This window comes from Misgurnus anguillicaudatus, chromosome 23, assembly GCF_027580225.2.
Source record: "Misgurnus anguillicaudatus chromosome 23, ASM2758022v2, whole genome shotgun sequence".
Taxonomy (NCBI): Eukaryota; Metazoa; Chordata; class Actinopteri; order Cypriniformes; family Cobitidae; genus Misgurnus; species Misgurnus anguillicaudatus.
Window position 1 is genome coordinate 18,617,983 of NC_073359.2, and position 63,717 is coordinate 18,681,699.

General features: G+C 39.1%; 1 protein-coding gene across 3 annotated transcripts; it reads right to left on the reverse strand.

The window, feature by feature from the left end:
• Window positions 1–28,153: 28,153 nt before the first annotated feature.
• fgf22 (fibroblast growth factor 22) lies at window positions 28,154–59,100 on the reverse strand. 3 transcript variants are annotated; one of them, XM_055218480.2, is made up of 4 exons: window positions 58,023–59,100; window positions 57,528–57,930; window positions 32,662–32,765; window positions 28,154–29,327 (listed from the first exon to the last, which is right to left on the reverse strand). In XM_055218480.2, the coding sequence occupies exons 2-4, from the start codon at window positions 57,844–57,846 to the stop codon at window positions 29,133–29,135; spliced, it is 618 nt and encodes a 205-aa protein (XP_055074455.2). In that variant the 5' UTR covers window positions 57,847–57,930; window positions 58,023–59,100; the 3' UTR covers window positions 28,154–29,132. The 3 variants fall into 3 exon arrangements, with proteins under 3 accessions (XP_055074455.2, XP_055074451.2, XP_073717940.1); XM_055218476.2 differs by having other exon boundaries at window positions 57,528–58,289; window positions 58,416–59,099; XM_073861839.1 differs by having other exon boundaries at window positions 57,528–59,099.
• Between the last annotated feature and the right edge of the window lie 4,617 nt (window positions 59,101–63,717).

Genomic DNA, 63,717 nt, shown 5'->3' on the forward strand with positions numbered 1-63,717 from the left:
GCAGTAAGACACATTGACTTATTGATGCTTGATGCTCAATGCTTTATTTAAAATCAGTTTGTGAGAAAATCAGAAATTCAAACATTAAACACACACACGACCACAAAAACATAATGCATAGAGCATAGTTTGTAATGAGTACAGTGCAGTTGTAAATTATTGTTTAATGAGTTGTTAAAAGAAGACAGTTTGGAAAGATAAAAGAAATAAAAGCAAGCATTTCAATCCTTTATTATGGAGAATTCATTTAGGTCTTAATATGCTTTCGATCCATGGAAGAAATTCAGAAATTTTCGTATAAACCTCATTCAGATAAAAATGATTGCAGGTCTTGTTGTGTCCGAAGGATGTAACACCCACTGCAATGTTGTTACAAACCAAAGGACCTCCTGAATCCCCCTGTTAAGAATGTAAGCACACATAATTTCCATTTAGCACGATTTCTGAAAACCGCAATCAGCAATAAGGTGCGTGTAACTGATATTATTGGCTGGGTTGCGTATGTGTGGGGCGGGTCTATTAAAAGAAGGTCCAGACTCTATTGGGGTAGGGGTGTGTTTGTTTAGGTGATTTCAAATGTCAACATTGGCTTTCAGAGATCATGGACCCTGCCTTTAACCTAATCTGTAAATCAGATGTAATTCTTTTACCTTACAGGATCCTCCGTGGCCATACACACACATCATCTGTGAAGCTTTATAGTACCGCTGCCATCGAGCAGCACAGACTGTGTTATTCATAATCTTCACGTTTGCCTCTCTGAGGGTTGGACTTTTAAGACCATTTGTCATTCTTCCCCAGCCTGCAACACTGCAAGCAGTGCCCACTCTGATCTCCACAGGTGTCGTTGGTATGGGAATCGTCTTGATCTTCTTGTTTAGTTTGACTTTTTTATTCAACTGTAATCCAACACATTCATCATTAGTAGACAGAAGTTAGATGAGATAGAACTACACGTGATTATATTGTAATTATGTATTGTGGTGCTTGGATAGCAATATTGAGTGTTGTCTTTTACCTTCAGAATCATCAGGTCGGCTATTATTGTTTTTTTATGATTGGGGTTGTATTCTGGATGTCTGTTATAGTTTCTCACACTAATGCGGACATGGTTTTCACATCGGCTTCTTAAATCATGTACACCTGCCACAACTGTCAGACTCTCAGTGCTGTTGAAAGAAATAAGAAAAAATATATTCAACCTTTATTAGTTTTATTTAGAAAGGTCCTTATAAAGAGTGTTTAGGGAGCGCGTTTATTTGGTAAAAAAGTAATGGTGAACTTTATTGATGTCGTTTTTCAGCCATTTATTTTTAACCCAATCCAGGCTAAAGTCTCAAAATCTAATCATGAGATTTGAAGCATCAAAGTTTGATTTCAATCTTTGACATGATCTTACTCAGTCAATATTAAAGATATCAATGTTCTTTACATTATTTTATACAGTAGAAAAAAGTAAATCACAAAAAATAACTTTGGTTTCATTTTTATTTTTGTGAGGATTTGTAAAAGAATGAACCCAGATGCTGACGGCAGATAAATGATAGATGGTTTATTAAGACAAACAAGAAAACAAAAACCCACGAGGGGGCAAAACAGAACGAGATGAACACAACAACACTGACACTAAACTAGACACGATACTCATACACTTAACTGCACAGGAAGCAAGACCAGAGGTGTACAGTACTTGAGTAATCTTACTTGATTACTGTACTTAAGTATTATTTTTGGGTATTTTTACTTGAGAACAATTTAAAAATCAGTACTTTTACTTTTACTTAATTACATTTTTTTTAAAAGAAAAAGTACTTTTTACTCCTTACAATTTCATTTACAGTCAAACAGTACTTCTATTTTAGAGATCTATTTTCGCTTGCTCTGTCAAACCAATTGAATTGCGCTGTTGGCCAGTTTAATTTAAATGTTATTTATTCTGGAGCCTTTGGACCACACTGAGGAATTGGCCAACAATTCATCAAATGAAGAAGATTTTTTCGCTTCTTTGAAACTGACAACACATGAAGTGTGACACGTTTCCTGCTGTTAGCAGCCTCTCTATCAAGACTAATACCTTATTCACACTGTCAGTCAAAATTTTGGTGCATATCTAATTTGACAGACTCACTGTCCACATTGTGTATCACAACTGTTCAGATCCGATCTGTGCGTCTTGTAGCTGTTTTCCGGATTATCTGCACTGTTTCTATGGCAATAACGTCGCACTGGCATGACAATCTGCCTCGACGTCTGACGTGTTTTATGTGACGTGACAGCATGACGTAACCGAAAAGCTACACAAATGCAATCAGGACGGTAAGACTGAAATGGATTTCAAACCACCTGTGGATGTAGCCTGAAACGGATTAGAAAAACAGATTTCATGTGGTTTTTAGCAGTTCACCGTTTTAAATGTGATTGGATTCCTATCGGATATGCACCAAAATCGGATTTGGACTTACAGTGTGAACAAGGTCTAATACACTTCTTCCTGCATCGGGTGCCTGTGAGAGGCTTGATAGAGCTTGAAATTTAAGTTAAGTTCGAGGTTTTACAATTTTGAGTAGCATGTTGCATACTAAAATTCATTGTCATTGTCACGGATCTCCGCATTTTTCTGTGTCTGTGCCACGGACTTTCTTTTCCGTGTCAGTTTCGCGTGTTGGTTGCTCAATCGGTTTTCCTATTTTCTTACCATTTTCGTGTGGGTTTGGGGTTAGAATGACTTTCTGTAACATAAAATGACATCCAAACCCAACTCCTAACCCTAATGTCAGGCGACAATTGTTTAAAAGTCTGGAAAAACATCCTAACCCAAAGCCCAAATCTAATCCCAAACCCACGCGAAAATTCTTTAAAAATAGGAAAAAGAATTGAGCAATCAATACGTAAAACTGACACGGAAAAGTCCATGGTACAGACACAGAAAATGCGGAGATCCGTGACAATGACACGGATAAATGAGCAAAAAATTATGTGACTATACCACGGAACATTTTGAGATCATGTTGGAAATTAGGTAGTAGTCTTATAGTTTGATAATGAAATACAATTACATACAAACAGTTGTAAAGGATAAAACCTTGTATGTGGTTCATTCACTTCATGTTTTTAGAGAAAGCTTAAACATGAATCTCTTGTTTTCCTTCTTCCGGTTACTTTTACTTTTTTAATACTCGAGTACAATTTTAATGTGGTACTTTTTTACTTTTACTCAAGTATAATTCTGGCCAGATACTTTTACTTCTAAATTTACACTCAGTACTTGTACTTTCACTTCAGTAAAATATTTGAGTACTTTTTACACCTCTGAGCAAGACAAGGTTAAAGGGGGGGGGTTCAATGGTATTTCAAGCATTCTGACTTATTAACACGGTTATAGAGTTGTTTCCTCATGCTAAACGTAGGCAAAGTGTCAAAAAAGCATTTGGGCGTGTTACAGAGTATTTCTTTGCCGAATGCACTTCGCCAGGGTTCGTACAGGTTTCTGAAAGTTTTTTTTCGATTACAGGTCCAACTGACGTGTCAGGGGTTTTCTATACGTAGCACTTCTCTATATAGGCACTTTCCCCGGAAAACCCCACCCACCCGTCAATCAGCAGGAGACACTAGAACTTGCAAACATCTTATCACGCGACAGCTTTGTTTAATTTCAAAAGTCAACAATGGCATGAAAGAAGAAGTGTGCTTTTGGATGTAAGGAGAAGAAAGCCAGCCTTATGAAAACGATGGATATAGTTTATTATCCGGGGTAGCAGGTGAGTTTTGCGTGTGTGTTTGATGCACTGGATTTTCCCAACCGGGTCATGAGTTGCACGCGGTAAATAAGTTCTGTCTTATGTTGGAAATAGGCGCGTGCATATTATATAAATGACACAAACATGTAGTGAATCATAAGTTATAAGTGTTTTAGAGTGTTGCATGACTCGTACTCGCTCCACCCGCGGTAGTAACTCCTCCTCCTTCATTTTATCGTACGTTATCGGAAAGATTCGGTAAAGCTAATCTTTCTTTTATAAATCTGTCTTTTACTAAAGACACTTTGGAGATATAATGGATGTCATACTACTCTATGGGTACTTCAGATTAATATCAGAAATGTAGAAACATCATGTGTTACGTGAGCTTTAACACTAGCAAAATACCTTTAGATATACACTGACATGAAACAAGACTGGAACCATGAAGAGACAAAACGCACGTGTAAGGAACATCAAACACAAGGACATTAAATAGGGAGAACTAAATGACATACATCTGAAAAGAATCACAAGTAAGCGATCAGGGAAAGACTGACTAACAGACAAGACCCAAGAAAACATTACAAACATCAGTAAAGGCAGACAGGCATGAACAATAAACGGGTTGGGATTAAATAATAAAAATAACAAACCAATGCCAATGAAAAACTTGTGAAATCATGTCATCTGATTTTCACGTACCCGTTTGGTGTCAAAGCTGTCAATCACGCCGCGTATCTTCCGCCTGTGAAGCATCGCGCCGGTCTCGTAAAGTTTCATCGAAGCTCAGCACTGGATATAGCCGAATAAACATGACAATTACTTTCCTTCGAGGTAAACGTTTCCCCCGGACGCCAGACTAACATCTATGAGTTACTTAACGTTAATTACGGTAAGACTGTGCAAACAAAGTATCTGTCTAGCATTGGTGATATTTACGCTGGGGATTTCCCCACCACTTTTTGAAAGCATTTGGTTAAAATGTTCTGAAAAATCAAGCGATGCTTAAGACTGGTTCCCTATCAAAAGCTTTACTCGATGCTGCGCTGCTAAGCGCTATGGGGAAACGTCTTTATCGTTGACCAGCTGAATATAGTGTGCAAACACGTCAATGAAATTGACCCGGAGGTATATAGCCTCGGTTGATGACGACATCACAGCGCACCCCATGCGAGGCTATAAAATAGATGAGCAACAGCTGTGTCATCAGATCTTTTTATTTTCAGACCAACTACTGAATGAGTGTGTGCTACACTGAAATGCAAATCTCTCTCTTACCTTTTGAACTTCACTTGAGATCTTTGTTAGGAGTTAGATTCCAACAAGATAGAGTGCAGACTTTCTCTCTTTCCGATTTTAAAGGAGTTTAAGTTAAAGGAAAATATGAGAAAGAAGAGTCACGAGCAGTCTAAGTCGTGTTTGTTTTCGCTTTATGGCGAAGGACGACACACACACTTAACTGTTTTGTGTGTTTGGGGGAGGAGCATGCGGTCATGGCTTTGTACAGTCTGATGAGTGCGAGCATTGTGAATCATTCACAATATAAATGATTCGTGCTCGCCGTGATTATTTCTGACCGCAACCTTAAATTAAGTTATATTTCTTCGCGTGATTCCGAAGCGCACTCCGGTGTTTCTTCGGGTTATGTGGGGGTAATTATAATAATGACGTTGATGATATCTCTCTCGGTTCTGCGGAGTTTCATAAACCAGCCTCCGAGCGTTTCTCGCGCGATGAAAGTCGGTCGAGGAGCTTCTCGAGGTGGTAACACGCGCCAGGTTGCAAATTGATTGGCCTCGCGAGCCAGAGAACCCCAAACAAAGCAAACTAGCGGATAGGTTTCTATAGTGACAAAGGGAGAGGACGAAACATGAGCCTCTCTCTTTCTTTGAGGATCTCCATGGTGAATTAAATAAATCATGGGAAAGACCATACTCGTTGCGTGCTTCGTGCCCACGGCGTCAATTTACGACTATCGTGGGTACGAAGACGCGCGGATATACCGAAATGCCACAGGTGGAAGAGACGCACGCGAGTTATCTCTCGCCTGGCTCGGTATCCTCATTAAAGAAGCCTCTCGTTTATCAAGCCGCAGGTCAGGCTGGTGCTGCGCTGCATACTATGGCAATATTACAGGCATACCAGACTGATCTGTTAAAGGATTTGAGTGCAGGCGAGACGATAGACAAAGAGACATTTGACGAGTTGCGTATGACTACAGATCTGTCTCTTCGTGTCATTAAATAAACGGCTCGCGCTATCGGCCGTACTATGTCTGCTCTGGTTAACACAGAGAGGCATTTATGGCTAAATCTGTCAGGCATAAATGAGAAGGATAAAACTTTTCTTTTAAATGCCCCTGTTTCCCCATTGGGTTTATTTGGTGACACGGTTGACTCCGTTGTCACGAAATTCACTGAAGTTAAAAGCATGAGGGAATATTCCACTCTTTACAGTAGGGCTCGCCGGGGGGCGGGGCATATCATGTTACATCAGATCGCTCCGTCCCGTTGCCTTTACGAAGCCTCTCCACCTCCGCCGCCTCTGGGCTTGCGGGGGGGGGCGGTTTCCAGCATAATGTTAAAGGCCCTCTGTCTTCAATGTTAAAGGCCCCCCGTGCAGGGTTTTTAGCATTCCCCTAAGAGGAAATAATAAAATTAATACCATTATCAGAGAGTCTGGCAGCGTGGAAACTACTGCCAGCCGTTTCTGCTTGGGTAATAAGCACAGTACACTTAGGATACAGAATCCAGTTTATTCGTCGTCCTCCGCGCTTCAACGGCGTGATATTCACTTCCGTGAGACCGGAGCGAACACAAATACTGTTGCAAGAGATTCAATCTCTGTTGATGAAAGGGGCCATAGAACACGTTCCCCTCCCAGAGAGAGAGTCAGGTTATTACAGCAGATACTTCCTGGTTCCCAAAAAGGATGGGGGGTTGCGTCCAATCTTAGATCTTCGAGCTTTAAACAAAGCAGTGAGAGCTCTCAAGTTCAAGATGCTAACGGTCAAGACGGTTGTGGCACAAATTCAACATTACGATTGGTTTGTCACAATCGATTTAAAGGACGCATATTTTCACATAGAAATATTGCCACAACACAGGAAGTTCCTGAGGTTCGCTTTTGCAGGCGAAGCATACCAGTTTCGAGTTCTTCCATTCGGCCTAGCCTTATCACCCCGCACATACACAAAATGCATGGATGCAGCACTGGCTCCATTGAGACTCCGGGGCATCCGCATTTTAAATTACATGGATGATTGGCTAATACTAGCAAAATCGCGATAGGTGGCGCTCCAACACAAAAACATTGTGTTAGCACATCTACTTTTTCTAGGGTTGAGACTCAACGCCAAGAAAAGCGTTCTTTTTCATGCCCAGAGAATGACTTATTTAGGGATAGTCTGGGATTCGATTACGATGCGGGCACATTTGTCTCCCGCACGAATCGAGGCCATTCAGCATACCCTGAGCAGAGTCAGGCTAGGCCAGGATCTCACTGTGAAATAATATCAGAGGATATTAGGGTTTATGGCATCAGCATCCACGGTGATTCCTTTGGGGCTGTTGCATATGACGCCGTTTCAGAGCCGGAGGGTTTCATCCAAGGGCCAACCCTCAAAGGCTGATTAAAGTGATGCGCCACGGGCTTCATACACTAACTATGTGGATAAGACCCCGGTTTGTTGCCTTGGGTCCCACGCTATGAGCGACTTGTCATCGCAAACCGCTAATGACAGACGCCTCCCTGACGGGCTGGGGTGCGACCTTAGATGGTCGTCCAGCTCAAGGGGAATGGGAGGGTCATCAGCTCGGTTGGCACATCAATTGCCTAGAGCTGACGGCTGTATTTCTGGCCCTGAAATATTTTCTCCGCCAAATGAGAAGCTGTCATGTCCTAGTGCGGATGGACAACACAGCGACAGTCTCATACTTAAGTCACCAGGGAGGTCGGCGCTCGCGCAATCTAAACAAGATAGCGAGGCAGATTTTTCTCTGGGCTCAGGACAAGTTCCTGTCACTCAGAACAGTGTACATTCCAGAAAACCTATATGTAGGAGCAGATTTACTGTCCAGGCAGACATTATCGACTGGGGATTGGAAACCCCACCCAGACATAGTGTCTCAGATATGGACCTGATTTTACAGAGAGAAAGTGGACCTCTTGGCCTCTTTTCAGATAGCGCAATGTCTCCTTTACTTCTCTCTGAGTTCCCCAGCCCCCCTGGGTCTGGACGCAATGGCGCACACATGGCCGGACAAACGCCTTTATGCGTTTCCTCCAGTGGCGCTGCTCCCGCAGGTTCTAGCCAGAGTTCGCCAGCAAGGCTCTTGCCTCTTTCTGATAGCACCGCGTTGGCTGAACAGAGTATGGTTTTTATAGGGATAATATCTCTCCTCAACGGCTCGCCATGGGCAAGTCCGGAGAGGAGGGGCGTTCTGTCTCATGATAATGCATCTCAGGCCCGACCTGTGGAATCTCCATGTTTGGCTCCTAAAGGTACCAACTGAGGGACACAGGTTTGTCGCCTGATGTTACTGACACTATTTTGAGTGCTAGGGCTCCTTCCACTAGAAAGAATTATGCCTTTAAATAGGGTGTCTGTGAAGCATGGTGCATGACACATAATGCAGATCCTGTTAACTGCCAGTTTGCTACAGTTCTGAGTTTTCTGCAGGAAAAGCTGTCAGCAGCTTATGCCCATCCACTCTCAGGTTTTATGTGGCCGCTTTTTCGGCTTGCCACGCTTTGGTGGACGGGGCGCCGCTCGGGAGGCATCCAACGATTGAGGCCTACAGCAAGAACTAAGATTCCTTCGTGGGACCTAGCTATAGTCCTTGAGGGTCTGGTTCAGACCTCCTTTTGAACCTCTAGAGTCAGCGTCTGATAGACTTCTGACACTAAAGATGGTTGTTCTAATGGCGTTAACTTCTTTAAAAAGAATTGGGGATATGCAGGCTCTGGCGATCTCGCCATCCTGTCTAGATTTTGCCCCAGGAATGGTGAAGTTGATTTTACATCCTTATCTTGATTACCTGCGTAAGGTTCCCTTTTCGACTGCACATCCGGTCATTCTTGAGACTTTCTGCCCTCCGCCGTTCACCACGCCGGAGCAGGAGTTATACCACAGATTGTGTCCAGTCCGTGCTCTTCAGACTTATGTCCACCGCACTAGCCAGTGGCGTAAGTCAGAGCAGTTGTTTGTCTGTTTTGGGGGCCGCAACAGAGGTGCTGCAGCCACCAGGCAGTCCATATCACATTGGGTTAGGGATGCCATTGCTCTTGCCTTTGAGGCGCGCTGTCAAGTCTCGCCAGCAGGTCTGAGAGCTCACTCCACCAGGGGAGTAGCCTCTTCTACTGCTTTAGTAAAAGGGGCCTCCTTGCAGAGCGTTTGTGATGCGGCGGCCTGGTCCTCTCCGCATACATTCATAAGATTTTATAGCTTGGATGCTCATGTCACTCCAGGGTCTCATATCCTCGAGTCAACATCTCAAGCTGCTGTCTAAACCATTTTTCCATAAAGGGGTATTCCCCACTGCTATTTATTAGGAAGGGGTGCCTTCTTATAGATGTTTGTGAGGCGGCAGGAGCATCTTTTCCGCACACATCCACTATTTTTAGCTTGGTTGTTTATGTCTGAGATTTCTTTGCGGTCCTTGTGCACACACTTACACATCCGTAAGGGGTCCAGACATCTCCAAGCACGGCAGCGTGGGTATTGTCGTTCCCCATAGCGCTTAGCAGCGCAGCATCGAGTAAAGCTTTTGATAGGGAACGGAGGGGTTACTTGACTGTAACCTTGTTCCCTGAAAAAGCGGAACGAGATGCTGCGCTGTCTTGCCGTACAGTAGATGTCCCAGGACTGGTCTTCAAACAAAAGATCTGATGACACAGCTGTTGTTCATCTATTTTATAGCCTCGCATGGGGTGCGCTGTGATGTCGTCATCAACCGAGGCTATATACCTCCGGGTCAATTTCATTGACGTGTTTGCACACTATATTCAGCTGGTCAACGATAAAGACGTTTCCCCATAGCGCTTAGCAGCGCAGCATCTCGTTCCGCTTTTTCAGGGAACAAGGTTACAGTCAAGTAACCCCTCCGTTTTGTGGTCTAGTGTCACTGTCACATATGTTGTGTTGTATGCTTATGGTGTGTTTTCTTGTACATATGTAATGAAATTCATTGTAATCATTTATTAAACGCGCTGCTGTTTTCTACGGTATGGTGCTTTGGCATTGTTCGGTTGAGCTGGTGTTGCAGGGACTGTTACATGTGTGATGTGTGCAGTCGACATTGTTGAGGGTTTTATGCTGAGTATTTTCTTGTTGTTGACTGGCCTACGCTATGCCCATTTTTGATGCGCCATTATTCAACATTTTTCCCGTCCTGCAGTAATGTTTTTTATAAGATCTCTTGTCCCCACCACTTTTCAACACAAACTGACGCCCCTGTTGTGTACAGTAGCATTACCATGTCAGTGTATTGATTCATTGTCCCTTAATGGTTTGCAAGAGACATTTAATACACTTATAATTAATATTAAATAAAGTAAGCGTATTTAACCAAGACGTAGGCTATTTAATAAACTGAGCGTATTCATCTGTCAATACGAAACGCGACTTGGCCATTCTAATTAATGATCGGAAGAACGCGTATCGATCAAAGTTACTGTAAAATATGCACGCATGTCCATTTAAACTCAATTTTGGTCAAATGTGGATTACATCATGACACTGGCAAGAATATTTCATCAGGCAGCGACGTTATGCTATCGTGTATTTTGTAGTGCTATCTGTCGATTTTCTGTGCTTTTCACTGCCTCTATTAATGTAAAGCTGCTTTGAAACAATTAACTTTTGTGAAAAGCACTATATAAATAAAATTTAATGGAATTGAATTGCAGAAAGGGGCAAAGTCTGACAAGGGTGGGGAGGGAAGGGAGTCCAAAGAGGATAGGGAGGCAGAGGAAGGAAGCCAGGTGGATGGGCATGATGATGCAGGTGAACTGGAGAAAACAACAGACGGGGCAGACGAAACAGGAGACACTTGACTAGATACCTGACTGGAATACACACGACTTGGAAACATGAACAATACAAAATGAACCTGCACAGAACTAGGACAAGATAACATTATATAAGAGAAACAAAACAAGATAACGAGGGGGAACAGGTGATGGGAGAAAACCAATGATTACTAATAAGCAGGAGAACGAGGGGGCAGGGACAAGAGGCGAGACACCGGAGGCACATGACACAATAAACAAAACATAAGCCTCCACATAAAGCCTGGGACTGTCAGAACCCTGCCACCATCACTAAATACAAATACAACACAAGACTCCTAGGTAGGATCCTGACAAATTTTTATAATGTTTCTGAAATAGGTGTTGTAGAGAGTTATCTATGAGAACATTTGAATATATCTGAGATTATGATTGCAGCTCAGACAAAATGAAACCTTACCTTTTTCTGCAGTGTGCAGCAGTCAAGACAAACTGATCAGAAATGAGAAATCCTCCACAAACATGTTTCCTATTCTCCTGAACAGAAACCATGTAAGGTCTGGAGTGAGGTCGTGCTACATTGCCATTCACTATATCCACATTCACACTGGCTGAGAGTGAAATATCAGGGACAACACACTTAGAGCCCAACTTACTAAATGAGGAAAATTAGCGTGTGAGCGCTATTTCAAAAAAGCGCTGATGGGAGTGGTACATTCTAAAAAAATGTAGTGCTAAATAGCACTAAAAGCTCGTAATCATAAGGGAACCATTTTTAGCTATTAGCACAGGGTTACATACTGTAGCACCTCTTGGGTTCTACAGAGCACAATACGATTTTACACAGGCGCTACATATAGGATCTGTATGGGACTTAAAATGGTTCCCTAAGATTGCGAGCCAGTGAACCATGTTTAGTGCTATTTGCACCATTTGTTTTTAGAGTGTAATATCTGCGGGTTATTTACTAAAAAAGCCATAGGACACTGAAAACAACTAGAGGACAAAAAATGAAGGTTTACAAGAAGTTTTTTACACGTGAAACATGAACACATGTTAATGTGATGGAATGACTGTGACGGAATCTTTACAACGCTGTTCATAAAAAAATGATGGAGATTGAAAAAGTCTATTGCAAAGTCTATTGCAACCTATTGCAAATTTATTTCATGCTTTAACAGTTGACTTCAAGAGTAAAATTTTCTGCATTTTGGCTAAGCAGAAATGATATTCATCACCTGATAAATGGCTATTTACAATCCTGCATTACTACAGTAAAAGTTTGATTTTGAGTTTGTTTGCGCGCCCCTTAAATTTTTTAATAATATGTTAAAACCATAACACAAAAAATGTAAAAAATAAACATATCCTTTCTTAGTATGTATTAAAACAAATGTTTGATGAATCTTACCAAAGAAGCTCAGGTTTGGCATCAGAAAGCCCAACAGGAGCACAAAGATGATGTTCATGATAAAGGTGTGAATCAGTGATGTTTTACTGAGGAAACAATGTATTATATACTGTAAGGGAGACTGGACGCAGGTCCAGAAACTGACCTCACAGTATCATGTGTACAGGATATCAATTCCTTTATTTGCATTAACTAATAAACTTATAACACCCTCTTTACAAAATTTCATATAGCTTGCTGTTTGTTACAATTCACACTTTTTACATAAAGAGGGAGCCAAAACCCTCTTAATCTCTAGATTCAATGTAAGTTTAGGCCAAACATTGTTTCTTACTGTACATTTATACTGTAGATATACACATCATGTGTACAAACCTTGAACAGGAAATAAAGGAAATAAACTCCAGAGTAGAGATATTTATAAAGAAAACACATTGAAGTAACAACACCAAATGCATAAAAACTATTTTAACCATGCATCAAGTTTGAATCTGTAACATGACACATAACAAAACATTAAACATCATTAGAATAATCGTTTGCCTTCCTTGAAGTGGAAGATTAAGTCTATTTGACGTGACATGTTAAAGTACACATACATCTGTGTCAAAAGCAGTTGCATAGTAAATTAAAGCACTATTATACAAAGCTATCATTGGAGAAGATGGTCAGTTTTGTTTTATAATAGTGGTCGTGAACGTCCGGTTAGAAATAACTATTGTAATAATTAAGTTGCACCTCTAAGGAGACAAGTAAGTTCAGAGAAGAGTAGGCTAAGCATAGGGCGGCCTTATGAGCATATGGTCCAACCTCTAGCAGCAACCAGGTCTGGTTCGATTGTGATCGTGGGCCCGCATGATTATTAAATATTAATAAACGGCCGGTGCGTGAGTCCAAAGCGACATGTGTAGCCGAACGAACGGATGCAATACCAGGTAGGGCTAAATCAGAATAACCAAACATCCACCCAAATTCTATAATGGTTTAAAGTAATGATCAATCCGATTTGTTTAAATATATATTTTTTTGGAGTCAGATAAAACTACCTAAATTACATAATGACAAAATGTCATCAGTAAGCACCGGAAAATACTGGATGCGCTAGAATCCTTTGCCATGCCGATTGTTCCCTTTCAGTCGGTCACTACAACGTCATGTCATGACCGACGAATTGGGAACCACGGCGACCTATCTACTATCTACTTCGAGAAACTAACAAAACGGCAAGGAACTTGGTATGCAGGTATTTGCATAATGGAGGCGCCGCCTTGCCAGGTGCATATAAGCCGCAGGTGAACAATACCAAATTTTTTAAAGACAGCCACTCACTCGTGTCACGGCCGGGTGCGTCTTTTCAAAGATGTCATTCCGTCCGTGCTCTGTTCCTGGATCCGGTATTTTCATTGAACTGAAAATCATTGGCCATGATCGTTGTCTTTCATGTCTGGGGCTTCAGCACACTGAGGCGGCATTTCATGATAGTGCGTGCCCCATCTGTGAGGACATGACTATGGTGGATCTGTGGAGACGGGTGTTGTTTCTTCGGAAACGGCGCCCTCCTTCCAAGCCAAATGCTGCTAAGGGCGCAGCAATGAAGCTTGGGAAGGCCGATCTCCGTATATAACGGTGCTGAACCGGTCCACTGGTTCATCCAGCGACCCTCAGCGCCCTGGTCCATTGTCAGCGGAGGTTCCGATGAAGACGAGCAGCCCGTGTTCTACGGTGTTCTCGCCTTCTGCCAGGCCTCCACCAGAGACAATGTCTACCGTTACATCGGAGGGGGGGCTGTCAACCTTAGACGTTGATCCGGACCCGCTCCCTCCTTCGGGTATGGTTGTGGAGCCCGTGTTCGACCCTGAGATGGCAGCCATGCTTGCTTGGGCGGCGGTCGGCTTGGAGTGGACTCAACCTCCCTCTTCCGAACCATCCCGCCTCGATGATTGGTACTTCGGGGGTGCTCGGGCTTCTCAGTCCTCACCCCCCGGCCTTCTTCCCCGAGGTGCATGAAGAGCTGACATGGTCGTGTAAAACCCCGTTTTCCACCCGGATCCTGCCATTTCAGCCTTCACCCCTCACCTCTCTTGATGGTGGGGTTGCCAGGGGGTATACTGGTATCCCGTCAGTGGAGAGGCCGGTCGCGATGCAACTGTGTCCGGCCAGTGTCGCTTCCTCCTGGTGGGACTAGCCTACTTTCCCCTCACGGGCTTGTAAGCAGTCTTCCGGTCTTACCGCTACCAACCTGGCTCTTCGAACGACCAAGGTCACCGCACAGGCCGTCGGTATGCTATGTCCACCTAGGTGGTCCAGGAGCATCATCTCTGACTGTGCCTGGTGGACATGAAGGATGCCGATAAAGCCTGGGTCCTGAACGCTCTGGTTTCCTAGGCCACCTGTTCGCGAGATGGTCGAGCAGTTCACCCAGCAGTTCTCCGTGGCCCAAAAGCAGACTGATGCCATCATCCACATCCTGCCGCGTCGGAAGCGCTCCGCTCCTGCCCCATCAACGTCGGCGTCTCAGTCTGCCCCGTTCCTCCACGGAGCTCTTCTAAGAAGCAAGGAACCAGTCGCCAGCAGCCCTCCCAGCACAGAGGAGGCCCGGTGAGGAATCCTTGGTGAACGGCAGGTGGTGAACTTGCAAGCGCTGCCTTTGGAGGAGGCAGACCCAGCCATTGCTTTGTTGTGCCCTGGTCGTGCACTACATGTGTACATAGACAGAGTGCAAAGCTGTAGAACCTCAGACCAGCTCTTTGACTGTTACGGTGGTCAGGAGAAAGGGAAAGCTATCACCAAGCAAAAGATGTCCTGTCGCGGTTACATATTTAACTCTCTTTCCCTGATGGAAGAGAAAGGAGATGTCCCGTCCCGTCGCCAGAGTTTGCTGTTCCATTGCTGTTACCGGCAGGGCACTGGTGCTCGGCTTTCCAAGCAATAATATAGCTAATTTGGTATTGTGCACCTTATATACACACCTGGCGAGGCAGCGCCTGCATTTTGCAAATACCTGAATGCCAAGTTCATTGCCGGTTTCTCGAAGTAGATAGGTCACCGCGGAGCGGTTCTAAATTCGTCGGTCATGGCGTGACGTCTGAGTTCCCTTTCTTCCTGGAACGAGGGTAACATACGTAACCGAGACGATTTCTGCCATTGGGCCAACGGATGGATGGGTATTAATAATTTCCCCCTTACAATTGCATGGACCCTTCAAAACCGTGCACAATGGGAGCAAACATGTACTTTATTCTTCAACTAAAAAACAAATTTTTGGTTTTCAGAGTACGTTGTCTCACAAGTTTAGATCTTGTGATGTGTCATGTTACAGATTCGAACTTGATGCATGTGTTAAAATAGTTTTAATGAATTTGGTGTTGTTACTTCAATGGGCCCTATTTTAACGATCTGAAACGCAAGTGCGAAGCGCAAAGCGCATGTGACTTTGTGGGCGGATCTTGGGCGCAGTTGCTATTTTCCCGGCGGGAGAAATGAGTCTTACGCCAGGCGCATATCAATAAGGGGTTGGTCTGAAGTAGGTTCATTATTCATAGGTGTGGTTTGGGCGTAACGTCAAATAAACCAATCAGAACGCTATCCAACATTCCCTTTAAACGCAAGGGCGCAAGGTCCAATGGCGGGTTGCTATTATCATGACGGATTTACCAGGCGCACGCCAGGAGCGGTTCACAGCTGAAGAGACCCACATTCTTGTAAGAGCAGTCAAAGACAGAGAAGTTATTTTGTATGAGGATTGGAAAAACCCGCCCAAATCAGCGTCGGTTAAACAGGCGTGAGAGGAAATAGCCACAATTGTCACATCAGCTGCGCCAAGCACTACAATGATGTCAGGAGACGGGGGGATCCCAAGCTTGCCAGCATAAATCGGACACGCCGTGTAACGGGAGGTGGATCTGCCTCTACACAGGACCTGACGCCAGCAGAGGACATCGCTGCGTGGACCCCCACCGCTGAAAGGGTTTGGGGGCTTTGAAATCGGAAACGCAAGCAAGGTCCAACCCCAAAGTACACTTACAAATCAAGTTCATATACATTAAGGTTTCTTATGAAAACATTTTAATTATTATTTACATAAAATAAACGTAACACAGCCACACAACAAACTTTAAAAAAATATTTTAAACGTTATTTGCATGATAATTGTTTAACGCTGCCACACAAAATAAATAAAAACTATCACCTCAATGCTCACCACAATGATTTCCCTTATCTCATGTATTAATATTTTTTATCGTAACAATTTATGATTTAATGATTTCCCTTATCTAATATTTTTTATTGTAACAATTTATGATTTGCAAAAATAACTGTTGCATTTGTGTAGATTAGATAAGCAATGTGCGTTGTGCACGCGATACATTATGGTCAAGCATGCGCCCTTAAAATAGCATAATGAACTACGCGCAACGCGCCACTGACTTTAGACTAGTTTTTTTTTGTTAGTAGCGCAATTGTTTTTTGAAACTGCAAAATAGCATAAGAGATGGTTTGCGCCGGAGCACGCCTCCTTTTTTGCGCTGAACCGCCCAGGGGGCGCAGGTTCATTCCCTAGTTTGCCGACGTGCGTCTGTGGAGGGAAAAACCCGCTGTGCGCCGGTGCAAGATATGAAATGATACATGCGTCACTGACAAAGTTAATTGCGCTGAGTGCAAGATAGGGCATGTGTTTAAAGTGTTATGTTTATTAAAGGGATACTTCACCGATTTAGCATTCAGCTTTGTATCTGTAGAAACCCGGCAGTATTACTGAATGACCATGTTTCCCTCCATCATTTCCCCCTGAGAGGAGAGATATCTGCATTTTGGTTCTGCAAAAAAGTCCTCCGACGATGCAAAAATCGTCATATTACATCATCGGAGGACTTTTTTGCAGAACCAAAATGCAGATATCTCTCCTCTCAGGGGGAAATGAGGGAGGGAAACATGGTCATTCAGTAATACTGCCGGGTTTCTACAGATACAAAGCTGAATGCTAAATCGGTGAAGTATCCCTTTAATATCTCTGCTCTGGAGTTTTTAAATAAATGCCAATAATAACCCCAATGGTTTACTATACAAGACTAGCAAACATGCTTGGGACAAAATCATCAGAGTTAAAGAAAAGTCCTCTTCTACATTTTATTATTTCTTTCAATTGCACTGACTAAATATACAATTACATGTAAATACCAAGCTTACCCAATCCAGGCAGTGTAAGTGTGTGCAATGACAGGTGTTTTTTCTTCTCTAAGGCTACGATCTAAAGCACAAACGCTTCCTCCACTTGCCTCTGCTCTTTAAGAAAACTAACCAAGATATGAGGAGAACTACTATTGTGGCTTTCTTAGTCATTTTATAGTCAATACAAGTGTTGCATTTATGCACCCTGCCCTGTCCTGTGTGGTGGTGTTATTTTCATTTGCATTAATGCCATTTCCAGTTTATGTTGCACCACTGCACAGTTAGCAATGCACTTTTTGATATAATGTTTGGTACATTTTATATAATTCAGTTATTATTCTCCTAACTCTTACATTTGAGCTGCTTATTTGTAAATGGCACATTTACTCTAGTGAGAGTCTAAAGCAATACAAGTCTGTTCACGTATAGAGCACAAAATATGCATTTCAACAAAAGCATGATGTGTAATTCGTGTTATCATACAGCATATGTCATCTTATTCATCATTTATCCAGAACTTTCTGTGAAAATATAAACTTGATAACCTGATGATTATTGACCAAGATTATGTCAAAGGTAAAAATCCATAAGTGAAATCAAACTGATTGAATCAAAAAAGTGAAATGATGAAGGTGCGAATCAGTGATGTTTTAAGAAGGTCCAGAAACTTCAAGAAAATCAACAAAATGTTTGCGTTATTTCTCGATCCTGCATAATTTGCTATTTCATCGCAAAATAGTCACAAAAATTAAAAAGGTCTTATCATTTTTTATAAAAATATCTTATATTCTGTTAAGATACAGAGTAGATAACTTGGTGAACATTTTGGCTTTACTTTACTAATGCACATGAACAATCTCTCTATCCAGCACGTTGCACCCCACATTTAACGGTCAATCACAATCTCCTGAACACATATCACTACATCTCTGCTTTAATTCTACAGTTTTTAATTGTAAGCTAATATAATGCATTATTTTCATGAGGAAACCTGTGTGGTGCACTTGTGCTGTCTCACAAAAATGACCAAAACCTGGTGAAGCAATGTCATAATGCATTTGTAGCAATGGTGAAGCAATGCATGTTGTAGTCCCTTGTATTAAGTTGTTGGGAACTTGGGACACAAAAGAAAGGCATCTGTCCACTATCGTCTCATCTCAGCGTTAGCAAACATGCTCTGCAAAAAATTATTTTCAAGAAAAAAATTTCTTAGTATTTTTGTCTTGTTTTCAGTAAAAAATAGCTAAAAATTCTTAAAATAAGATGCTTTTTCTTGATGAGCAAAATGACCCAAGAAAATAAGTCTAGTTTTTAGACCAAAAATATTAAATTTAAGTGATTTTGTGCATAAAACAAGCAAAAATCTGGTAATGGGGTAAGCAAAAAAATCTTGAACATTTTACTTAAACACTAAATTCAAGAAAAATTTGCTTACCCCATTAAATTTTTTTAATGGGGTAAGCATTTTGCCCATCAAGAAAAAAACATTTTAATTTATTTACAGCGTTTCTGGACGTTAGCAGCTTTCCAAGGCAGGAAGGCATGAAGGCATGTCCGAATCCATTGTTAGGCTTATTTCCTGACTCCTGAGATCTTGTGTTGTTTTCAGTAGAAATATCTAAAAATTCTTAAATTAAAAATGCTTTAAAAAAAGTTACAATTTAAGTAAATCTGTGCTTAAAACAAGCAAAAATATCTGCCAATGGAGTGAGAAAAAAAACTAAAAATAAGTTTTCTTTTTTCTTAAACACTTAATTTAAGCAAAATTTTCTCACCCCATTGGCCAATAATTTTGCTTGTTTTAAGCACAAATTCACTTAAATTGTATAGTTTTTGCATAAGAACTAGACTTATTTTCCTAGGTAATTTTGCTCATCAAGAAAATGCATCTTGATTTTAACATTTTTATATATTTGTTCTGAAAACAAGACAAAAAAAAACTAAGTAAGAAAGTAATTTTTTGCAGTGTAAAAATTACAAATGAAGAGTTTCGTTGCAAAACGAGATAACCACCGTTTTTTTAATTGTTCAGAAATCTCGTTTTTTGGTTGTGCATTCCAATTAATTTCAATGCAACTGCAGGTTTGTTTTGATTTAAACCTTCATAACTTAAAAAATACAGCTAAGTAGCACCATAAAACAAAATAATAATATGATAACATAATAATAAACATGTTTTGTCAAAAAATGGATTTATCTCGTTTTGCAACGAAACTCTTCAAATGCAGAGAAATCCCTTCTTTCGACTTAGAAAGGGGACAGTGAAAATGAACGCGAAACAAACTGTTGAACATCATGGGAAAATTTGTTTGAGCTTTTCCTTGAAATTTTTTATTGAATCTGACATGTTGCAGTACATCTGTGAGAAAAGCAGTGTTGGGTTGCAATTTAACCTGTGCTGGGTTGTTTAAAGGCGGAGTCCACGATGTTTGAAAAACGCTTTGGAAAAGGAGACGGGCCGACTACCAAAACACACTTATAGCCAATCAGCAGTAAGGAGCGTGTCTACTAACCCTCATCGTTGCCTGGGTTGCGTATCTGTGGGGCGGGTCTATCAACAGAAGGTCCCGATTCTATTGGGGTAGGGGTGTGTTTGTTTAGGTGATTTCAAATATCAACATTGGCTTTCAAACATCGTGGACTCCGCCTTTAACCCATTGTTTGATCCAAATATAAAAATTTTCTCGGCTGGGTTTGTCCCTTTCTTACCCAAAGCTGAGGTGAAAATGGTCTGGATTTCTGTACTGTATGTGTTATTTTTTATTAGCAATGCACATTCTGACTTGACCAGATTCAATTACTGTTTTATTCATGCACTGTATGTGGCACTCTACATACAAAGCAATATAAGTCAGTTTACCCTGAGCACAAAATATTTGCATGATGTGTTATTACACAGGATATGTCAGCCTACGCCCCATCTACACTACTGACATTTGTGGCCTCCACAGTTTCTTTCATTTTATTTATTCCCTTTCTCACTTTTTCAGATGTTTTCTATCACTTACGTCCCAACACTGGATCAGAAATGATGACAGACTTGGACAGTTGAAGCTGCTACCTGATTGGTTAGTGCAGGGGTTTTCAAACCTGTCCTGGAGGACCACTAGTACTGCACATTTTGCATGTTTTCCTTTTGTGACACACCTCATTCAGTTACCTTACACACCCAGTTCAGGTCTTGTAGTCTCTACTAATGAACTGAAGATTTAAACCAGGTGTGTCTAATGAGGGAGACATGCAAATTGTGCAGTACTAGTGGTCCTCCAGGACAGGTTTGAAAACCACTGGTTTAGTGCACCCTGTGAGTCTGAAACTAACCCAAAAGATGGAGTCCAAAGTAAAAACCCGGTCACAGCTAGACAATGGCACACTTGCATACTCTCTTGAGTAGGTGTCAGGATCCTGTCAGATTGTTCTCTTGTTTAAGTGTCTAGTTTAAATTGACAGGGTTCTGACAGTATCATGTTCTGTGTGGGAACACATGGCCATGGTTTGTTGATATCAGGCCACGAGTTTTCCTTGTCTTGTCTCTTTTACCCCGCTCCCTTGTCATTCTCATTGGTTTGAATGTCTGATCCCTAGCACCTATTCCCCTCTTGATTTACACCCTTACGATATTTAAAGCCCTTGTGTTTCTTGTCCTATGCTCGTTCGTTTTGTGTTTGCTGTTGAAAGTCAAGTGTTCTAGTCTAGTGTCAAGTCTAGTTTTGTTTTAAGTCTGTCCAGTATATCATATCCTGTTTACTGTTGTTTGCCCACTTGTGGGCCTTTGTTTTGTCATTTATTAAAGTCTTTTTGTTCACCCCCGACATCGCTTGTTTTTGGGTTTATCTGTCCCCTGTTCCTGACAGTAGGTACTTATTTAAATTAATAAATTCTTAACATAAGTATGTTTATATGAATGTATGTATATGAAATCACCGGTCACTGTTGTCATTGTCATGTGACCTACCAGCGTGGGTTGCATCGCATCATCTTTGTTTCCAAATCCTATATGGCCTTGTGGGATAGTAAAGTGCACATTGATTCCATTGTCCGAAAGTATGACATCCGGATACTTTTCGCCCAATTTTTACATGCTTCTCTTGTTTCTCGCCTACTAAATAGTAGGAAAGTATGTGGTTTCGGATGCAGGGCTAACCCTAATCTTATTTTACCAAGTGTTTTGGACGGGAGAAAAGAAAATCCAACTTAAAACATTAAGTGGAAAATGCCAAAAAAAAAACTCTTCAGTAACCTGTCAGTGCAAAGTTTCTCCTTAGAAAATACTGCAACACAGATGGTGACAAAAGACAGAATCTGTCTAACCCAACAGAAACCTTTCTCTCCTATATACACACAACAGCTGTACCGCGAGGGCAAGACAGACAGACAGACAGAGGTTTGGCATGCTTGAGAATTTGCGTGAACCCAACCTGTCTCATGCCTTTTCCAGCCCTTCGAAAGCCAAAGACAATCTCGCAATGTCGACTGGGACCGCAGCCAATACGTAACTCGTTCAGCCGCTCGAAACCTGTAACAATGGACAGCAGCCCGGCTCTTCTCCCCCTCCTCGTGGCAGTCTGCTCAACCCACTCGCCAGTATTTGGCCTACCCGCAGGCATTCTGGGAATGCCTAAATGGTGCCTAGGTCTGGGGAGACTTTGTGGTTGCGGCACATACCGCGACAGCACCCCGTCAAGGGTTTACGAGGGCCAGGAGGTGCGCGCACAACACTCCCGGATTCACGTACACCCAGATGCTTCAGAGGACACGCACTAATCCTCAACTTGATGACAATCAACGCCATGATGAATCTCGTCTGCCAAGGTTGACAGAACCGCAAGAGGGAAAGGAACGAGGGGATTATTTTTTCAACCTGAAAGTAATGCAACAACTCATTTTAACTGCCGTGCTAAATTTTCTCAGACAGATTCAATGCTACAATACCGGCCTCATTGACAGATTTCGTGCTATATATATATATGTGTTTAAAAAATATTGGCTTCAAACTAAATGTACTAGGGCCAAAATGAAATGCAAAATTTAAGCCAGAGACGTAAGGGGTAAAGAAATTTTGGCTTACCCTGATCAATTTCAATTTCCTAGCATATTGAGCAGATTCATATTCATTGTCTGTGAATCAGTGAGATCTTTATGAAACTTTGTTTACATTGAAAACAATAAACAGGCTCAATGGTTATTAGTTGCAAATGTTGTTCTTAAAGATATGAATGTTTTAACTCACATTTAAGACATTTATAAATGTAACTGATGCTATGGTGACCATACGTGCCATTCTTTCCAGACGCGTCCTGGCCAGGATTTCGGTGCGTCTTCCGGAATTCGTATTGGTTGACCGCATACGCCATCCAGTTAAAAACATAAGACATACAATCGTAGTTTCATTCTTACCTTAAAACGTAACGGTTGCTTTTCTGTAATAATAATAATAATCCTCCCTGCTAAAAAAAACCCCAATAGACACCATTACAGAAATTCAATTGGTTTTATTGGGAATTTTATTGGTTCTAATGGAATATGACCCAAAACACACTACAGTGTATTGGTCTTTGTTGGTCTCTAATGGTATTATTGGTTTTATTGGTTCTATGTATTAGTTGTAATGGAATATGGCCCAAAACACACTACAGTGTAGTGGTCTTTGTTGGTCTCTAATGGTATTTATTGGTTCTATTGGTTCTATGTATTAGTTCTAATGGAATATGGCCCAAAACACACTACAGTGTATTGGTCTTTGTTGGTCTCTAATGGTATTTATTGGTTCTATGTATTAGTTGTAATGGAATATGGCCCAAAACACACTACAGTGTAGTGGTCTTTGTTGGTCTCTAATGGTATTTATTGGTTCTATTGGTTCTATGTATTAGTTGTAATGGAATATGGCCCAAAACACACTACAGTGTATTGGTCTTTGTTGGTCTCTAATGGTATTTATTGGTTCTATTGGTTCTATGTATTAGTTGTAATGGAATATGGCCCAAAACACACTACAGTGTAGTGGTCTTTGTTGGTCTCTAATGGTATTTATTGGTTCTATTGGTTCTATTTATTAGTTCTAATGGAATATGGCCCAAAACACACTACAGTGTATTGGTCTTTGTTGGTCTCTAATGGTATTTATTGGTTCTATGTATTAGTTGTAATGGAATATGGCCCAAAACACACTACAGTGTAGTGGTCTTTGTTGGTCTCTAATGGTATTTATTGGTTCTATTGGTTCTATGTATTAGTTGTAATGGAATATGGCCCAAAACACACTACAGTGTAGTGGTCTTTGTTGGTCTCTAATGGTATTTATTGGTTCTATTGGTTCTATGTATTAGTTCTAATGGAATATGGCCCAAAACACACTACAGTGTATTGGTCTTTGTTGGTCTCTAATGGTATTTATTGGTTCTATGTATTAGTTGTAATGGAATATGGCCCAAAACACACTACAGTGTAGTGGTCTTTGTTGGTCTCTAATGGTATTTATTGGTTCTATGTATTAGTTCTAATGGAATATGGCCCAAAACACACTACAGTGTAGTGGTTTTAATGGTAAAAGCTAATGGTTCTTATTAGTATTTTAATGGAATCCATTCAAATTTTCTAAAATGGTTTTATTGTTTTTTCAGCAGGGCTGTAGGACGTATGCGGTCGACAAATACGACTTCCGGAAGACGAACCCGAAATCCTGGCCAGGACGCGTCCGGGAAGAATGGCACGTATGGTCACCCTAAAAAAATGCTATAAAGATGAATGTCTGAGTAGAAAATAATAACTGCAAAATAATACTTTGATTATGCTGTATCTGAATTATAGTTGAATTGTATAAATTAGATAATATTTCACATTAAGTGTATCTTTCAGACTTTATTGAACGTAATTGACCACCACAGTTGAATGGTTTTAAAATTTTACATACACACGACAATTAAAAGATCTGCGTTTACAACTAAAAATGCTGTATTATGCGTGCCAGGCCAGTAGATGTCGATGTTACCTACACTACACACACGTGCATGTATGCTTTCTTCCTTAGAGCGATAAAGACAAATAATCAAGACGGCATGAAAGCACAGAGCAGTTTTGTTCAGACAAAGAGGTAGGTAGCAAAATTTTGTAAACTTTTTTTGGAGAGGCGCTAGGCCGTCATTGCTGTTGTGGACTGAATTAACACGTGCACGTGATTTCACTGTTATCACAGATTGGCATTGTCATAGTTTACACAGGGACGACAAGACGACATTCTCAAAAACATGCACTTTGAATCCTGTCTTAGCAAGTTAGCATTTTTGGGAACCTAAAATTGTGGAGTCAAAATTTCCCAGTGACAGGTAAAGGCCCAGAGACTTCTATCATTTCATCTATTGTATCAAGACGTTTATCCATCACTGTTTAACAATCAAAGACCCAAAACCTGAACAATCAAACTGTCCAGATCCAGAGAAAGACAGAAGATGTCCTCGCCAAGCTTTCCAGTGTCCCGTCCTCTTTTTTTCTCAGGCATTCCATCCTGATTTTCCAAAGGAACGTTTTCGGGCTGTTTTACTATAGATCAAAGGTCCAAAGCTTTGATCTTTCGTCCCAGTGCTGCCAAAAGATCACTCCGGTCTCGCTGGCGAACGAACTGACAGGACAGTAGACCAGCAATGATAATTACAGACGCTTCATTTATGTGTCTTTCTGTGTCTTTCAAGCGAAAAACTGGCATAAACACACACTGAACTACAGACTGAATTCCTGCGCTGAAGTGCAGGGAAAGACAGAAAAGTAAAGAGCTTTTACTTGTAAATGTTGAAGAGAATTGAACGCTGGATTAAAGTAGGATATAAAGCATCTGCGTGAAAGAATCAAAAGGATTTTTTTTATTGGTCAGATGCCTTTGAAAGCCCAAATTTTAAAGCTTTTAAAAGCTTATAGAACGTCGTTGTCATTGTCAATGAAATGTATCTTGTAAAATTCAAAGCTTTATAAAAACTTAATTTATGAAGTTTGGATGTTTCAGTATATTCTTTGTCTCATAAACCGCCAAAATGACACAAACTGTTGACATGCATAAAAAAATATTGGGCTATAACATTTGAAAGACAGCTCATATAATTTGGGCCTGAAGAAATTTGACAGGAAATGGACTTTTGTTAGATTGAGAAATAGTATGTTATTACAAACTGATAAGTATGCGTGCTGTTTTTTTTTCAACACTACTCATGGCAATTCATAGTTTATTTTACGAGGTGGCTAATTCATATTAGACATTGGGGTGGGCTGGGGTTTCATTATTGTATTTTTTATCACTATCATAAATTTTTGTAAAATTCATTTCATGCGAATTAATACAAATTAGCCAACTTGTAAAATATGTACAAATTCTCATGAAATCAGGCATAGTCATGTAACTTTTTTATTCTTTTTTCGTGATATTTTCACGAATTTCCACGTTTTTTTCGTGATCGTATCACGAATTTCTGTTTACGTGTAAATGTCACGTATTGGTTACTCAACTGCTTTTTCCTATTTTCAAACAATTGTCGCTTCAGTTTAGGGTTAGATTTGGTGTTTGCGATAGGACGTCACTTTAAAGGAACAGTATGTAAGAAATTTATATCAATTAATCATAAAATGGCCCTGATATGTTACTAGACATTAAGAAATAATTTTCATTTCAAATACTTATACCACTGACAACAGTGGTCTGGCCAGGATATTGTCATTTAAAAAGTGGAGTTGCAGCCCTCAACTGATGTTTATGTTGTCATTTTGTGTATTGGCCACCAGTTGTGTGATTGCAATACCAGTTTTAGCCACAAGTTTTGTGATTGCAATACCAGTTTTGGCCACAATCCTAGATACTGTTCCTTTAAGTATTGGTTTATAAAAAAAATCTGGATTTTTTTATATTGTATGATTTTTTAACCATTGTCTCCTGGAGTTAGAGGGGGGTTTGGGTAAGGATGTAATTTTATGTAAATCTAACCCTAAACCGAAGCGACAATGGTAAGAAAATAGGACAAAACAGTTGAGTAACCAATAGGTGACAAATATATGTAAACAGAAATTCATGATACGATCATGAAAAAACATTGAAATTTGTGACAATGACATGAAAAAATAATCAAAAAGTTACGTGAATATATTACAAAATTTCGTAGAGAAATATCTGAGAAGCAGTCTTCTCCATTTGATCTCCATTGCAGACGCTTTTCTTTCTTATAGAACATAGAAAGGTCTGTATAAACCACCCTGATCTCATAGAATTCATACATACTGTATTTTACAAGTTGGCTAATTTGTGTGAATTCAAACGAAGTAAATCGTGCAAAAACGTACGATTATCATAAAACAGTCACAGGGGTGACAAAAATGTACGAATGTGGTCGTATGAATTAATACGAATTAGCCACCTTGTAAAATACGTGGGAATTGCCATGAGCGTTGATATAAACCTTAACATTGTCATATACACTCCCCTAAAGGATTATTAGGAACATCTGTTCAATTTCTCATTAATGCAATTATCTAATCAACCAATCACATGGCAGTCGCTTAAATGCATTTAGGGGTGTGGACCTGGTCAAGACAATCTCCTGACCTCCAAACTGAATGTCAGAATGGGAAAGCAATTTTGAGCGTGGCATGGGATTACTGGGAATTTCACACACAACCATTTCTAGGGTTTACAAAGAATGGTGTGAAAAGGGAAAAACATCCAGTATGTGGCAGTCCTGTGGGCGAAAATGCCTTGTAGATGCTAGAGGTCAGAGGAGAATGGACAGACTGATTCAAGCTGATAGAAGAGCAACTTTGACTGAAATAACCACTTGTTACAACCGAGGTATGCAGCAAAGCATTTGTGAAGCCACAACACGCACAACCTTGAGGTGTATGTTCTACAACAGCAGAAGACTCCACCGGGTACCACTCATCTCCACTACAAATAGGAAAAAGATGCTACGATTTGCATGAGCTCACCAAAATTGTAGAGTTGAAGACTGGAAAAATGTTGCCTGGTCTGATGAGTCTCGATTTCTGTTGAGACATTCAGATGGTAGGGCCAGAATTTGCTGTGAACAAAATGAGAACATGGATCCATCATGCCTTGTTACAACTGTGCAGGCTGGTGGTGGTGTAATGATGTGGGGATGTTTTCTTGGCACACTTTAGGCCCCTTAGTGCCAATTGGGCATTGTTTAAATGCCACGGCCTACCCGAGCATTGTTTCTGACCATGTCCATCCCTTTATGACCATCATGTACCCATCCTTTGATGGCCACTTCCAGCAGGATAATGCACCATGTCACAAAGCTCGAATCATTTCAAATTGGTTTCATTAACATGAGAATGAGTTCACTGTACTAAAATGGCCCCCACAGTCACCAGACCTCAACTCAATAGAGCATCTTTGGGATGTAGTTCATGCCCTGGATGTGCATCCCACAAATCTTCATCAACTGCAAGATGCTATCCTATCAATATAGACCAACATTTCTAAAGAATGCTTTCAGCACCTTGTTGAATCAATGCCATGTAGAATCAAGGCAGTTCTGAAGGCGAAATGGGGTAAAGCACAGTATTAATATGGTGTTCCTAATAATCCTTTAGGTGAGTGTATAATAGTATAATTTCTTTATAGATTTCAAATAGTTTGAACACTTACAAATGATCTACAAAATTTCTTGTCTTTATATCTAAAAGTAGATGCATCCTGAAATAACTTCAACCCAAATCAAAATCAATGTTTATTGAAACAAACACAAACTGCAAATACCCAAAAACCTTTTTATTTATACACCTGAAGCAGTCTTTTATTTTGCTGTTCATTCAGTTTTTTTCCTTCTGAATTGGGCTTTTCAACTGAAACATCATGAAGATTGAATTATGTCAGGAACAGTGGCATTTGGGATTTTCGTGGTTGTTCAACGCACACATGAGCTGAAAATCAATGAGGCTTACAAATCCACCGCAGGACTCATGTAATATATGCGCACATACCTTCACATACCCCATTAGTTTCAACACCTCTCTCAAACGCGTGTAGCTTTACGAAATATGTGAATCGGCATTTCACACAGTGAATAAAATCCTATGTTCCTTTAACTTTTCGACTAACAGGTGAGATGGCCGTAAAGCATATACAGACTGCCAGGAAAGTAGCACAGGTCCTGTTTTAAGCGAGGCTTCCATTAGTGCGGATACAATTCTGCCTTTTTGGACGGCGCTTTTGGACTTTCCGCCACGGCTAACCGCTCAGCAGGTGATGCTCATCATTAGTAAGCAGAACATGCAGTTGTGGTCGGTGGCACGTGGATGAAGCCAGATTCTCACAGGTGTGTGGACCAGACTGCGGTTTCGAGGATACAGACAAAAACATTGCGTCCAAGCAGAGGTTGAAATATATGAAATGTTCTATTGCGCGACAGGCTGAGAAAAATAATGTTAATGTGACAAGATATGTGGGTATAAAAACACCTTTGACATGACCTTACTCAGTCCATATTAAAGATATCAAGGTTATATTTTCAATGAACGTTCTTTACATTACATAAGATGATTTTATGCAGTAAAATGTAAGTCTTTAGCTGGGTTTTAACAGACTGGTTCACATGTCATTTAGTGATCTGTACACCATAATGGATGCTTAACAATAACATTAATACATAACCTGTATATACAGAACTTGCATTAAACTGTACTGGGATTTAAGCTGAGTAATAAGTTAATGTACTGTGGGAAAAAACAGCTTAATAGCATTCAAATGGGGTGGAGGATTTCAACTGACGATGTCCGAGCATTGCTCATGGATGAGAGTCCAGCTACGTGGGGAGCATAGGGAGGAAGTGGGTGGACGGATGTCTTCGTCGAGCTTTGTGTCCTCTCCGCGGTTTCCCTCTGCCGTTGAGAGACACGAACATCTGCCTTCCCTTGTGTTTCCAGCGCAGGGAGGCGTACGTGTTGTAGCCGTTCTCCTCGATGCGCTCCTTAAACTTGCAGCTTGGGTTGTATCTGACCTGCAGCGAGAGTGATATCAACGTCATTTATCAAAATGTCTTCTTTTATGTTCAACAGAATGAAGAAACACACTGTAAAAAATAAAGATTTGTTGGTTCAACTTAAAAAAAAGTAAGTTACCTGATTGCCTTAAAATTTTGAGTTAATTCAACTTTAAAATATTAGTTAAATCTAAATATGCTAATATTTAAAAAAAAATTAAAGGGGACATTTCACAAGACTTTTTTAAGATGTCAAATAAATCTTTGGTGTCTCCAGAGTACATATGTGAAGTTCCAGCCTAAAATACCATATAGATAATTTATGTTAAAATTGCCGCTTTGTAGATGTAAGCAAAAATGTGCTATTTTTGGGTGTGTCCTTTTAAATGCAAATGAGCTGATTCCTGCACTAAATGACAGTGCCGTGGTTGGATAGTGCAGGTTAAGGGGCGGTATTATTCCCTTCTGACATTACAAGGGATCGTAATTTCGATTTAGCTATTTTTCGCATGCTTGCAAATGGTTTACCAAAACTGAGTTACTCGGTTGATCTTGTTTACATTTTCTAGGTTGATAGAAGCACTGGGGTCCCAATCATAGCACTTAAATATGGAAAAAGTCCGATTTTTATGTTATGTCCCCTTTAAGGCAACCAGCTAAAGTACTTTATTAAGTTGAAACAACTTTTTACTTTTTACAGTGTAATGTTGTTATTAGCTGGGTTATGTGATAGCCAATAACAACAAAAAGTAAATATTTAAAGGGCCATTCACATTATAACGATAACTGTAACGTTAACTATAACGATAACTATATTAGCATCCACATTCAATTAAATTTTATTTATATAGCGCTTTTCACATTGTTTCATTGTGTTTCAAAGCAACTTTACATTAATAAAAGCAGAAGAACACAGAAAAATCGGTGGAAAACATAAGTAGCAGAGTACAGCGGCTAAGATTAAACCGTACTAGCAAGCGTAGTAATAATGTAACGTATAGAAAAGAGTTCTAAGTTAAACCAATGTCAGCTGACTCCCTAGGGGTTGAAAAAAACTCCTAGAAGAAGATCCCGACTGACTTTTTAGTCAGGAGGAAAAAGTCATAGAAGAAAATGGATGATACCACCGGATGAGAAATCACTTGCCTTTAATGGCATTAATTAATATTGCATATTTCTTATAAAAGAATAATATATTTTTTTTAAAGTTCTGCATACCTGAGGTAATTTTGCGTTGTATGGTTTATTGTTCATCAGGTGGGAAAAGTAAATCCCACATCGTTCATTGTATCTTTATCGTTATGGTTGTGATGTGAACTCCGCTATTCTCTTTATTATAAAGTAGACAGTTTCATCAGATTCACGGACGTTGTCGCGGTTACACGTCTGGTCGGAACTTCACTTCCGGTCTCTGTTAAATGGTCTTACTAGTGTCTAAACTGAACTCTGGAACAAATACCTCATCGAAAATAACAACTGTTTTGGTTTCCTTCAGACAAGGGGAGACGGAGATTACGGAGGAAGTTACGTTTGTTCCACGAAAGCCGTTTGTTTATATTGGTACTGTTAAAACCGTCTATGAAACAATTTTTAAGTTATCTTTTATAGTTATATTTATCATTATAATGTTAACGGCCCTTTACCCTTTCTGTTTGAAGTTACCAGTACACTAAAAGATTTGTTGGTTCAACTTAAAAATATGGCTAATATTGGCTAAATCTCATAGGCCTATGCTATAGTCAACTAATATTTTTTAAGTGGATTTAACTCAAAATTTTAAAGGTGCAGTGTGTAGATTTTAGCGGCATCTAGTGGTGAGGTTGCGAGTTGCACCCCTCCCTTTCGAAGCACAAAGAGAAGCTATGATAGCCATCACAGGACAGACATGTCATCATCTGAGACAACGTAGTGACAAACGCGCTCTGTAGAGCAATTTGTCCTTTTAGGGCTACTGTAGAATCATGGCGGTGCAAAATGGCAGCTTACATGTAGGGGGACCCCCATTGCATGTAGATAAAATGGCTCATTCTAACTTAATAAAAACAATACAAGTTCAAAACAAGTTTATTATATAAGGTCTTTATACACCACTGATGCATTGCTGTCAAAAGATCTTTCTAAAATTTACACACTGCACCTTTAAGACAGGCATGTAACTTACTTTTTTAAGTTAAACCAACTTTTTTTACAGTGTACAGGTTTAGATCAACATGAGGGTGAGTAAATGATGACAGGATTTTCATTTTTGGGTGAACTGTCCCTTTAACTTCAAAATTAGAGTCAGATTGCAGTCTGGTAAGGTCACTTTGGAATGACTCAATGTGACTAATAATCATTTCTTTGTAATTCTGAAAGGGTAAGGGTGCTTTAGTCTTGAGTGATTCCCAAGGTTTGTCATGTTTACTCTGGGGATCGGAGGACAGATATAGCCATCTGTAAGCCATCTTATCATGGCTGGATGACAGATTGCCAGGTTGAGATTTCGCAGAGCAGTTAAAGCACTCAGACACCATGCAAATAGGCGTCTTTATTAAACAAGCCACAAACAACTGTCTGATGGCACGCACTAACTTGGGACGGCGTAGCACAATCTGCTTAGACCCTGCAGTTCCGGTAAATTATTGTATGTGACCATGCCTGTGAAAACCAAGCTTCTACATAGTGTAAACTTTAAATAGGGGGACATATCATGAAAATCTGACTTTTTTCATGTTTTAGTGCTATAATTGGGTTCCCAGTGCTTGTATCAACCTAGAAAATGTAAAAAAAGATCAACCCAGTAACTTAGTTTTGATAAACCATTCTCTGCAAGCTTGTGAAAAATAGCTCATTGAAATTGGGCTCCCCTTGTGATGACAGAAGGGGATAATACCGCCCCTTAATCTGCACTATCCAACCACAGCACTGGCATTTAGTGCAGAGATCAGCTCATTTGCATTTTAAAGGACACACCCAAATTGGCACATTTTGCTCACACCTACACAGTGCCAATTTTACCATGTTATAAAAAATTATCTATATGAGATTTTGAGCAAAAACTTCACATACGTAGTCTGGGTACACCAAAGATTTATTTTACATCTTAAAAAAAGTATTGTGAAATATCCCCTTTAATATTGACTGTCATGCAAAGATTAAAATCAATGAGTGAAATCAAACTTTTATGCTCCTAATCTCAAAATTAGATTATGAGGTCATATATTTATCAGTTCCCACTTGGATGACCCACATGTTTCTTTGCAATTGTACAGGTTGAGCTTCATCCACTGGTAGAAAAACAACTCTTTGATTTGCTCAATTCTAGTAACGGTTCCCTTTCATCCCCACTGGTTTTGTTATGTGATGTACCTACCGATCCGAAGAGCGTGCCTTTTTTGGACATGGCTAGGTACAGACCGGTGCTGACAGATTTGATGGCAACAACTCCCACACTGACAGATCGGATTTCCATCAGACCTGGAGAGCAGAAAACAAGAAACAGATATCTGGTTAAGCAAGGGGGGGTTTCTCCATCAAAAGCCTCTCTATCATTACCGATTAGAAAATCCATATGCTCAAGGGATGGGCTTTCAGGACAAGAAAAAACAGGACATGCATAATAGACCATTTTGAATGATGTTCATTGTAAGATCATCAATAACAGCTTAGTTTTCATTGGAACTTTGTATGCTTTTAAAAGAAATAGCATACTAAAGCAATATATCAAATTCTTTCTATGTATTTTAGCTTGTTTCTTAGTAAAAATATCTAAAAATCTTCAAAACAAGATCAATATACATGTATGTTTTCAAAAAATATATCTTCAAAATAAGGGCATTTTGTCTTACTGCACTGGAAGATGTTCACTTGTTTCACTTGCCAGTGCAGTAAGCCAAAATACACTTATATTTAAGATACATCCTTTAAAAAAACACTCCGAATACTTTATTTCGTTTTTTTATATTTTACTTGAAAACAAGTAAAAATAAACACTTACAAGTTAACATATAAAGAATAATGAATTTATAATAAATGACACACTGTCTTTCAATGGGTAGTAAAGGTCCTAATGGGTGATTCCCACGAAATTAGATGATATGAGGTGTCATTAAACATTTTGATAAAAAAAGGAAATGCTATCAAAATAAGAAGCATACAAACATCTCTTCATGTACTATTTTGCACATGATTTCAAATGAAATCATACAAACCAATTTTGTTGTTTTTTCCACATTTAAGGGGAAAATATTCATTACCGCAACGTGTCCATGACTGGATTTGGGTTCTTTGACATGGAAATATTTATAATTAAAAAATCTAAAAAATAAAAAGCTTCAGTGCATGTTATACTATAAACATTTACAGTAAAGAAACATGTGGTATTTGGTGATCATTGGTAAATGTAGAGACAATAATAAGGAATATAAATGTGTCCAAGACCAATTTTCTCGTCCTCCACAACAATTTTCAATCATTGTTTAAGCTTTCAATGAACTAACATTTTCAAAAAATTAGTTGGAAGGGACATAATTGACTGTGACACTCAAGATGGCTACCAGGTAAGCAGTTCTTATTTTTTCTCTCCAGATAAAAGTTGAAATTTTGTTTGTCATAGTACCTAGACAACTTTTTAGTTCTCATTACCGAAACATGAGTTTGTAAATGCATATATTTAATGTATTATCATGTGGCGGTAATGATAATTTTTTTATAATGATAATCTAACAAATTTAAATCATTCTATAGGAAATACTTTTAAATCCTCTAAAAATAATGGTTATAGTAAGTTCAGACCTTAATCTTATATGTGCAAAAAAAAGGCTTCAATGGCTTTTTAAAAATTCTGATGCTGGACACTTCTAACTCTGGATTTCGTGAAAATCACCCTAACATGTATCACTGAGGTACAGATATTTATACATTTGGTACCAATATGTACCGTTGAGGTACTAATGTGCACTCTTTAGGTGCAAATGTGTTTTTAAGAAAACGTACTGCCCTAGTGACAGCTAAGGACCGTTTTTTTCTGACACTGCATGCTTCTCGTAAAACCAATCTTAAAGAAAAATGACTGGGAACCGTTCTGTACTGTCAGCCTCTCTATAATACTGCATGGCGCGAAATGGTGCAGACAAATCAGCTGTTGGCTTTGGAGGACGACTGTAAACACAGTAACACATGGAGGTGCTGAATGAGATGTTGACTGAGCGCCAGTTGGGAAATGAAGGCAGAAAACACATGAACCACAGGAAGTGGCCACAGCTGAACACATGCAGGGCAGGTGTCAGACAAAACGAGCCTGGAGCTGGAATTTTTGTCTCGCTCTCTCTTTGAGCAGGTGTAGGCTTTGAACTCCTGGATTAAATATTGTTTACAACTTTCCATGTCTTTTTCATGGATGTATACTTGAATAATGCAGTCTGAGTGTCATGGCTTGCAGATCACACAGGTAAACTGATGCCATAGAAGAACCATTATTGGTTCCTCAAAGAACCATTTCTTTTATACAAATTTATATAATCTAAAAAAAATGTTTTGCCACTTAAAATCTTTTCTAAACAAAAAGGTTCTTTGGACGTTAAAGGACCATGATGCCATAGAAGGACCATTAGTGGCTGTATGGTTCCATAAAGAACCTTTAACATCTTAAGAACCTTAGGCTACTGTTACTGTCCTTTGTGGTGATAAAAGGTTCTTTAGTTTATAAAAATGTAATGTGGAATATGAAGGAAATGTAAAATGTTTCTTCTACGAAGCTTTGATTGAAAGGTTTATTGGGGAACCAAAAATGGTTCTTCTATGGCAGTGGTTCCCCTTAAAGGATTAGTCAATTTTCTTAAAAAAAATCCAGATAATTTACTCACCATCATGTCATCCAAAATGTTGATGTCTTTCTTTGTTCAATCGAGAAGAAATTATTTTTTTAAGGAAAACATTCCAGGATTTTTCTCATTTTAATGGACTTTAATGGACCCCAACACTTAACACTTAACTCAACACTTAACAGCTTTTTTCAACAGAGTTTTAAAGAACTCTAAACGGTCCCAAACGAGGCATAAGGGTCTTATCTAGCAAAAAGATTGTCATTTTTGAAAAAATATGCACTTTTAAACACAACTTCTCGTCTATCTCCAGTCCTGTGACATGCTGGCGCAACCTCACGTAATTGCGTTAGTGACATAGAAAAGTCACGTGTTACATATCTAAAACGCACATTTGCGGATCATTTTAAACAATAAACTGACACAAAGACATTAATCAGTATTATTTGACATACAATAACGTCGGAACGGTCCACTTTCTCCACACTTGTAAACACTGGGGCGTAGTTTTGCGTACATAATCCAGTCTGGCGCATCACAGGACCGGAGATAGACGAGAAGTTGTGGTTTAAAAGTGCATATTTTTATTTTTATTGTCAAAAATGACAATTGTTTCACTAGATAAGACCCTTATGCCTCGTTTGGGATCGTTTAGAGTCCTTTGAAACTCCGTTGAAAAAAACTGTTAAGCGTTAAGTTTTGGGGTCTATTAAAGTCCATAAATGTGAAAAATCCTGGAATGTTTTCCTTAGAAAAATAATTTTTTCTTGATTGAACAAAGAAAGACATCAACATTTTGGATGACATGGTGGTGAGTAAATTATCTGGATTTCCTCAGGATCCTAACAGGGATGAATTAAGAAGCCACCAAACACGTCCATGTTTTCCCTATTTAAAGACTGTTGCATGAGTAGTTACACGAGTAAGTATGGCGGCACAAAATAAAACGTGGCGATTTTTAAGCAGATAAAAATGCGAACTATATTGTATGGCAGAAGACCATTTAGTTTGCAGCACTTTGACCCCTGTGCCACCATACTTACTCTTGTTAAAATAGGGTAAACATGTAAGTTTTTGATGGATTCTAAATTCATCCCCGTTTGGATCCTAAGGAACGAATGGGGCTAGGCTAAATGCCAACACACTCTCGACGCACTGCACAAAGACCAAGTGCACGCACCGAAAAAAGAGAGGTATGTACTAATTAATCTATGTTGAGGTAAGAACATAGTAAAATATTGAAAAATGGTGCTGTTTTCCTTTAAAGTAACTTAATTTTTCTTCTGTCGCCATTATTTAAATCAGGCGATCTACCACAGTTGAGAAAATCCTGAGGATATGCAGCAAAGATTTGTCAAGCCGAAATGATTTAAGCTTTTGACGCTTGAGCAAACACCAATAAAGACCAATAAAGGCAGGTTAGACCTTTATTGTTCTTTATTCCTATTGAAACTGTCCTCTTTTGTTTCTTAATCTTCTGGTGGTCTCTGGTATTAAATAGTTTGTGGAAACGTCCAGCTCAGCACATTGGAGGTAGGAAAAATCCCAATTTTCAACAAATTATGAGGCTTTATATTTACCATAAGAATTATTGTTACATCCTTGCCTGAATGAGTTTGAAATATGTGGATTGAAAAATTATAGGTGATGGTGAAACAATGGCACGTTTTCTTGACGTGCAGCTGTCAATAATCTTTTTGAGCCATTACAAGCAAAATCCTACAGACTTAGTCAAGTGTAAAGTCTGGCCATTCTCCTCATCTCATCTGTAACTTCTGAAAGCTCTTCGCATGGTCTTTTACTCTTTCAGATTTGCCCTTAATCTCCCAGCTTTTACTTTTTGGAAGTCAGCCCACCTTCAGATCATTCGGGCCTTTTTTGACACAGAAAGCAGGATGGAGCTCTTAAAATGATTCCTTTGTCCGAACGTTTCTTAGGTGAGGAGGGAGTTGGATGTAGATTCTGGAAACCAGCATGGATGTCCCCAAAATTATGCTTTAACTGGCCCTTTGCTCCCAAAAGGCTTTTGTTACCTACCTGAGATCTGGAAGCTGACAAGCTCTTAAATAATGACCCGGCTTTTGTCGCGGAGAGCAAAGATCCACCCACATCAATTAAAAGCCAGGGAGGGGGAGACGGAGTGAAAGATGGAGCTAAATTTCCTCCCTTATGTGCTCTTTAAAGAGGGTCTTTAATTTCCCAGGTTGCCCCCTCTCTGGCCTGACGCCCCTCTCAGAAGAAGGCCTGGGAATCTCTTGTGTCCAGCCGGGTGCTCGTAGTTGATTGACGTACCTTTTCAAATTTTCCACAGTTTGCTTTTTCCTTTAAACTTAGAGGGTACTGATGTTGGTTTTTTTCGTATTCTTTCTTTCCTTTTTCTGCAACCTTTTCAAATCACAACCTTTTCATGCTGGGTCCTCATTGCTGTGCCTAATAGCCGTGACCAGCACCTTTGATCAAACCAGACTCCTCCCAGGTGCTTTTGAGTGCACTGAACTCCAGTGCTATGTGTGTGGTGAGCGTTCAGATCGTAGCCCACCCCGGTCACCCCTACTTTATACAGCTCGAATTTCAAGGTGAGAAAGCCCTCTACCCTACATATTGACCTCAACTCTCATTTTCATTACCACGATAATTCAATTATAATTTATGCTAAAAATTTACGTTTATCATTTTTATATTCGTTTTGTTTTTTTGTTCATTCTGAGACTGAAAATCAAGCTTTTGATATATATAAAGTGTATAAATTTGTAAACGGGTCAATGACGTGACGTTAATTATTTGTTTGTGTCCGTATGGTTCAATTAAATGTAAAAAGGTTAAAATTAGGGATGCATAATGATTAATTACTTTTTTTTGTTTACATATATGTGTGTGAACTGTGTATAATAACTTTGTATAAATGCACTCACATGCATGTATATATTTAAGAAATGTTTACATGTGTATATACATTTGTATATTATGTATAATTTATATTATATATATATAAATACTTAATATATAAATACATATTTTTCTTAAAATTATACATGCATGTGTGCATATTTATATATAGACCGTTTCAGCAGTAACAACATAAACAAGCCTTGCCTTGCCTTGCCTTGCCTTGCCTAAACGTAGTTTATTTATATAACAAGCAAAAAAACAACACATAGATTACATAGGAAACCAAAACATTTCTTATTTTCGACGAGGCATTTGTTCAAGAAATCAGTTTAGCAACTAGTCAGACCATTAAAAAAAGGAAACCGGAAGTAAGGTTCAGATCCAGACGTGTATCACGTGCGTCCGATGAAACCGTCTATATATATTATTATACACAGTTTACACACATATATGATGTAAAAAAAATCTGCTATAGATTAATCGCGATTAATCGTTATGCATCCCTAGTTAAAATTTCAAAATAACTTTGCAGATTACTTGCATACATTCTCTTTTTTTGAGGACCAAGTCTAAAATTTCTGGGGTTTTTTTCATTTTAAAATAATATTTGGGGGATAATTGCAAAAATGTCAATGTTGTGTAACCGGTCTGTGTCAACTGGTGTAACTAGTATTTTTTAAAATGAAAATATAAATATATTCATTAAAAAAATGTGGAATAAAATATAATCATCTAGTTTAGTGTAATATGATTTTTTTCCATACATTTTGACATAATTTGTCAAAGATTATTTAGAAAACAGGGCTGTTTTCAGCATATGTCAGGACAAATATTACAAAAACGCATTAAAATTTACATTTAGAAATAACTAATAAAATGATTACATTTTAAAAAGATTATAATTTTTTTATGATTATGCTTAGGTGCAATCAAGGTGGATAAAATATTTAATATTTCTAATTCTTTGGCGCAATTGGCAGTTATCCCATTTGACATTTTCAGGTCCATTCAGTCTTAACTTTCATAAAAATGGTGCAAATGTAATTTTTTTTATTGCATAAAATCAACATAAATACACTATGTGCATTGAAATAAACCTGATGCATTTTTTAAAGGTTTTTGAAATTCTCATCTTAACCATTTTTGTCACTGACCCAAATGCCATTTTTGCATTGTGACAATACAGCCTTTTCGAAAACAATGATGTGTTTTTATTTTTGTGACGCAGTCATGTAAAGCATGGAGTATAGTTTGTTTTTAACGTGTACGTGCATAGCCTTGCAAAGCATTTTTTATTTGACTCGTGCACGTTAAACACATGTGCAATTCGACAAAATGCAATGCATCTCCTGTGCTACTGTACATACCACATTCTCCTGTACGCGCATGTCTGACCTATGCGTACAAAGTACACACAAACCCGATGGCGCACATACTAATCTGATGATGAAATTTGCATCACAGGCACTGTACGCAGACCCTTGCGCATGTGTGAAAACTGAACTATACTTCTTGTTTTACCCATTCAGCCCAAAACAAAATGCTGGACACAGTGTACCATGGTTGTTTTTGCTAACGTAAATAAACATGTGACGTAAATGACGCATGTAGAAACATTTTACTCATGTACAGTCCTCGGTACTGGGACGTAAGCATTTTTAATGAGGATAAACAACTTCTGGAAAATACCAATGTGGACATAAAGCATTTTTAACACATGTATCTGGATTAGTGTAGATGAAGCCTTGGGAAAATGGCTTTTATTGGATGCTATCACAATCTATCCAACTGATATATACACTCCAAACTTATTGTTTTCAAGTAATACATAGATTTTATATCAAAATCATTTTGACAATACTGTAAGTTTACCAAAATGATGCCAATTAAAGAAATAAAAACATTATAAAAACAATATTTCTACCTTCTTACTGTAAGTACAGCTCGGTTTGGTTAAATTTGCATTCTTGTGATGTTCATTTATAATGTTTTTTTAATAAGGAAATAAATGTTTACGATCACTTTTATTTCCTAATTTGAACCTAATACTGTTTTATGTTTTTGGCAAGGTCCATATTGACCCTACGCGTGTTCAAACATCCTCACCTGTGTGTGCGGGGTTATGAAATTTACAATCTTATTAACAGCCAAATGACCAGCTACCCATGGCCAGCTGTGGAGCTCTGGACTGAGTTTTTAGACATGCATCATAACTATAAAGTATCCAAAAGTGGGGTTATTCATTTAAGCCAACAGGCTATGACACATGTCCTCCCTACCCTCACATACAGTGCTTTAAAATTGCCCTCTCCCACGCTTGGAAAACTCTCTGTATGTACTGTATCCCTATCCCGCACACACATATATAAGGTCGGATTGTGAAAATGACCCCGTGACCTCAGCGATACTCTCCTAGCGTGCTTATGTCACCTGTTCGTGCGCCAGCATTTAATGCAGCTTTCCGGCTTGGCTTCGTGTTCTGTTATTCGAATGACGCAAGTCATTCATCCACTTTGAATGATTCTCATGTCATTGATCCCACGAGACTCTACGCGGCCATAAACGTAACTTATGGTTGTTATTGATGTAATGAATGTGAACAGCTAAGCTGTTTCTAATAGCGCTTCCTGCAAAGACGTCTCAAAGCAAATGAATCGCGTAGAAAGAAATGCATGGAAAACAAAATAGCAGCTCATAGCGCAAAGTACAGTATAGTGCTACAGCGCTGGATAAACTATTCATTACAAAGTATCACTCAAGCTACCCTATTGAAAAATGTGTTGAGTTGTTGGCTGCAACTTGTTACTAACTATAAAAATCTGGGTTGTTTCAACCCATGGTTGGGTAAAATATGGACCACCCGAACTAATGGATTTAAATTAACCTATGCTAAGTTGGGTTTGTCCATATTTTACCCAAAACAGCCCAGCAATTTTATTGGACACTGAACCTATTTAAAGCTTTTCAGCCTGATCTAACTGGAATTCGTACATATTTACGAATTGGCTAATTCAAGTATGAATTTGTACAAAATGAACCCTACAAAAACGTATGATTATTATTAGGGCCGGGACTTTAACGCGTTAATTAAGATTAATTAATTACACAAAAAATAACGCGTTAAACATTTTTTACGCATTTTAATCACAATTATTTTTGCACCGCAAAACGTTTCTCACTGGATGAGTATCGGCGGACCGATTATACTGGAGCACCAACTAGCGTTCATCATGACTTCAGACAACAACAAACCACAGTGAACATGAACGAAGAAGCTGATGAGATCTCTTTGGTTGGCCCCGTGGATGGGATTTTTTTTTAATAAAAAACGAACGAATGGATGCGTTGATAAGAGCATAGTTGTGTGCAAGCTATGCAACAAGGAATTTGCATGTCACCGCAGCACATCGAGCCTCAAGTATCATCTCAATGCAAAACATTTAGCAGCTAGCGTGGATGTTGGCCCGACTCCGAGTACAACGACTTGGTTGAACAAAAATAAACAATATTTTGTTGCTTAAGCTTATGTATTCAGTCATTATTTATGGTATACTAAAAATCCATGTGAAAAAATAACTTCTCAATGTTCTCAGGTCAAATATTTATATGTGATTAAAATGTGAATAATTTCGATTAATTAATTACAAAGCCTCTAATTAATTAGATTAATTATTATTTAAACCAATAATGAAACCCCACCTCTAACCCCAATGTCGCAGGGGCAGAAGCAAATCGTACAATGTTATCATACGCATTAATACGAATTAGCCACCTCGTAAAAAAACATACAAATTGCTATAGACCGTTTTATCGGACGCATGTGTGCTGATGCGATACACGTCTGGATCCGAACTTTACTTCCGCTTTTGTTTTTTTTAATGGTCTGACTAGTTGCTAAACTGATCTCTTGAACAAATGCCTCGTCGAAAATAACAAATTTTTTGGTTTCCTAGGTAATCTATGTGTTGTTTTTTGCTTGTTATATAAATAAACTACGTATAAAGAACTTTGTTGATATTTATTCTTAGCGGAGTTTACCGGAAGTTACGTGCGGACCACGACAGCCGCTTGTTTATGATGTTACTGCTGAAACCGTCTATAACAGTGGTTCTCAAACGTTTTCAGCGTGAGGCCCCCCTTGTAGTGCATTTCTTCGCGGCCCCCCCAAAGAAAATTTATTACAAATTTGTTCTAAAATGTAACATTTTAACTAAACAAAACATATAAAATTATTAAAAGTAGTGCTGTTGTTTAGTAGCCTTATATATATTTTTTTGTTTAAATACATAGAATTCATGATAAATTCATGTATTTTATAAAATGTCATAAAACTGGGGCCCCCTGGCACCATCTCGCGGCCCCCAGTTTGAGAACCACTGGTCTATAAGATTGTGTTGAACTATTAGACAATATTATTCTATGCTTTAGAAAAGAAGCATAATTAAATCTGTGAATCATTTATTTGATCTGAATCATGCAAATTAACAATGATTCACTAAAATGAGCCTAACTTTCCGGTATTACATAAGAAAGTGATATTTGCTTGGGCGTGCATGTACTTTATGAACATATATATACCAAAAAATCCTGGGTTACTTTCAACCTAGCACTTGGTCAAAAAGGGATGACCCTAGCAGGTTGAGTTGTAATTGTACATAGTATGCTGGATTGTTTAAATCCATTGTTCAGTCAAATTCAGTGGCGGCCGGTGACTTCTTTTTTCGAGGCCGCTTGATGATAAGTTCGTCACAACATGTATGTAGCCTGTCGAGTATGTGGTTCCTTTTTCAAAATATGTGTTCTGCACGTCGAGTGAACCTATGTGCATCACGTGTCTTGTCAAAATAAGTGCCTGCTGCAGACGCGTCTAAAGGGTTTATGATAAAAGAGACGCTCGCGTTTGCCAGATACTCGCATAATCTCATGCGTAATCAGAGTTTACTGCTAAGGGCGTGTACTTTGTGAACGTGAGCGTCTCTTTTATCATAAACGGTTTTGACGCGTGTGCAGCAGGCACTTATTTTGACAAAACACGTGATGCACATGGTTCACATGACGCAACAAACACATATTTTGAAAACACGAGCAGCACACATGACACTCATATTTTAACTTTTCGCCCCTCGGATAAGCAGTCATGAGCCGCCATTTTCTGAGGTTAATTTAACCTGACAGCTTTTTTAGAGTGGCATAGCTGTAAATTTGTGTGTGCACAAAGCAATGCCAAACCACTATTTACTGGAAACATAAGTTTGTATCTTTAAAGGGACATTTTCCTCATTTTCCAGCTCCCCTAGAGTTATACATTTGAGATTTACAGTTTTGGAATCCATTCAGCCGATCTCCGGATCTGGCAGTACCACTTTTAGCATAGCTTAGCACAATCCATTGAATCTGATTAGACCATTAGCATCACGCTAAAAAATATTGGTATTACGCAGCGTCTGAAAATAGTCCCCTTGGTAACTTTCAATAGCAGGGGACTATTTTCGGGCACTGCGTAATATCATTGCGCCTCTTGCAGCCATGTTACGGCAGCAAAGTCTTGATTATTACGCCAGAATGAGAGTATAGTTCCTAGCCATATCTGCCTAGAAAATCGCAACTTTTAATTTTCCATCGGTCTTAGTACACGATATAACTACAGAAGAGTCAAGTTTTAAATAGGAAAAATATCAAAACTTATATTGGTTATTTTTTTGCGCGATGCTAATGGTCTAATCAGATTCAATGGATTATGCTAAGCTATGCTAAAAGTGGTACCGCCAGACCCGGAGTTCGGCTGAATGGATTCCAAAATAGTAAAAATCAAGTGTTTAACTCTAGGGGAGCTGGAAAATGAGCATATTTTCAAAAAAACTAAACAAATTTAGGTCAAAAAGAGAAGAAGCCAACCCATTGGTTGGAATTTAACCTATGCTGGGTTGTTTCCGTTATGTTGTTTTAACTCATTATTGGATCAAATATAAACATCATTTAACCCATTTGCTGGGCTCGTCCCATTTTTTACCCATTGCTGCATTGAAAATAAACCAGCATTTTTTAGTGTGTATGATATAGCGTATACTACCATCTACCATGACATTTACTAACAGCACAATCGTTTGTTGTGTCATACTTTGTTGCGTTCGAGAAATGTTGAGCACATCCGTAAGGACATCTCTGCAATTCTTTGCCTGGTCTGATTTCTTGTTTCGTTCCCACATTCTTGCCATCTCCAGGGGCCGGGGTGGTTGTGTTCAACTACGCTTTTCTTTGATAACATCTTTCTCATCCTATTAGTCTGCTATCCATTGCACCAGAGGCCTGCGTGTGAGGTAAACATGCTCTTTTTCACAATTAAATTGGTCGTTAAATGGATTTTTTCGGCAATAATAGGCCTCAGCAAGATGCATTGTGGCTTTGGTGCAAGTAATACTACACAAGACCATACTTTTTTGAGGGATTTCTTACGATAGAAAAATTTTGTCCGGTTAAGTATTATATTGTCACATACTGTAGGTACTTTGTTGGTGTGCTGCAGCATGTAATGAACATGGATGTGTTTTATTCCATGTGTACCTTTGGTCTTATTTTAAATAGCATATAGTTCAAGAATATATAATACACATAAGGGTGATAAAATCTGCACCGTGTTTAGAAAAATAAACTAAAATAAAATAGAATTTTTACCATATCACACACGTTGAAGTAAAATAACTCTGCCAGGCATTTACTGTACTGTCCAGTCTCATAAATGTCCATTGGTTATAATGTAAAACATCTGTTTTAGACCCAGTCTTCTCACCACGTCTTTTATACGGCTCCGGTATTATAAAGCACATGTCATATTCGTTCAAGCTACACTGAACGAAAGAAAAACAAACAACGTTTCAGGTACCAAAGGGTCATGCTTGGAAAACTACAGTACATTTACACTAAATACTGAAACTGAACTCTACGTATGCATACAAAGCCACATATTAATACTTGCGTGCTAAAGCCACAAATACAGAAGCTCAATGCCATCACAGTGGTGAGTGAGGTTGTATAAATTCGAACCCCGATCGTCTGCTGAGTTGAATGCATTATCGCACTCATTCGCCAGGACTGCACACTTGGGTGACGTTTCCTCTCGCACAATTCAGAGCTGTTACAGTTTCAGGGGCCTGCCCTTGGCCTCAATCTGCCTTTATGGCTCGCTGAATGCAAGCTCTGGGGATTAGCCAGGTCCTTCAAAGGCCATAAGAGCCAATGACAGGTATCCCATTACCCCCCGCACACAGAGAGACGGTCCAGGTGAGAGGCACAGAGGCCATGGAGGAGAGCAGAGGTCAGGCGGGGACAAAGAGAGACTCAGCCAGGGCCCCAATCGCTCTCTGTCTGTGTCTGCCAGATCTAAATATACAGGCAGCTCTTTCTCATACGGAGGTTTCATGTTGAAAATGTGGCACTCAAAGGGGGAAGATAAAGACGTATTTTACGAGTTCGCTAATTAGTACAAAGTGAATCGTACAATTTTCGTAAAAAACATCACAGGAGCGAAAGTGTGGTCGTACGAATTAGCCACCTCGTAAGATATGTACAAATTGCTATGAGATTGCGCTGGACTGTAATATGTACGAATCTTTCTTCGACAGAACCAGCCCAAACAACTACCATACTGTAAGTAGCACCCTGCTATCCATCAAAAAAAAAAAAAAATGGAGTTCTACCATTTGGATTAGAAACTCTGATCTCTTTCTATAGGAGTTAAGAGATAAGAGTTTCATCCCTGCACCACAGTCAGTAAAAGATTCTCACACGGCAAAGGAAGTCTTTCATTAGTCAATTACTGTCCAAGATAAAGAGACCACTTCCAGAGTCAATGGACCCGGGGTCAGAGGCCAGATGACATCATCAAGCCCTAAAACAAGATCCCGGAATGTCCGATTTATCCACTCAATGGTTCACAAAAGAGTAAAGTGAGACTCTTCGAGTCAGACAGTTCACTTCATTAGCTTATCGGAGGCCTCTTTAATAGCAGATGAAAGGACTGGGTACGCAATGAAATACTAGCTTGCTGAATACTGCGCTATATACACTAAATGTCTATAATAAGTATGTGAATCGTCTAGTGTAGTTGTCAGCTTAAAAATAAAAAGGTTATTGCACATTTTTAATTAAATAATATATAATTAATTTAACATTAATTTATTTAAAAAACGTTTGATAGTCATATCAAAGGAAAACATCACGGTTTTTCAATATTTTACTATGTTCTTACTTCAACTTAGACAAATGAATACATAGCCTAGCTATATTTTTTTCAATGCGTGCACTTAATCTTTGTACAGCGCATCGTGAATGTGTTAGCATTTAGCCTAGCCCCATTCCGCCATAAAATATAGTTCTTATTTTTTATCCACTTAAAAAATCGACAATTTTTTTTTGTGCCACCATACTAACTCATGTAACTATGTAACAGTCTTTACATGGAAACATGAAAGTGTTTGGTGGTTTCTAAATTCATCCCTGTTTGGATCCTAAGGAATGAATGGGGCTAGGCTAAATGCTAACACATTTATGACGCGCTGTGCAAAGATTAAGGGCACGCACTGAAAAAAGGTAGGGATGTATTGATTGGTTTAGGTTGAGGTAAAAACATAGTAAAATATTGAAAAACGGTGTTGTTTTCCTTTAATCAAAACTGCCTCTCTATCGCCACCTCTGTTTGAACTATAAAGTTGCAAGTTTTTTTGCTAAGTCATTTTCTGTACTGTACATGCGTTGTGCTTTGCACCACTACTCTGCGTAGATTAATCAGACGTCTGTCAATATACATCGACAGAAGTACATCATGAAAGTCATATATCCCAAAAAAAATGTAATTCATATCTATACAAGTAATATACTGTATATGCCATGTTTGCTCTTCCTTTTGTTTACGGATGTGACGTAATTATGCAAAAATAAACGAATTTTCCAAACTCACTTTTCCTGTGAAAACAGACCCAGACACCTATCATCATTATAAGCGTACCATTGTAAATTGAGGTAAGGTGTAAAAAGTTATTAACTCAGATCCTTGCACCATTAAAAAAAATTGATCATGTGACCTCTCATCATGTTTCCTGTCAGTCGTAGAGGCAATCATAGGTGTCACAGGGCGACGGAGTTCATCACAGAGCAACGTAAAACAATTTTTTCCGGCCTTAAGCTAAAAGTATAGTCCAATATTTACGTATATGTTAGGGTCCGCGTACAGTGATGCAAATTTCATCATCAGAATAGTATGCACCGTAGTATTATGTAACCCAGATGCATTGCATTTTGTCACAATGCGCATGCGTCAAACGTCTGTGTACACGAACTAGGCTGTGCTTTCGACTGTGCCATACGTTCGCGTACACGTAAAAAAAGCAAACTATACTCTGGGCTTAAAGGGATAGTTCACTTTAAAATGAAAATTCTTTCATCATTTACTAATCCTCATGTTGTTCTAAACCTGTATGAATTTGTTTTTTCTGATGAACACACAAGAAGATCCTTTGAGAAATGACGGTAAACACACAGCAGCAAGTGACCACCGACCTCCATAGTAGGAAAAATATTTTGGAAGTATTGTGATAAATGACTAAGAAAATATTTTGATAAATGATGGTAAGCACACAGTTGATGGTAACCATAAAATTCCATCATATTTTTTTATTCCTACTATGGAAGTCTATGGTCACTTACTGCATCATTTCTCAAAATATCTTCTTCTGTGCTCATCAGAAAAAAGAAATCCATACAGGTTTAGAACAACATGAGGATGAGTAAATGATGACATGAATTTTCATTTTAAAGTGAACTATCCCTTAAAGGCTGCATTGCTCAATGTTTGACCAGATCAGTCTTCTTACAAATGAAATTCACAAATTAAAATACAAAGTTAATGGATTTAAGACCTTCAAATGCTGTTCATTCAAGCGAAATTTGAATTAATGACCTCTTGGGCTCAAGGCAAGAAATATTTCTTTGAGCCACATCAGTTCATTTTGAGGTTGAGTGCTAAACCCTCCTAAGCCTGCAAGCCTAATATCCTCTCCGCTCTGCCGTGAAGACCCCGGAGGTGCGAGAGGTTAACAAGGACATGATCTGGTGTCTGTTCCCGTAAGGTGCTTAAATGAAAGAGGTGGCACGGATATAAAGCAGACCCCATAAATGGGCTTTTCTTTAATCAAGGAGAAGGGTGTGCAGCAATGCCTCCAAATCACGCATCGCTTCCTTTGCCAGTAAGCAACGGAGCTGTTAATGACCCGAACAGATAGTTACAAGCAGATTCAAGGGCTACTCTGTGACTCAAGGCTGCTGTTGTTTTACAAAAAAGCCCCAGGATTAAGACTGAGGTCATTGTCGAAAGGCTGCTAATTGCACCAAGTTGCATGAGAAGAGATCCATTCGCTTGCCAAGATGCAGATATGCTTGTTCTGACTTAAAACAGGCGAATGTGATGTTATGTATGGTTATTACTACTCCATTACACCCATGAAAGTAGACGCAGTGCTCATTCAAGTTTAAGTTATCCAGAATCTTTGTGACCCCAAACAACGACAATTACCCAAATCTAGCACACAAATCTAAAAATTGTAAACTACAAGGCTGTAAAGGTTGTGTTGCAGTGACAACAGAGGACAGAGGATTTGAAATGGGGCGACTGAGCATGGACGAGGAGTTCCACTTGGTCAATCCGAAGCAATATGGTTTTCCATGGTTGGAGTTCGCTCTGTTTCAAAGCACTGAAATGAGACGAACCGAACAGGAAGCTGACAGGCGGCACAAAGGGGGCATCAGGTTTTTGTCAGGTCTGTCAAATCACTCAGCTTGCGAGAGAGGCCTTGACCTTAACATTATCCTCCACTGGGGATTTCTGGCCCTCGTCCACTCAACCTTGCTCACCTGAAACTTTGCAATCGAAATGACTGGAGCGAAGTACTAAGCAGGGGTCCAAAATAAACACCTGCCAAATGCGAGTAAAGGTTGGCTTCGGCGAGTAAATAAACCATTAAATGCGGTTCTTTATAAAGTCAACGGCCAATTTGTATGTGGGAAAACTCGCATACTCGGGTTTGGCCACAAAAATAAACTAGATTATACATTTATTAAAAAAACTAATTTATTATAAAAACAATTAAAATTAAATTTATTAAAACGACAAAATTCATAATCATTGCAGCGGGGAGACAAAACTCTGGATTTACGATAGCTTCACATTTAAATTATATCAGTAGCATGCTAAACTCTGGTGTTGCACCTTTTTACTAGCAAAGATACGTTCATAAATATAAACATATTATATATTTACGTCTCAGATAAAATTTCTTCTTTTTTCTTTCTTTACTATGTCTTACCTCAACTTAGATGGATTAATACATACCTATCTTTTTTCAATGCGTGCACTTTATCTTTGTACAGCACTTCTTGAATGTGTTAGCATTTAGCCTAGCCCCATTCATTACTATGGCTCCAAACAAAAGTTTTATTTTATGCCACCATACTTACTTGTGTCACTACTCATGTAACAGTCTTTAAATAGGGAAAACATGGAAGTGTTTGGTGGCTTCTAAATTCATCCCTGTTTAGATCCTAAGAAATTAATGAGGCTAGGCTAAATGCTAACACATTAAAAAGGCCCTGTACAAAGATTAAAAGTGCACCCATTGAAAAAAGATAGGTATATATTATTTCGTCTAAATTGAGGTAAGAACATAATAAAATATATTGAAAAATGTGGTGTGTTCCTTTAAAGAGAAGCATTTAAGATATTTTATTGATTAATATCTTTATTGTGTGCCAGCCACCAAAGGGTTTGCGACTATACAATCGTATTTTTGTTACATAGTTACACATTACCGTTTTTGTAATTGATCTACTATGATACAGTAAATATCGTAATATAGATAATTACCACTCAAACTATGCGGGAAAGCTGAGTCAAGCTTTGATAGTCACTTCCTTTACAAACAATCCCCATAATTAATATATGCCATGTTGCATGCCACAGTATCAACTCTCAGTAAATACCTGTATGAGCACACACATACAATAAATACAGTTTATGGGCCAATCCCGAAATGATTCCTTGTGCTGAATAGCCGCGATGACACTGTCCTTGTGTCACATTAGGACAGCAGATTTCAGCAGATCATAATTACTTTATTTCTTTAGGTGGTGAGATAAAGCTGTTGAAATAACCTTCAGAGCAGCCTGCGCCTGTTGTTATTGTCACATGATTTTATGCAAACAAACCCACTGTGAATGGTGCATTATAGATAAAGTTTGTCTGTATCTCACCGTGGACTGTTAAATATGCGGTAAGATGGCGGAAAGAGTACACTGTAAAAAAATTCTGTATAAATAACAGTATTACTGGGTATTACTGGCAACTAGCTGCCAGTAACTTACTGTAGATTATACATTTATGTTATTTACTGACAAAAATTTGTTTAAAGATTAAAGAACATAAAACATTTTCTGTCTTTATGTTCTACAGTAAGTTACTGGCAACCAGCTACAAAATTACAGCAATTTTTTACAGTGTATGATTTTATCACAATAAAATTGCTATCTGTTATTATCAAACATTTTGAGATATAATCACGCCATTACCACGGTGATAGCTGTTTGCTTCTTATTGTTTGTTTTTATGCTGTTTCTCTGACAGCAGATGACAACGGGCCGGAGCTGCTGACCTCGGCGTGGATCCGGCCCAGAGTTTTCTGCTGTCTGGGTTGTCAGAAATTACGAAACACATTTCCTAAAGTATGACATGTTTAAATGGTGTTTTCAAAATAAATGAGCAAATAAGTAGTCACTGCATTTCTACACTCCCCATTTTTTTTTAAAAAATATGCACATTTGTCAGCTTCCCTAGAGTTAAACATTTGATTTTTACCGTTTTAGAATCCATTCAGCCGATCTTCATGTCTGGCTGTATCAGTTTTAGCATAGCTTAGCATAATCCACTGAATCTGATTAGACAATTAGCATCACGCTCAAAAATAACTAAGTTTCGATATTTTCCCTATTTATAACTTGACTCTTCTCTACGGTAGTAACATCATGTACTAAGATTGCAGAAAAATAAAAAGTTGCGATTTTCTAAGCCGATGTGGCTAGGAACTATACTCTCATTCCGGCGTAATAATCAAGGACTTTGCTGCCGTAACATGGCTGCAGCAGGTGCAATGATATTATAAACTGCCCGAAAATAATCCCCCGCTATTGAAAGTTACCAAGGGGAGTATTTTCGGGCACTGCGTATATCATTGCGCCTGCTGCAGCCATGGTACGGCAGCAAAGTCCCTGATTATTACGGCAGAATGAGAGTATAGTTCCTAGCCATATCGACCTAGAAAATCGCAACTTTTAATTTTCTGTTGGTCTTAGTACACGATGTAACTACAGAATAGTCAAGTTTTAAATAGGACAAATATCGAAACTCTTTGGTCATTTTTGAGCGCGATGCTAATGGTCTAATAAGATTCAATGGATTATGCTAAGCTATGCTAAAAGTGGCACTGCCAGACTGGAGATCGGCTGAATGGATTCCAAAAAGGTAAAAAGCAAATATTTAACTCTAGCCCATTTTAAAAAAAAGTGGAGTGTCCCTTTAAAATGAATTCACAATGACGAAGTACACTATACTTATCTTATACTATATTTTAAGTGATCAAAGTTCTTCTGTGACAAACTAAGGATTCAAACCTCGGGCAGATGAAGGTACAGTAGGGCGCGCCTGCCTTCGGTGACTAAGACTATGACTGTTTATTGCTGTTTTTACAAGTCAGTCAGCTGTGTAACAGTGTAATCCCAATGGAAAAGTTCACAATGGGTGTGCCACATTCTTACCATGCCATATTTTAGGGAGCTATCTTAGATTTAAGGTCTGATCAGGGATTTAACACGACGTTTTAATACCTCAGGGCTTACTTTTAATGACCGATTAATAGACAACTGATAGATAGTAAGCCGAGTAAATGGGAGAGCCTGTCACTAATAAATACAATAAACTTAAATAGCCTATATTAAATTTGCAAAGAAATCCAATGGGAGTCTTTTAAGTCAGTATTCCCTGTATCATGTCAGATTTTGAGAAATCAGTGTAATAACTGTGTTTCCACTTTTGGTATTATTCCAAAATATCAATAATTTTACAACATTATAATGGGACAGGCAAAGAATGTGTTATAAATGCATACAGAGGAATATTAGTCAAGTCTCCGAGATACAAAAGTTAAGCATGAGAGCCCTTTCAAGTCAGCACTGCCCGGTGCTTGAACCGCGTCACATTGAGACCAAGTCTGTCTGACTGTTTCATTCGCCTCCGAGCTGAGAGAGGTGGACCGTGTTGCCTTTGGCAAATGTTAGTCAGCATATGGAGCTCTATGAGTGAGCCAAGCTGTGGGTTCCCAACTGATCTAATTAATACTTGTTTTACATCCCTCACAAAAACATAAAATAATAATAACAGTGCTAATGACTTCTCATTTAGGATAAAATGGCCTTGGGTCAATTTTCTTTAAACATTACCCAAGCTGAGTGATACCTTTTAAACCGTAAATAAGCCCGCCAGTAATTGCACTACTGGGTATATGGAGTGCCCAAACTGTAAGGTTAACGGTAAATATACATTTTTCATGAATTGGGCCATCAGACTAGACACTCTTTTATGTAATTGGTAGTGATTGGCTATGGCAGTTTGTTACCGAAGATCGAAATTTACATTTCCCGTATAATTAATGAATAAGTTTACCAACAAATGAAAAAAAATGTGCCAAACTGGGGCAGTACCATTTAAAACGGTCCAAATATGTAGCATTTAGGTAAAGAAATGTATACATTTTGTGCCAATACGTACCTCTGAGGTAATAATATTCACTCTTTGGTACCAATATGTAACTCTTCGGGTGCAAAGGTGTACTTTTAAATTTTTTCTGACAGTGTACAGAGGAAGTTACCAAGCCCCTAAGGTGACATTGGAGTAAAAAAAATCTAAAGTGTAGTTTCATGTGCTCGCCGGAAACTAACACGTTAGTTTCATGTGCTTACGCGAAAGTTTCACGTGAGCGTGCAAAACGTGAAACTATCGCATGCGCATGTGAAAGCGAACGTTTCACGTGCGCGAGCGAAAGTTTCACGTGAGCATGCAAAACTAAACGCGGTAGTTTCATGTGGGCACGCGATAGTTTCACGTGAGCACGCGATAGTTTCACGTGAGCACGCGATAGTTTCACGTGAGCACGCGATAGTTTCACGTGAGCACGCGATAGTTTCACGTGAGCATGCGATAGTTTCACGTGAGCACGCAAAAGTTTCATGTGAGCATGCCAAACTAAACGTGGTAGTTTCATGTGGGCACGCGATAGTTTCCCGTGCGCACGCGATAGTTTCTGGTGTGCACACGATAGTTTCACGTAAGCACGTGATAGTTTCACGTGCACACGCAAAACTAAACGCGATAGCTTCACGTGCGCACGCGATAGTTTCACGTGAGCACGCGATAGTTTCACGTGAGCATGCAAAGCTAAACGCGGTAGTTTCATGTGGGCACGCGATATTTTCACGTGAGCACGTGATAGTTTCACGTGAGCACGCGATAGTTTCACGTGACCACGCGATAGTTTCATGTGCGCACGCAAAATTAAACTTTATTTCATTTTTGCTCCATGTCCCCTTAGGGGCTCCGTAGGAAGTCAAATCAGGGAGAAAAGTCAGACTGAATAAACGTACAGGTGAACCCTGTAAAACTATGCAAGAAGATGCACATGAGCTTCACTGTGCATTAAACCTGATGGAAGTCAGAAAACTCTCAGGGTTTGCGTTAATTTGTCTCTTTTTCATTTCTCCAGGGCTTGAAACACCTGGCAAGAGATGAACTTTTCTCACCATACTCTGGACCACTGTCCATCGGAAGGATAAAAAGCCTGGATTTGTACGATTTTCTTTCCTGGCACCAAAACCTCTAAGAGGCCCCCATAGTCTAGTGTAAGCAACATTCCTAGACTTTCCAGAAGTGTCTGGAATCACCTAGCACCCCTGTGCCCTTTACCGCTCCAGCTGTCATTTCATGACTAGGATCTTCTTCCACGCTCCCTCACTCGATCCCTTAATGCATTTACGATTTCATCTAATTTTGGATGACCGTCAAGACAATCATTTAATTCCTTTTCTTCAGCAGTCTGTAAATCGGACCCATGTGCTTAATAATAGGCATAAATTGAAAATGGTTATTTAAAACATTTTTCAAAACTGGCATATAAGAGCACTCCACTGATGATGAATATGACATTATGTGAATTCATGTTCGACATAAGTTTATGCGCAAGCATTCAGTCGTACACAATCTCTCCTCTGTGGCATCTAGGCGTTCGTGGACCGACAGTGAAATATGTTTTAAATAATTCCACAATATATTTAGAACGGGTGGATGATTTTCTTCCCGTGACTTAGGTCCAAACCCAACACACCTATGAAATCACGGTAACATCTAAAGTGAGATGCAGAAAAGCAAGAGGAAAACTTTGTAAACATGACACAACTCAGCCGAATACAGCCGGAATGGAAGAAGGAGCGCGGGAGATGGAGGAAAAGGCCTGGCAAACTGCAAAGTGGCCATATTTTAGCAAAAGTGACTTCTCTGATTATCCCCGTCACATGACTTTATTTCCTTAAGGGCGATGTTGTTGCCTGGACTCAAGTCAAGCATTTGATGTCCTCAACCACATACGCCCAAGACTTCAACAGCGTTCTGTTTAAAGCCAAATGTTAAGGGAAAAAAGAGTTAAGCTGGTTGCGTCTGCCAGCAAAATTTTAAAAGTACCTGCAACATTAAAAGTCAAAAAGAAAACAACGTTTGTAAAGCAAAATTCGGGGTTACCAGGGTTAAATTCTATTATCTCATTCACCAATCCACTATTGATATTAAAGGGATAGTTACCTGTCATCATTAAGTCACCCTGAAGTTGTTTCAAACCTGCATACACTCTCAGAAATAAAGGTACAAAAGTTGTTACTGCGACAGTACCCTTTCAACAAGGTACACCTTTGTACCAAGAGTGCATATTAGTACTTCAAAAATGTACATATTGGCAGTTCAAAGATACATATTTGTACCTAAATGGTACATATTAGGACCTTTTTTAAAGGGTACTGCCCCAGTGACAGCTTTGTACCTTTATTTTTGACAGTATATATGTCTTTGTTTTGATCCACAACCAAGCAGATCTGGGGCACCATTGACTTCCATAGTAGAAAAAATAATACTATGGAAGTCAATGGTGCCCCAGATCTGTTACATGGGTTATTCAAAATATCTTCATTTGTGTTCAGCAAAACAAATACATTTATACAGGTTTGGAATAAAATGAGGGTGACTTAATGATGACAGAACATTCAATTTTGGGTAAACTATCCCTTTAAGTGGTGTTTGATTATGTAGATTGTATTGACTACGTTGACAGACAAATAAATGGCTGATAACTGTGAAAGATAAAAATCAATTTTAGTCTTTTGACATTCATATAATTTTAATCCTAAAGTACAGAGTGCCATTCAGCATAAATTTTGAAACAATTCACACAATTATGCAACCCATTTCCTCCGGGGTTTTAATATCTAAAATCAGCGTGCAATCAAACAAAACTTGGGCTTAAACTGTAGGTTTTTCTTCTACAAAAAGGTACAAAAGTTGTCACTGCAGCGGTACCTTTTCAAAAAGTATACTTTTGTACCTAAAAGGTGCATATTGGTACTTCAAAGAAACATATTGGTACCTCAAAGGTACAAATCTGTACAAAAATAGTGACCAAAACTTGTGTACCTTTCTATTTGAGATTGTATAATTGATAAAAACCTGAAAATAAAATTAAAGAAGTCTGAGTAAAAGTACTGACAATGTGTATTATTGCAAGCAATAATGAGATACTGGCATACAATAAAAATGCTTTTCGCTGCAAAAATGAGATTTTAATTAAACTTTTTAACATGTTTTTCAATAAGCATATCTAAATTTCTTTAAAACAGGATACATTTTCTTTAAAAGCAAGACTTCATATGTTTTATCTGTGTAAATTAAGTATATTTTGTGTTGCTGCACTGTGTTTTAAGCATGAACTTATCTTACAGTACAGTATTGCATCTTTAGTAAATGTATATCTTGCTTTAACAAGTTTTAGATACTTTAAAATAAGATAAAAATGCAATGGTTTACGTTTTGGGTTCAATCAAACTCCATCCCACCCCATTTATCCTTTTCTCCATAAGTCTTTTACATGGAAGCCCTTCTCCCCTCAGCTGTTCCAGTCTGGATTTTGCTGGGATTGATACAATATTTTCCTACCTCAATTAGCCAAGTGCCCGTTGACTAATTCCAACTGTTTTTGCACCTGAGAGTTTGGGAACGGGAGTTGGAAAAAGTGAGAGGGAGAGTCAGCGCGGAGCTGTTTGGGCAACGCGGCAGTGTTGACGGATGCTGAGGGCTACGGAGAGGGCAAGGCGGGCGGCAGCAAAGCAATATCAACATGATCAATGCAGATGCAGGGGAACGCTAAAGAGCGAGCTGGGAAAGTACTTGCACAAACTCTATTTAATTTTATGTTAAGGTCTGTTTTGAAATTTAAAATTCGTACATGCAATCCTATTTTTTTTTTATCAAGACAAAGTTGAAATAACTATTTCTAACACCAATCATGGAGGCCTTAGCCAATATTGGGAAATTCAGTGAGATTCATAAATGCAGGATATCTTTACTAAAAGGAACTTAATTCAGGGACAGGAAATGAGAGGATGGTTAAGTAAATGTAAAAGCAAATTGCCTCTGAGCCCTGCACAACTTCACCCGTCTGTACCAAGCAAAAGCATGCTAAGCTGATCTGACACAAGCAAAATTTGGAAAGCATGAGTTTGTCATGCAACAGTTAAAAAAACCATTAAAAGCTACCTGGAAAAATACTTTTTTACATTAATGCACACAAATGGTCATCTCGCTGTGATCTCTATGTCCCCAAAAAGGTAAAAAGTTAAATAAACTGACAAAAAGTAACAATAATGCAAATGCAATTGGGGTATAGTGTCAATCTAAATTCTAGGAGCATTTTTATTTTTGGTGAAATATGGGATCAGGCACATCTAGACGAAATATTACTCTATGCTTTGTAGAGTCCAACTGCACCTGCTATTTCAAGATGTCCTGTTCTTGCACATTTCACATTATACATTTAAAATCACTTTGAGACCAAACTTACAGCAAACCTTAAACTCATCCTTTATTTTATAGGCCAGTAGTAGGCCAAACTACCACAATTTCAAGTTTTACGGGCTTCACCTTCCTAGAAAGTGATTATATATCTTCAGCGTCCCATATTCACCTAGCAAAACTTTTTTAGAACTACAAGCAGAAATCCTAAACAATAAAACTGCAATAAAAAGTGAAATGATAAAGAAGTCGATGGAAAGTCATAAAATAAGCTCCACGCCCTTGCTGCAGGTACACATAAATAGAAACAAACAATAGACGTTTACTCACTGTCAGCGTAATTCTTTCGCCGGGTGCCGTCAACCTTCCCCGTCTTGTCGATGCAGAGAAAGAACTTATTGGCGGAATAGAGGCGACGCAGGCGGACGTCACCCTCGAGATGGTTGTAGCTTCTGGTGTGCCGCTCCAGAGTCCACGAGCAGTTCGTACCCTGTGCCAGAGCTTGAAGAGGGTCATGCCCCTGCGCAGGTGGGCAACCTCCAAAAGCAGAGCAAGCTAGAAACAGCAGGTACAGGCATATCAGGAGAGCTGACCCAGTGGAGGTAAGGTCGGAGAAGAGACCAAAGGCGGTGCGTGTCCATCTGCACATGATGGGTCAGACTCCCAAGGTGCACCTTGCACAAGTATTCGGCATGATGCTGGTCTTCGTTGGGCAATCTGCCTCACGCAGACCCTGTTAGCGGGAACATGGGGTAAGAGATCCTTGGACCAGGAACCGTGTAAACAAAGCAAAGTGACCAGCTTCAAATGATTAAAGAGTATTACTCTTTGATCTTGTAACCAGATGTCTGTGTTTACTGCTGCCAGTCTTGCTCTTCAGAATGAATGAGAACTTTCCAATTCCATCCCGTCTCAATCTTCTTCGATTTTCCTGGAGCGAAACCCAAACTTGTGTCCTGTGTGATGGCTGCACCTTGCAGGGCTCAGTCCTCCCAGCCAGGGGCAGAACAAGGTGAAATGTGAGGCTGCCTGACCCGTGCCTGTGAATGAGCTGAATGAATGAGAGTGTATTTAAATGAGAGAGAGAGAAAGCTTCAAAGAGGGAGAGAGAAAGAGAGATAGAGGTGGCCGTGAGAGCAAATCTGACAAAGTGAACGAGGCAGTAAAGCTGTAAATGGGTGTCTTTCTCTCTCTCTCTCTCTCACTCACTCTCTGTACCTTGGTGTCTGCGTGCTATTTGGTGGGGTGGCTCAGTTCTTTCCTGCATTTTATTCAGGGCAGGGCTTGCATCTGGGGGACTGGGTGGGACCTGGATTATTCATAATCACTTTAAATGTCACTCTCAATATCGTTCTACTATGCTGTTATTCCCTTTAGGAAAATTTATCATTGTTAGATGTGCCAATGTGGGGAATGTACTGGAATATAGCACAAACAGAGCCATATCAGTTTCATACCCTGTCTTTATTTTGGCAAGTGAACCAAGGGATAAACAACAGCTCTGTCTTTGGAGGGGTTAAACATCAAGTGAGTGACGGGTAATAAATCAACTCGACGTAAAAGCAGGGAACTAAAGTTAGGGTCTTTACGACCACTTTAAAAATGGATAAATTTAAGCGACAAGTCTTTTCTATACTGTGGTCTTTATGACCTATAAGGACATGCGTTGGCATTCCCAACTCAAAAATCATGTAGCCATACTGACGACAATATGTAGCACCACTTTAGCCAGCCCAGTCACACGAAATTACGTACCTATAGACCGTTTCATCGGACGCACGTGCGCTGACACGATAGACATCTGGATCCGAACATTACTTCCAGTTTCGTTTTTTTAAATGGTCTGACTAGTTGCTAAACTGATCTTTTGAACAAATCCCTCGTCGAAAATAACAAATGTTTTGGTTTCCTAGGTAATCTATGTCTTGTTTTTTTCTTGTTATATAAATAAACTATGTTTAAAGAACTTTGTTGGTATTTATTCTTAGCGGAGTGTACCGTAAGCTACGTGCGGACCACGACAGCCGCATGTTTATGTTGTTACTGCTGAAACCGTCTATAGTCAGGTAATATTTGATTCTTTTTCGTGATACTGTCACGGATTTCCGTGTTTTTCCGTGATCGTATCACGAATTTCTGTGTCAATGTGTCATTGTCACGTATTGGTTACTCAACTGTTTTGTCCTATTTTCTTACCATTGTCGCTTTGGTTTAGGGTTAGATTTACATAAAGTGACATCCCTACCTAAACCTAACTCTAACCCTAACGCCAGGCGACAATGTTTAGAATTTAGAAAATATAAAAAAATAAATCAGAAAAAATAGTAAAAAGTGACATCCTAACGCAAACATCAAATCTAACCCTAAACCATAGCGAAAATGGTTTGAAAATAGGAGTTGAGTAACCAATACGTGACAATGACACATTAACAGAAATTCGTGATACGATCACTAAAAAACTCAGAAATTCGTTACAGTGTCACGAAAAAGAATAAAAAAATGATATGACTATAGGTACATAATTTGTAGGCATAGCACCAGATATGGTTCTATATAGCACATTAGGGTTCTACACAGGTGCTATATGGTTCCCCTTTACGTTTGTTTATAGAGTGCTCATCTGAATGCATAAGGTTATGCTTTACGGCAACAAGTAACACTCTAGTCGATATTTGTCTAGAGTCCAAAACCTAATTTGTTTAGTGATTGTAGTGCATCAACCGCCTGTGTTTGTGCACACTATCACATGAGGCATCTTCGAAGGGCTAAAGCTTTTACACAAAACGAATGTATACTTGGCTGACGCGAAGCTCGGTTCTGAAGAAGCACTAACAACCTTTTCAAAAGGCTCACGGTTTTAATGATGTGTGCCGCCAAGGGCACAGGACGGCTTTCAGGGAGTGAAAATGATGTTGAGGTGTGTGTTTTACAAGAAAGACTCACGGTCACTTCACACTTTGTTGCTAGTTAACTAACGGGTCTCTGAAGCTTTAGCACTCATTGATGGCCTATAAAAGCACGTGGAGACAGTAGTCTGCGGTCTTTCAGCTTCCCGTAGTCGTTCCCATCTGCTTGGTCATACGGGTTTCTTGCTTATGTAAACTCTCTCGCGTCATCAATTTGGGCCACATACATCATAGTCCTTCACCCCAAATAAAGCTAACTAAACTGGACTCCCCCTATTCCACACAACGTCTACTGTATATCATTCCTTTAATGTATTGTATCATATGCCTAACAGCTTATTTATTGTAGGGCCTTTCAAGGATGCCCCTCCAGCGCACCCAACCACCCCGGAAGTCCACAACATCCAAAATCCCACACCCTGCTTCCTTGGAAATTGATGGTAATTAGAGTCCTTTGGGGCAATGTAAGATGTTTCACTTAGAAGTTTGTCTGCCCCGAGACCAAGAACAAAGTTGTGTCCCCATATGAATGTCAGATGTGCTGATAAACTCCTCGGTTTATCATGTGGATGCAGTCCATGCAGTGTTTACTGGATCAAACATAAACTAAACCAATTTTTCAATGTGATTCACTGTCATTTTTTGTGATGTCACTGTTTTCTACATAAAATCACCCTAATGTTAAGAACATTCTGTGAAAATATGACCTTGATATCCTTAATATTGACTAGGTCCATGTCAAATGTTAAATCACTTCAACACATCGCTGGCCGTCAACAGGCCTCTACATAGCTCCCATGATGCCATGTTACGTCTGTTGCGCCTTGAGCTGAGAAAATCTGTGCTGCCGTGTGGGATGTTCACTTGCGAAAGGAACCTAATCTTTCCCAGCAGGGCTCCCATCAACTGTGTAAGTGTATGAATGGAGATAATATCTCAGTAATGAGGCCTGTTTTGTACCATCAAAGTTCTCCAAAAGGCCCTGAAACCCGACCTCCCTCTTTGCGCTGACGATCTCCCCCTAATAGCTTCCATTATTAATTGTTTTCTGTCTCTTGCTAACATACGGACTCTCCTCCAATGCTCCTCAATCACGACCGACACACAACTCTCTTTCTACTACTGTGACATTTGAATCAACCAATAATAAATGCCATTATCACTATATAAATGTACAGTTTATTCACTTCACAACACATACGCTGTGGCCTGGTCAATGTACAGTTCACTGTAAAAATGATTTGTTGGTTTAACTTTAAAAAAGTAAGTTACCTGGCGACTCATTTTTTTAAATGCTGCGTATAAACCATCCTACATTTGATCTTACGATCATTTATCAAAAATGTGTATGAGTGATTCATAAACCGAACGCACACACAGAAAACGCATGCACCCCTTTCTTTCAGATGTGAAATTTATAAATCGCGAATGATCTTGAACTTTTGCGCAGCTGAGCAGTTTCAGATCTCCACCTTTTAACGATGCCTATTTAATGTCATAGACGTATAAAAGAGCGCTTGTCAATGTTTAAACTCAATTTCGAGCAGCAAGAATGGCTCGTATTTCCAAAAACCTGCAGCAATCAGACAAGCAAAAGTGCTATATAAATATGGACTTTGCCGTGGATTTTTGCGTACGCACACTTTACGATCAAATCTGTGCGTACGCATGCTTTATAAATGAGACCCCTGGTCGCCTTAAAATTTTTAAGTAAATCAACAAAAAAAGTAAATGAATATTTTTAAGTTCCATTAACTCAAAATTTTAAGGCAACCACACACTCTAAGAAAATTGTGCTATAGCACTGAAAGCTCGTAATCATAGGGGAACCATTTTTAGAGCTATATAGCACCTAAAAGCACCTATGAAGAACCATCCAGGGGTGATATAGCACCACTCTAGCACCAGATATGGTTCTATATAGCACAATATGGTTCTACACAGGTGCTACACAGGTACTACATAGTTGCTATGGCACCTAAAATGGTTCCCCTATGATTCCGAGCCAGTAAGCGACTGTTAGTGCCATTTAGCACCGTTTGTTTTTAGAGTGCACTGTAAAAATTCTTTGCTGCCTTAAAAGTCAGTTTACTTAATATTATTTATCTTGACTAGAGTTAAGTTGTTATAACTCATAAAATATATAAAACATTTTAGAAGTTAACTCATCTCCTGTCAAGATAAATAATAGTAAGTTGAATGACTTGTAAATCTAAGTTGATTAAACAAAACATTTAAGGCGGCAACACATTTTTTTATTGTGCAGCTAACTTACTTTTATAAGTTAAACCAACTTAAATTACAGTGTTGACTAAATGGCATCATCTCATAGATCACTACAGTTATGCAACCGTACGTTAAAACTCTCGTGTCAACCACAGACTTCTCGCTAGTTTTCTCCGACGCAGGTGGCCAAGATAACCAGTGTGCCACACTGTGCGGTCGTCCGCATAAACATCCGTTTCTAATTCGGGATCTGTCTGTTGCCGCCACAACTAGAGATCCATCTACAACAAGCCAATTTGCATTTCCTGCTTCGTGACCATTGTCCATTGTAGCTGAAATCAGTGATCAGTTAGCAGTCTATCTGATCAACAGCTTCGGTCTTTTATCCTTTCGGGATAGTTGACTGAGATTCAAAAGAGAAAAGACAAGCTGTTACTTTTTTAAAGAAAAAGTGATGGTGTGCTCGGTGGATATCTATCATGCAAACGCTCTCGACAATCTCAAAAGCGATAACCGCGGAGATACTTATCACAGTTGTTGGACATGTGTGAACTCGAGCAAATCTGCATTATATAAATCTATATTTATCACCATGGTGTTTTTCAGACGTTTATGCATACTGACTGTGAATTATTGGTATTGACAGGTGTGGAGAGATTTTTGTAAAATAGGTCGCAAAAGGGTTTTCTAAACTACTGTGTGGTGTACTAAAAATGGACTAAATTCTGAGTCAGATGTTTTCTCCTTTCCAAAATTTTTTTATGTACAATTTACATAAACCTCAGCTCACTCTTACGACCAAGTCACACAATGCATTGTCTGATCAGGTGAACTTTTTGAAAGCAGCAGCATTTCCAAAAAAACTAAAAATATCCCATTTCCCAAGGTGTGCAAAGAATTCTGAATATCAGAGTCCCAGAGAATGGTACCCTTGTTTAGGTTGGAGTTAAATTGAGGATCTTGAATTGCTCTCCTCTCTCCTTTTGTTGACAGGCAGTTACCAAGTAATGACTGTCACACCAGGATTTGAAACATAAAATGGGTCAATGTAAAATCAGTCTATTTAGACTATATAGCATTATCCCACTTATTACTTAAATATTTACCACAATGCTGTAAATGACCAATCAGAATTAAGAAATATAAAAGTATACAGAGTCATATAATGTACTTTATGATGAGATGGAATGCATTGTAAAGGTGATTTAGTTGCTAAAAACGTTTTGTTGGGGTTGTTTATGGGTTTGTCACTGTAATGTCAACTTTTTTAAGCTTAACTCTCAATATTCATTTGTATTTTAAGGCATTTATTTCACAAAATTACACGGCAGACAAAAATAGGGATAGTCACAAACATTCAAAGGCAGTAATACCAAAATAAAAATACT

Bases quoted from the DNA above. Each gene is read 5' to 3' on its own strand.
- fgf22 (XM_055218480.2), bottom strand. From the start codon at position 57,846: ATGTGCAGATGGACACGCACCGCCTTTGGTCTCTTCTCCGACCTTACC. The intron at 32,766-57,527 runs GTGAGTAAACGT...TCTGCTCTCCAG, and splicing joins GCGAAAGAATTACGCTGACA to GTCTGATGGAAATCCGATCT. The intron at 29,328-32,661 runs GTAGGTACATCA...CTCTCGCTGCAG, and splicing joins AAGGCACGCTCTTCGGATCG to GTCAGATACAACCCAAGCTG.